Below are 72,089 nucleotides of genomic sequence, written 5' to 3'. Positions count from 1 at the left end.
AATTCGTTACACAAATGACCACTAATTCAAGGACCTCTAAATACGCTATAAAATAATCACAAATGGTAAAACAAGTCATGTACAAAGTCAATGACACTTATCTACATAAGATGTTTCATTTAAACTAGGATAGAGACATTTACGATTCATAGCATGTTCAGATGCTTGAATATAAATACGACCAATCATGTATGAAGAATCCACTTAAGCACACACTAGCATTCATTATCGTTTTGACTAAAGATTAAATTAAGTAATTGACCAAATAAATGAACTAAGATAATTATAATGATGTAAAAAAGCTAAAAGGTAATCCTTACCTTCTATAGAAATTGCGGATGGTCTTGAGATTAATTTCAATTACCACTTCATGTATACCATCCAACTAACTTAAATTATCCTACAATTGTTGCATAAGAATTAGAATTAAGACCTAATTCTATCTCGAACCTAGACTTGTACTAGGGATTAATATAGTATTAAAATCTTCACATAGAGATGATTAGATGTCTACTACTCGATTTGAAATGGAATGGATTCCATGTGAATCGATTCCACTAGATGTAATTTAATGTGACTTGGAAACGAGTCTATAGGAATTCATCGTGTTGCACTATGAGTTTGATGTTGGCAAGGTCCCTAGTTGATTGAACCCAAACTTGATTCAAATCCTACCATGCCTCAATGAGTCAACATGAAATGCCATTACCTTAACTTGAAAATTCTACAAAACTTGCATTGAATAATTGATATATACGAGGGTCATTTACCTGATGTTGCACCATCAACACAACCGGCTGCTTGCTGGACCCGACCGACTCCCAAACTCAAGAAGTCAGTAGCTGAGGTGACTCACTTGACTCGGACTGAGTCCCATGACGCGGCATGGAGCAGACCTTCCTCTCGCTCTCTCTTGGCCTCTCGATCTCCCTATCCTTCTTCTTTCTTTCCTTCTTCTTGTAACACATATCCAGCAATTTACTGGGTTAAACCAGAGTCTAGACTCAGGAAATTTATTGAGTCAACTCGGTAGCCCACAACTCTCCTTCTTTCTCCACCCTTCTTTCCCCTTTCTTCCTTCTTCTTCCTTCCTTGCTTCCTCTGTTTCTTCCCTTTTTCTTTATCATTTCTTTTTTCCTTTTTTTCCTGCTACCCCGACTAACAACACCCATACCTGACTCCCACTCAGTCTAGGACCCGATTCGGGCTGGACTGAGTCGACTCAGCGGCCTGGCAACGTAATGGGTTTTACTCCTCTCTCTACTTCTTCCTTTCCTTTTCTTTTCTTCTTTCTGTTACCCTGCCTGACGCTGGCAACTTCTAACTCAAACAGGGACCGCCCAAACACGCCCAACACACTAGACTCAACCCGCAACTCGGCCAGGTCGAGTTGGTGTGGTTCAGCAACGAGCTGCACTCCTCTCTCCTTTTCTCCTTTAGTCTTCTCTTCTTCTTTCATCTGCTTCTTCCTCTTCTACTTTCTTTCTTTCTGGATGGGATTCCAGCAACATCCAGACCAAACCCACCTTAGACTCGGCCCTTGACTCAGCAGCAAATCAGGCTCCAAACGCAACCTGGTGCGGCAGCTCGGTGCGGCCTGAATGCAAGCGTCCCTCCCTCTTTCTCTCTTTCCTCTTCTCTTTCTCCTCTTCTTTTCTTTTCTTTCTGATTCTCTTCTTCTGTTGAAGGGGACTGTGGATCCGGACTCGGCCGAACGTGCAGCGACTCGGACCGAGTTAGCTCCACCAAATGCGGCAACTGAAACGGCGCTCTCATTCTCTCTTTCTCACTTCCTTTCTATTTTCGGAAGGGCTGCCCTAAAAGGCAGCCTTTTATAGAGTGTATTAATCCTCTTCTAGAGGATTCAAGCGCTAACTAATCTTTAGATTAGTTACGGTTAGATTGGAATGATTAATAGACAACACACCCCATCTCAGCTCAGACGTTGCTTAAACTAGCTTGCATAGCTGTAATCCAACACCACAAATGGTGTTCTGGCACCATGACCGACCAGATTAACATCTCAGATCAGGAGGTGGGACCCACTTAGAGAAGATGGGTCATTCTTCTTAACGTGGAAGAAGATCCACCCATTAATGGCGGATCGCTGTTCAATGGCTAAACTTGTGATCTGCTGCACATAGACATTTCTGATTGGGCCACTAGACACTATGGGACCCACTAGATGTATTGCCATTAACGTTTTGAGCCTCGGTTTCAATATGCGGCAGCGGCTCTTGTGAGAGGATGGAAACCCTAAAGTACGGAGAGGAATGGATGGCTATGATTGTCTTGCACTGAGGGTTAGAATTTGAGGGGGATTCCACACATGGATTGCCAGCTAACGTAGGAAACGGCTTTCCGTTTTCGGAAACAAACCGTGCGCATTACTCAGCTTCCGCTAGATCTTGCGTGCACTCGGGTACATAGCAACATGTATTAAAGTTGGGTTTTGGTCAGATTTTCCATGCGGACTCGATGGACAGTTCAGATCATATATCTGATCTCAGATGGTGGTCCACTATTGAAATTTGGAACGGCGTTTTTCAAACGCCGTTGCTAACGGGAAGTCGAAAGAGGAAAATCCTCTTTTTATGTGTGATATCGGGTCAATGGGGTCAACACCGCATGCCAGATCCGGTGTAAGGCGGGTGCACGTAAGATGGTGCACACACACCTCTAAGGTGGGGTCCACAGGATGTTCTCGTGGGAGATCCGCTCCGTTCACTCGCTGTAGACACAACTGTTGTGTCATCAGGTCAAAGATGAGGTGGATCTAACTTCTAGTAGGCCATATGTTTGGGTTTTGGCCTTCTGATTGAAGATTCTAATCGATCCGACGGTTAGATTGCATTTAATGAAATCATCAATGATCATCAGACTTTGTAGTTTAATTTAGGGTAGATTTAGTAACCCGACAACTCGATTGAACGAACGATCGTGAGTTTAGACGGCTAAATTATTCCAGAACCAATTATTAATGGTTCAGATGATGATATTAAGCGATATATCAGTTGGATGGCTATCGAATGTGATCAACCCCTGTCCTAAAGATTTTTCACTGCTACCTGAGGGAATATAAGGGTCAATTTTTCCTTCTCATGCTTTAATTGGTGTATTTTAACAACCGATAGCCTCAATCTATTGTGTTGGCTTGATGAACGGTGAATCTAATGACTTGGGTCTTAATATAAATTACAGATAGTTTATTCTACTTATTGAGGAGATCGAGATCCTATGAATGAATTTTCCAGATCATGTAATGGTCCTACTTGGAATTCAATGGATGGATGGTTCGATCTATGGATGACGATTGTACTTGACGGTTGGATTCAATTTAACATGAAGTTGAATGCTTAAGTAGGTCAGATCTATGTTTACACCAAGTTGAGCCTCCATAGTAACACCCAATTACTAAAAAGTACGGGGTGTTACATGCTCATAGGCATGTGATGTATACAACCAGACTGAAGACCAAACTGTTTTACTATTTCTTTTGCATACTTTGTTTGGCTTATAAAAATGTCATTCTTGAGCATGTAACACCCCGTTCGTGGAGAAGTGAGTCTTTCATCAAATTTGCCTATTTCGCTTGGACCCATCTCTTCATCCATATCCATCTCAGGACTAGAGTTTTCACGGGGTTGGTCATCAACAACCACATCGACTAACTCTTTTATAGCAAGGGTCCTAAGATTCTACACCTTATAAGCTCGACTATTTAAAGAATATCCTAGAAATATTTTGTCATCGCTCTTAAGGGCGAATTTAGTCAAGTTTTTTCGATCTCTAAGGATGTAGCATTTATTACTAAAGACCTTGAAATATTAACACTTGGTGGCTTTCCATGTCATAATTCATATACTGTCTTTTCTAGCCCTACTCTTAAATAAAATTTGTTGATAGTATAACAGGGTGTATTAACAGCTTTGACCCATAAGGTTTTTAACAAATCTTTATTGTTTGAAATTACTGTGGCCATTTCTTGTAACACCCTGGTTTTTTCTTTTAGCAACTCCATTTTGTTGTAGAGTTTTAGGCACCAAGTATTCATGCCAAGTTCTAAATTCATCACAAAATTTTTAGAATCGGTCATTCTCAAATTCTCCCCATGATCACTCCTGATCTCATCTATCATGTATCATTTCTCATTATGGAGTCACCTCACAAGTTTTCTAAATTCGTCAAAAGTATCTGACTTTTCACTTAAGAAGGCAACCTAGGTAAACCTAAAGTAATCATCGACTACAACTAGAAAGTGTCTCTTTCCGCCCTTACTCTAGACTCTGGTAGGACTGACAAGGTTCATGTTTAAGGGCTCGAGGGGCTTAGAGGTAGCCACAGATGTTGTCTTTTTATGAGTAACTTTGATTTGTTTTCCTTTTTGGTAGTTATTACAGACAATTCTTGCCTATTTCCCAATCTTAGGAAGCACTCTTACCAAATCTTTGAGCTCAAGTGAGACAAATTTTTGTAGTGGATATGGTCGAGTCTTTGGTGCCAAAGTTCAGGCTCATTATCTCTAGCCATGTGGCATATAGCTGGAGACATAGATCCTCTATTGCTCTCAATGGCATAACAGTTGTCGCTAGTGTGAAGACCTCTCATAATTAATTTACCTATGGAGTCTTAGATCTCACACATTTCTTTGAAGAATTTAATTGAATATTCTTTGTCACAAATCTGTGATATGCTTAAGAAGTTGTGTTTCAAACCCTCCACACAGAGAACATTCTCAATTTTGGGTAATCCAGGCCCAACAATTGTTCCTCGCCCTACTATCCTGGTGGTGCTCTCATCTCCAAAAGTAATTAACCCACCATCAAAATCAGGATAATTACAAAAAAGAGTTCGGTCACCAATCATGTGTCTTGAGTACCCACTATCTAGATACCATCTAGCATTACTGCCTGCATTAAGAGTTGTATGTATTACTAGGCAATTTGCTTTATCTTTAATGACCCATTTGGAGACATCTTTCTTTGGGCTGGTATTAGTTTTAGGAGAGAGTATCTTTCTTGGGCTCCTCTCTCAGATGCGATTTCTTTCTAGTAGACCTAGTTTTTGTAGTCAACTGTTCATTACCCTTATTCACATGATTCATCATAACCCTTGTTTTCTGATTTAATTGGGCAACTTGTTTGAATAGTTCTTCCATTCTTTTATTTATTTTGGGAGGAGTGGGATACTTCCTCCTTTCCTTTTCCTTTAGTGGTGGCTTTCTAGGTGGACTCCTTGCAGTTTGTAGCATTTTTCTAGTTGGTATATAGTTACCTATGTACCTCATACTTGGGGTGGTTTGGGAGTGTCTAAATGCTAGACATTCAAATTTTATACGCCTAATGTCACCACATGCATGACAAACTAGAGATGATTATGTTTTGCTACTTGAAGCCCTGGATTCTTTTCTTATCATAGGTGGAACATAAGTAGGTCTTGTTGTGTTGCTTTCATATCTTAATCCTATCCTATCCCTTGAACTTTTACCCAATCCTAAAAGCCTTTCTAGTTTTTCCTCACTTTGGATAAACATATGACTAATGTTGGCATGAGTTTTGGATTTTTCTAATTCTAGTTTCATACCTTGATTGATTGTTCTCATCTTACTAAGTTCTAGTTTTAGGTATTCATTTATCTTTGTTAAGTCAGCCAAGTCACTCTCGTATAAGGCATTTTCCTAGGCGTAGTTGGCATTGTCTCTTATGTATTTATTAATTTCATCAGCCAACCATTCATTTTCAACCTTGGCTTCTTTTAATTTCATGCTCAACTAGTTATTTTTGACCTTAGCCTAACCAAGTTTTTAAAGAACTTTTAAGCTTTGGCTGTAGAGTTGGTCGTAGTCTTACAGGTCGGCATTGTCAACTTAAATGTTCATCTTTATTCTCAATGTCCCTTAATTTGGGGACGTTCGTGGTGGTGGAGGCCATGAGTATTCTCAAGGAGCCTTGGTCTCCATCACTTTGAGATTCATTTGAGTCTGAGTTTGAATCCTCAGAGTCATCCCATGTGGCAGCCATTGCTTTTCCTTTTGATTTATTTTTGGTGGGACATTCAGAAGAACGATGACCATACCCTCTACAATTGTAACATTGAGAATTTTTTGACTATCTGGGTGATTTGCCTATTTGGCATTTCTGGTCAAACTTCTTCCCCTTTTCGTAGAAGGTATTTCCTTGGTTCTTGTTAAAGATTTTTTTGAACCTTTTGGCCAGTAGAGCTATTTCTTCATCATCTTCAATTTCATCACTGTCATACTCAGATTCATGTTTTTTCTGTAAGGCTTTTAGGACATTGTTTTTGAATTTTATAGGAGTTTTGAAATATATTTTATATGTTTATAAGGAACCTAACAGTTCTTCTACTTTCATGTCATTTATGTTCCTACATTCTTGAATTATAGTGACCTTAGAAGAGAATCGTTTTGGTAGAGATCTTAAGATTTTCCTACAAATTCATGGAACTGGAAGTCTCTCTTAACTCCCACATGGAGTTACATATGTCACTCATCTTGATATAAAACTCCATAAAAGTTTCATGCTCCTTCATTTTTATATTTTCAAATTGAGTTGTGAGAAGCTGGAGTTTGGAGCATTTTTCTATGTTTGTTCCTTTATGGGTAGTTTCCAATAAATCCCATGCTTGTTTGGTTATTTCGCACATGCAAATTCTTTTAAATTCTTCTTCAGAAATAGTGCAATAAATAGCATTCAATGTCTTTGCATCACTTCTGGACCTAGTTTTTTCGTAGTTGGTCTAAAGCACTTGGGGTTTAGGTCTAGAAGTGGTAGCACTATCATCTGATATGTTTGATCCATTGGTGCATGCTACCCATTTTCTATAATGTCCCTATTACAATGATCTAAGGATTTAAAGAAAATGCACATCGTAGCTTTCCAGTAAATATAGTTAGATCCATAAAAAAGAGGTGGTCTTAAGACCGATGTTCCCTCAGTCTACCTCTAGCCCTTTAAGAGTAACCCGCTCTGATACCAATTAAAATTGTGGTTTTATTGGCTAATGTCCCAGAAAGGGGGGGGGGGAAACAGAAAGAAGTGCAACTATAAAGTCTACTCAAGTGAAAACATCACTCATGCATTCTATCAAACAAGTTTGATGCTGTAAGTAATTCATGTATATTTTTCAGCAAAAATATAACAGATAGGAATTAAAAGCCCATGGCACAATATATTTAGTGGTTCGACTACATGCATACTCCATTCCTGACTAATTCGCTCTCTTACAGTGTGTCGGATTTCACTATTCAGATGGTTTTAAATAAGGTTCACTATAAACCTTCACAACCTACACAAGGTCTACACGATTTTCATTCGTTGATGGTCTACATAAGGTTTTATGAAGTCCTACACAAGAACAACAAAAGTACTCTCCTGTCGGAGGCCTACTCAAGGACTTGTCAACTTTGGTATTTTAAACTCTGAAACCCAACCTTACATAAGGAATTGTTTCTATACAAAATGGACTAAAAAATACTTTCTTACCTAAAAAGGATGAGCCCCATTAAAGCACCTTTGATGAAGATCTTCTTGAATCATGAAGCATCTTCAACTCCCTTGTACCACAACCGTATTGGTGATGTGCCTTTAGAGATAGCGAGGTTTGGGTCAAGGATTTGGTGAATCATAACTTAATAATGATAAGTATTTGTGGTTAAGTTTAGGACTCCCATGGTTGAGCATTCAATGCTATCTAGCATAAAGGATTTACCAATAAATGTGGTTGCTATAGCATTAATGAATGCCAGAGTTCATTCTTCGATATGAGCTTTGAATGCTCAATGAATGTCTTTAAAACATGATTGAATAATGAAATCCATGAGGAAAGAGAGCTTGGGAAGTAGGGTATTGATTAGGGTTACTCACACACACAAGACTCTTTATTTCTCACCAATTTGCAAAGAAAACCCCTCTTTCGTATATGTAGAGAAGTTTTGCAATGGTGAAAAATGGGCAGAAATCTGTCAGAATTGATATCATTGGTTAGTCTTTGATGGCATCGAAGTGTCTCTTCGATGCCATCGATAAAATCAGGATTCTCTTCAATCTATTGCCGGACAGTTCTGTTGATGCCATTGAGTGACCTTCAATGTCATTAAAGTGTTTCTTCGATGAGATCGAAAAATCAAGATTTTTTAGCAGAACTTGCTTGACAGTTTGGTGTTTATATTCGATGCCATCAACTAGGCTTCAATGACATCGAAGGTATTCTTCAATGCTATCGAAGGCATTTCGATGCCATTAGAAAATTTCATAGTTTTGACGTTAAGTTGCTGACATTTTGGAGCTCCTATTCGATGCCATCGAAGGGATCCTTCGATGCCATCGAAAATTTTTAGATTTTTGTCTTTAAGTTGCTTGACATTTTAGAGCTTCTCTTTGATGTCATCGAGTTATCTTCGATGCCATCGAAGACAGTTCGAAGGGAGTTTGATGGGATCAAAATTTACTTGTTTTTATTATTTTCTTTTTTTATCAAATTTCTTCCTACAACTTTTTACTAGCATTCTTTAAATAGGTTGTTCCTATGGATTTGAGCTAGATGGAAGGTTAAGTTTTATAGGATGGGTATAGGTTTTTGAAGAGGTCTAAGTACTTTTCTATTTCCTTAATTTTTAGTTCTTTGGACGCCTTCGATCTTCGCTTCTTCAGTCTTGAATCTTCCTCAGGGCTCTCTGGACTCGATGACTCATAACTCACACTGATTGACAAACTAGGGTACTTACAATTAGTGGTGTATTAAAGGTTACTAAAGGTGCAATGATGTTAAAGCAGGGACATAAATCAGGAAATCTATACAAGTTGATTGGGAGCACATTATAGGTGAGGCCACTACCATCTCACATGTGTAATCTAACACAGATGATACTAATCTATGACATATGTGGCTAGGGCATATGAGTAAGAGAAGCATGATGGAACTCCATAAACAGAAACTGTTAAAGGCAGTTAAGGCATGTAAGGTAGATTTCTGTGAGCATTGCATCTATGGTAAGTAGTGTAGGGTATGGTTCAAGACTACTACACATAATAGCAATGGGGTGCTTGACTATATTCATTCCAATGCCTGGTGGTTAGTGACAATACCATCTAAGGGAGGAGCAGAATACTTTGTTTGATTTGTAGACGATTACTCTAGGAAGATTTGGGTTTACTTTTTGAAGCATAAGTATGAGGGATTTGCCAAGTTTAAATAATGAATGGCAGAAGTAAAAAAGCAAAAGGGGAGATGGGTTAGGTTAAGTGTCTCAGGTTAGATAATGGTACAGAGTACAGAGAAGTGGGATTCATTGAATTTCGTCAGTAATAAGGCATCATAAGACACTTCTCAACTACATAGACCCCATGATAGAATAAGGTGGCAAAGAGAATGCTCAAAACTATCATATCCTAAACTTAGAAACCGGGCTCATAAAATTCTCGATCGCCGAATCCGGCGCCGACAACCTTCGTAGTACCCCATTCTCGGCTCCTGGCACCTATATACTAGGTTGTGATCCTGTGATCCTATAAGGAGGGTTTTTATCATGAATTTAATTCGTAATAAGCATAACCATAAGCATAACCTATGAACAATAACCAAGGCACCATCACAAAATGCACTATGATAAAAAACTTTAAGGTACATTGCGCATAAAGGGAAATACAATAACAGAATTGGAAGCTCTAGAAGTCTGTTGCACACTCCAATCTCAATGCTGCTTCGACGTCCTAACAACACCTGTACGCAACGGTCATACATAAGCTTACGAAAAACTTAGAGGGTGGTGAGAGTGTGTGCGCAATATAAGCGTGCTCAGAATGCAATGTCAGAGTAATGTGGAATATGCTGGGGAATCCAGGAATACTATCAGCCGTACCAAGGCTATGCAATGCAAGGCATGAATACAATCGGCCATATCAAGGCCATGTGATGTAAGGCGTGAATGATGTTAGCCATACCAAGGCCACGCGATGTGAGATGCAACTCAAGCATACCAGTCTTCATCCGAATCCACATATCAATGTAGCTCATCAAATATCAGTACAGTTCTTACGCTGGACAATCATCGGAGTCTAGTACACTCTACGCCAGCTTGCCACCCCTATCCGAGAGCACAACTGGGTAAGTGGAAGAGACCTCACTATCTACCTACTAATATCAGGCCTGGCTCATCAATAGTGGACCCATTCCTCAAGCTGGTCAAACTCAACCTAGATATTGCCCCCTCACTTAGACGGGTAAGGTTACACCCCATTCCAATCGACCACGACACAGTGGGAGATGCGGCCTACTGGTATACGGCCCTCGTGCGCTCATATATCCAATCGATCTCGATGTTCGAGTCATCCTCTGGTACCACTGGGTTTAGGAATTTTCACCCAGGGACATCTATGGCTGCCCAATACTAGTAACAGTATTTCTGGTGTCTGAACATGCCATCCATGATATGCCTGAGGAGGCCACAACCCTTATGTCGCTAGGGCGTATAGTAATCATGTCACACAGATACGAGATGCATAAATCACACTGTCCAGTCATGAAGCAATCCTCCGTGTACCACACGCTATGTGGGCAACTCTTATTAGTGAGTCCCATTAACAATTTGCCCAATGACATATGCTATGATCAGTCACTCCTCATATCAAGCATACATATAATGCGTATGGGCATGAATCATGGAGTTATACTAAGCGTGTTATATGGTGATGAACTACCTTCATAACGACAACGTGCCTAAATGGCCTACACACAATAAGTATGGGCCTAATAATGGGCCCTAGGGAGAGTTACAATGCGGACATTTAACCATCATTGCTCTTACAATGTGGACGTCAAACCATCATTTCTCCCAAGGTATGACCCGCCATAAACATCATTACATATATCATGGTGGAATCACACATCGTAATGGACCTCATATACATCACATTTGGCTCCGCACAAAGGCCTCACATACGTCTCATTGGGCCTCACTCATGGTCCTTATATACATCACATTGGTCTCAACCCATGGGCCTCAAATACATCACAATGGGCCTCATATACATCAAGTGGGCCACATCACATAAGCCGCACCAATGGGCCTCATATACATCAAGTGGGCCACTTCAAAGGCCTCATATGCATCAAGTGGGCCGCATCATTGGGCCGCACCAATGGGCCTCATATACATCAAGTAGGCCACATCCATGGGCCACACCAATGGCCTCATATACATCAAGTGATCAATGGGCCGCACCAATGGGCCTCATGTACATCAAGTAGGCCGCATCCATGGGCCGCACCAATGGGCTTCATATACATCAAGTGGGCCGCATCAATGAGACGCACCAATGGGCCTCATATACATCAAGTAGGCCGCATCCACGGGCCGTACCAATGGGCCTCATATACATCAAGTGGGCCACATCAATGGGCCGCACCAATGGGCCTCATATACATCAAGTAGGCCGCATCCACGGGCCACACCAATGGGCCTCATATACATCAAGTGGGCCACATCACATAGGCCGCACCAATGGGCCTCATATACATTAAGTGGGCCACAACAATGGGCTTCATATACACTAAGGTAGACCACAACAACGGTCCTCATATACATCAAGGTAGGCCAATCATCCTAGTGGGACTATTTACACCATTTATCTATTATTAGAGATTATTTTAGACATTACCCACGAAAATGAATAATATCAGAAGATCAGCTGGACCATACCACAATTAGCAGTGAGGATAATGATTTTCCCTGCTTAAAATTCGCAGGGCCTCCTTAGTACCCCATTCTCGGCTCTCAGCACCTATATACCAAGTTCCAATCCTAGGATCCTATAAGGAAGATTTTTATCATGAATTTGATTCGTAATAAGCATAACCTACGAACAATAACCAATACACCATCACAAAATCCACTTTAATAAAAAAACTTTTAGGTACAATGCACATAAAGGGAAATACAATAACAGAATCGGAAGCTTCAGAAGTCCACTGCACGCTCTAATCTCAATGCTGCTACAGCGTCCTAGCGTCACCTACACGTAACAGTCATACATAAGCTTATGAAAATCTTAGAGGTTGGTGAGAGTGTGTGCACAATATAAGTGTGCTCAGAATGCAATATCAGAGTAATGTAGAATATGCTGGCGAATCCATGAATACTATCAGCGGTACCAAGGCTATACAATGCAAGGCATGAATACTATCGACCATATAAGGCCATGCGTTGCAAGGCGTAAATGATGTTAGCCATACCAAGGCCATGAGATATGAGATGCTACTTAAGCATACCAGTCCTCATCTGAATCCACATATCAATGTAGCTCATCAAATATCAGTACAGTTCTTACGCTGGACAATCACTGGGGTCTAGTACACTCTACACTAGCTCGTCGCCCCTATCCAAGCGCACAATTGGGTAAGTGGAAGAGACCTCACTATTCGCTTGCCAATATCATGCCCGGCTCATCGATAGCAGACCCATTCCTCAAGCTGATCAAACTCAACCTAGATATTGTCCCCTCACTTAGGCTAGTAAGGTCACACCCCATTCCAACTGACTATGACACAATGGATGACGCGTCCTACCGGTATACAGCCCTCGTACGGTCATGTATCCACTCGGTCTCGACATTGGAGTCATCCTCTGGTACTACCGGGTTTAAAGATTTTCACCCATGGACATCTATGGCGCCCCGATACTAATAACAGTATTTCCTGTATCTGAACATACCATCCACGGTATGCCTGAGGAGGCCACAACCTTGATGTTGTTAAGGCATATAATAATCATGTCATAAATATGCGAGATGCATGAATCACACTGTCCAGTCATGCAGCAATCCTGCGCACACCGTGCACTCATGTGGGCAACTCCTATCAGTGAGTCCCATAAACAATTTGCCCAATAGCATTTGCTATGATCAGTCACTCCTCATATCAAGCATACATATGATGCGTATGGGCATGAATCATGGAGTTATACTAAGCATGTTATATGGTGATGAACTATATTCATAATGAACATGTGCCTAAACGGCCTACACACAATAAGCATGGGCCTAACAATGGGCCCTAGGGAGAGTTACAATGCGAACATTTAACCATCATTGCCCTTACAATGTGGACGTCAAACCATCATTGCTCCCAAGGCATGGCCCACCATAAACATCATTACATACATCATGGTGGAATCACACATTGCAATGGACCTCATATACATCACATTCGGCTCCATACAAAGGCCTCACATATGTCTAATTGGGCCTCACTCATGGTCCTTATATACATCACAATGGGCCTCAACCCATGGGCCTTAAATACATCACAATGGGCCTCATATACATCAAGTAGGCTACATCCATGGGCTGCACCAATGAGCTTCATATACATTAAGTGGGTCGCATCAATGGGCCTCATATACATCAAGTGGGCTGACCCAATAGGCCTTATATATATATATATATATCAAGTAGGCCACGTCCACGGGCTGCACTAATGGTCCTCATATACATCAAGTGGGCCACATCAATGGGCCACACCAATGGGCCTCATATATATCAAGTAGGCTGCATCCACAGGCCGCACCAATGTTCCTCATATACATCAAGTGGGCTGCATCAATGGGCCACACCAATGGGCCTCATATACATCAAGTAGGCCGCATCCACAGGACACACCAATGGGCCTCATATACATCAAGTGGGCCACATCACATGGGCCGCACCAATGGGCCTCATTACATCAAGTGGGCCGTAACAACGTGCCTCATATACACCAAGGTAGATTGCAACTACGGTCCTCATATACATCAAGTTAGGCCGATCGTCCTAGCGGGACTATCTATACCATTTATCTATTATTAGAGATCATTTTAGAGCATTACGCACAAAAATGAATCATATCGGAAGATCATCTGAACCAGAGCACAATTAGCAGTGGAGATAATGATTTTCCCTACTTAAAATTCGCAGGGCCCACCATCACGTTTATTTTCCATCCAATTTGTTCATACGGTCACAAAGACTTGAATTATGGGGAAAAATAAATTTCATATTGATCCAAAACTTCTGGTATACTAAAAGGGCTTTAATGGTAGCCATTTAATTCTCCACTATTTTTCTGCAGTGTGGTCCACCTGATATGTGGATCTGCCTCATTTTTAGTCTGAAGCCTTAAGACGAGCTCGCCATTTGGATGGATGGTTTGGATGTAACACGTACATCTGCAGTGGGTCCCACTGTCCAATCGTCTAGATGGTGTGGATTAGACTCATACATCTGGTGAGTCCCACGGAACTTGCTGATGTCACTACATCAGCTATATAGCTGGTGTGAGGTACCCCAACCAATACGTCAGCAGGTGGGTCCCACATGGGGCCCACCACATACATACATACATGCATACATACATACATATATATATATATATTATATTATTTTATTGTTTTTGAAGATCTCCAGCGTCCAGGCCCTAGATGGCCTGGACGTAAAACACATAAATCATAGTGGTCCCCACTGTCCAGACCACTGGATAGTGTGGATATGCATCACGTGTGGGCCCCACATGGATGAACAGTTTGGGTATAAAACATACCTCGTGATTAGGGCCCACAAAATTTGCTATCATCCTTACAAATGGACGGTAGGGATATATAATACATGCATCCTTGTGGGGTCCACGTCCCTGGACGGCTAGGATACAAAACATATAGCATGGTAGCCCACGACCACGTCCAGACCGCTGGACGGTCTAGATGAAACAAATGGACAGCATTGGTAAAACACATGCACCATGGTGGAGACCCACCGTCTAGCAACTGCTGGACAGTGCAGAGACGGATGAAACACATGCACCATAGGTGGGTCCACACGAGTGGCCCACCTCAGCTCTGAATGAGCTGATATTTGTATTTTCCTTTCATCCAGGGCTGCCAGAGGGTACCAGCAGTGCTGGACCGTCCAGCCACTTGTTGGGCATCAACAAGGTGGGCCCCACAGGTGGCCAGCCTGGATATAGAATACATACTTCATGGTGGGGGTGTATCAAGGTGGGCCACACACATATCATCACCAATCATAAGAAGATGAAGAAGAGAGGGAGAGAGAGAGAGAGAGATCGGCGTAGTGGAGGCACCCTTTCACTATGGGCCCCTCTTAGAACACAACACATACATCAAAGTGGGTCCCATCATAAGTGAGCGCTTAAATGGAAATCAATAATGGATATCCTAAAATCACCCACCTATATCACTCCTTCTTAGTCCCTTGGCTTCCTTAGCTCCAATGGCCAACCTTTGATGGTGGATAATGAAGTTGGATGGTGGAGATGAGAGTTTTTAGGGTAGGGAAGTGGGCCACAGCTAGCTTCTCCTTGAGAGGCTTGGACGATTGGTCTCTTGGTTGCTTGGGAGTGAGAGAGGAAATGAGAAAAAGAGAGAAGTGATGGGATGAAAAGGTGATGGAGTGATGAGTGATGGTGTAAGGAAGGGATGGGTGGAGAGAGAGAGAGAGAGAGAGAGAGAGAGAGAGATGACTTTGGGAATGGGAGAGAGATGGGTAGGGTATGGGTTGCTTGTACTAGTAATAGGATGTGTACTTGATTGATTTTTGTGATGGGTTGTAGAGATTCTCTTGGAATTTGCAATACGTGGTGTTTTCCTCGAAATAAACCCGGCCCCCACAACTCCTAGCTCGGGTATCGCATCGGTGACCGAGACACGACGGTGCAACCGTGGAGATGGCACGGTCGCTATGGTATAAGTTTCGAGTTGTGTTGACTCAGATCTTTGGGATGCGACTTAAGGTAGTGTGCAAACACCGATTATATGTCGCGGGTTGTCGAAATTCGACTGGGAGGACCGCAGGAGTCTACGGAATGGTACGATCTAGGATACGGGCCTTACATGAACTCTATTGGAGTGACGAGAAATATGCGGTTACATGCGGGGCTACCTAAAAACACCTGGGCATAAGCTTTATCATGGCATGCTATATTGTAAATGAGTCACTATCTATAATGCTTGACTCGAAGGTTGTAAAGGAAGTCTGGACATACAAGGACATTGGTTCCTTTGGATTGAGGAGCTTCGGGTGTCCAGCATACGTCCATGTGCAGAGGGGACAAAGGACGAAGTTGGATACTCAGGAAGTGCATCTTTGTCGAGTATGAGAAATGTGTTAAAGGCTACAAGCTTTAGGATTCAGCTTCACGTAAGGTGGTCATTAAAAGAGATGTCATCTTTGATTAAGAATCAATATTAAAGACTAACAAGGTTGTTATCGAGAAGTTGGATACACATATTAAGACTGAGAGATTGTCAGTGCAGGTGGAGCCAGTTGGGTAGGTTATTAAAGGTGAAATTTAACAAGAGTAAGGTCATTAGAAGAGATGTCATCTTTGATGAGGAATCAATGTTGAAGACCAACAAGGACGTTCTAGGGAAGTTGGATACACATGGTGAGACCGAGAGATTGTTGGTGTAGGTGGAGCCAGTTAAGTAGGTTACTGAAGATGAAATTAAGCAAAAATAAGAAATTGAGCTAAACAATCAGCAAGATACACAAGAGTGCATAGCCAGGAACAAGGAGAAAAGAACCATTAGAGCCCTAGTTTGTATGGGTTTGAGGATATGGTCTATTTTGCATTATTCGCAGGGACGGGAGAACCATCCACCTTTTAAGAGCAAAAATATGGAAAGGATGATGATAAATGGATGTTGGCCATGGAAGAGAAGATGGAATCTGTATATAGGAATCAGACATGAGAGTTGGTGGAACTTCCAAAAAGGTTAGAGAGCTATAGGGTACAAATGTGTGTTCATGAAGAATGAAGCATTAAGAAAAAAGAGGGCAAAAAGTACAAAGCATGGCTCTTAGTAAAGAGGTACTCGAAGAAGGAAGGAGTAGATTACTATGAAGTTTTCACTTCGATCATAAAACATACTTTGATCAAGGTGCTCTTAACAATATTAGTAGAATCCAATTTGGAATTAGAACAACTCAATGTGAAGATGATGTTCCTTCATGGGAACTTAGAGGAAATCATCTACATGATGTAACCTAAAGGTTCCAAGAGCTTGATAAGGAAGGCCACGTGTGTAGGCTAAAGAAGTCATTGTATGGACTGAAGTTGTCTTCGAGGTAGCGGTATAAGAGGTTTGAGTCCTACATGGTGGAGATTGGGTATATCAGATGTGAGTATGATTGTTGTGTTTATTACAGGGTGCTTAAGGACAGTTCCTACATTCTACTGACGTTGATGATATGTTGATTGCTATAGAGGACGAGAAAGAGATAGTCTTGTGTAAGTCTCTGTTAAGCAAGAAGTTTGACATGAAGGATCTGAGTATTGCGAAGAAAATCCTAGGCATATAGATACACAGAGATACAGAGTTTAGGAAGCAATGGCTTTCTCAGAAAGGTTATGTGCAGAAGGTGCTAAAGAGGTTTCATGTGGAAGATGCTAAGTTAGTTAGCAGGCCTCTAGCATGTCACTTTAAGTTGTTAGTCTAGTCATATCCTAGTACAAAAGAGGAGATTTTGTAAATGTCACGGGTGTCGTATGCAAGGGTAGTGGGGAGTTTTATGTATGAAATGGTTTGCACAAGGCCGAATATCTCACAGGAAGTCAATGTAGTTAACAGATATATGATAAATACATGAAAGGAGTATTAGAATATTGTTAAGTGGATACTCAGGTATCTCAGGGGCACAATCAACATTGGGATCATGTTCAGGGGACATGGAGCTTTAGGTGGAGTTGTAGGCTACATAGATTTAGATTATGTAGGTGATCTAGACAACAGGAGGTCCACTATGTGATATGCTTTCATATTAGCAAGTGGACTGGTATGTTAGAGATCTATGATACAATCTACGATAGCGATGTCTATAATTGAGGCAGAGTATATGGCTGTGATGGAAGCGCTAAAGGAGGCATTGTAGTTAAAAGGTCTAATTGGAGAACTCAGGTTGAAACAGGAGACAATTCAGTTGCATTGCGATAATTCGAGTGTTATCCATCTAGCAATGAATCGAGTGTATCATGCGAGAACCAAGTACATCAACATGAGGTTACACAAGATATGGGAACTCATTCGTTCAGGAGAAATTCTATTTTAGAAGATTCATATGAATGAGAATGTCTTGGACATGTTGATAAAGCCGGTGACCACAAAAAAGTTTAAGCATTGCTTAGGCTTAATCAATCTCTTCAATCATTGATGATATTGGGCACCCTTGCACAGGGGTGCATATGGAGATGCATTCCAAGTGTTGAATACAAGGATCAGTCTATGCTTGAAGTGGAGGTTACGTGAGAGGTCTTTAAGGTGACTTGGTAGAATGTAAGTCAGTGTGGAGATTGTTGTGCAGGATGCATTGTATTCTGTCAATCTATTGTGCATAGGAGTCATGTCTCAGTTCCATAAAAAAATGGTGGATTCTCAGGTTGCATGCTGTGTAAATTTAGACTTTTTTGGTTCAACAGAAAAGTGTAGTCGATTAAATTCAGTCTGACCAAAGGTCGCATCTGGTCCAACCGAACATGTTACATAGATTAGTGCAAATAGGGTATTTAAGTCTGATCATGATTAAGGCTTCTTAATACGAGTGTTTTCTCTCTAAGGATAAGGGTTTTGCGAGGTGAAAGGATATGAGATACTTGTAAGGGCTTGATAATGAATTTTCTCAGTAGGCTAGGGCTTTTATTAAGTGCGCATCATAAAGGGGAGATTGGTTTTGTCATTAATCAAAGAAGGTGAGTGTTGTAAACTCTAAGGTTTTGATTATAGTGGATCTTTATCGCTTTGTGCCGTGGTTTTTTCTCGATAGGGTTTTCTACATAAATATCTTGTATTCTATGGTTGACTACTTTATTATTTGGTTATTCTACTTTATTCAATTGTTTTATCTTCGTTGAACATGCTTCCGCAAAGTGCATAGATTAGCGGTGGTATTAAATCCAATTTTTTAATACCTAGAGTTAATCTGAGTTTGTTGTATCTCGGGATCACATCATAGTGTGCGTGATAAGAGCAAGAACTCCAACACTAAGGTTTAATGTTCTCAATAACTTTTGATGACAACCAGTTATTAAGAACACAGTGGTAGAGAAAGCATTGGTTCAAAAGTGATAAGTTACAGTGTAACGACCTGTATTTTAAATTAGGGGAATAACCTGTAGGTATGGCCCATTTAAGAATCGTGTCCACCTAATACTTTAGGACGGGCCGTATTAACTATGGACAAAATGGATAGACTGAGAAGATTTCTCATAACGTCCCTATGGGCCCCACACCCAAGTGCGTGTGCACAAGGGGCGTGTAAGCCCTAGTCCACCAAACTACCAAACACAGTCAAATCACGTTTGACCCGCAAATTCTCAAGAAAAGAGAGAGCTTCTCATGAATCTCCTGCATCATTCTCGACGTAAACAGACAGCATCCGTTTAAGAGCCAATGTGGCCCACCATCATGATCATCTAGGATGATCTAAACCATTCATCATGTCCATGAAGACAAATTCAACCAAACCCTAGACCCTCTCACGCTTTTCCAAACTTCCACATGTACATGATTTTGAGCACAAACAGTTGGGTAGTGAATGGACAACTTGCAATTGATCCAGATTGGACCACCACTTCAATCCATTCAGATGATTCGAACCGTCCATCAAGCCTAGCACACGATTTCGACCAAGAACTCAAAGTCCATAAGGACCCATGCATCCAATCGTGTGCATTACAACGAGCACAATAAGAAAATTCGTATTCCTTCAAACTATTAATCCGAGAAAACTACCTGCTCTAGATCCCATCTATGCAACCCATCATCCTATCCTAGCCATTCAAACCACTCCAAGAATAGTTTTGACTCCTCCCACATAGACGGAAAGGAAAGAAAAGAGTGTGATGTCATGACGTTTGCCATTTTCCATGGACAAGAACTGTAACCTGTGGAAGTTAAAGCATAATAAAACCAAAGGAAGTAAGATGTTGATCTAGTGGGCCAATCAACCTCAGCAGACCGATTTAAATTGGGCTAACCTAGAGAGGAAGGAAGAAGAAACCCAAAAGGATGACCGCTGGCTGTACCACTCCAATTTTATTACGCAAACATGGGTTGTATAAGAAAAACTCCTCTGTTTTCTTTAGTTACACAAACGAGAGTTGCACAAGTTGAAGGATCTGGAGACTCATGCCCCTATATATTCTCCTCTCATCCAACAATCAGAAGAAATGCAGGAACGAAAGAGAGAGAGAGAGAGAGAGAGAGAGAGAGAGAGAGAGAGAGAGAGAGAGAAGAAAGAAAGAAAACAAGGAAGGAAGAAACGTCCACCCTTTACTAGTGGAAAACATCCACAACAAAATGAAAGAAAGAGAAAGAGAGAGTTATGTGGAGAGAGCGAGAGAAGAAACCGAGAGAGGATTTTGAAGGAGAGAGATAGAGAGTCGGGTTTGACTCTCTGAATTGATTGAGTTGTTGAGTCTGGAGTCCATTAGTTGGACGTTACTGAGAGGAATAAGAGAGAGAAAGAGAGAGAGAGTTGGGTGTTAAGTTGACTTGCTGAGTCCTGGACTGAGTCAGGGCCAGGTTCAAGTCAGTTTTGGGTCCTACAATGCTAGGAATCCTGGTGGAGAGCTGAGCATTCATCAGGAGGGTTTGAGCATTGAATTCAATCTGATTCACACAAAGTTGCAATTGAGACACAATTGAGTCACACAGAGTTGAGGATAAGATTGGAATTGGAGTTAGCATCTAATCTCAGTCGGGCATCTAATCTTAGTCGAGAAACAATTCGACAATAAAAAGTGAGGAATTCCTTTATGCTTACTTGATTTAAGTTGATATTATCTTGCCTTTTTACATGCTCTCATGTTTATATGATTCTCCCTACAACTGTTTAATTTACCACCAAATTAATTACCTTTTGTGATTATGGTATGATGTTAATTATGAGTGATCTTCATTATTTTTATGTGAGGCGAGACATCAGAACCCTTACATTACTTTTATAAATCTCTTAGATTATTGTTAATCTTAAAGGATAACCATCACTATGAGTAGGGTATTGACCCTCTCCAACCGTACAGATGATGCAGGTGACATACAGGTTGAGGATCCAAAAGATCATCTCCCGATGGAAGATTTTGCTGAATAGATAGGAAAATAGTTTATGATTTATTTATACTTCTGCTACGCAACTCTGATATTATAATAAGTTCCCATTGAGAGGGCATTTGACAAATTTATTTAATTATCTTATTATGGAATGATAAATATAGTTGATTTTACTCTTGTGAATGATTACCTTTACAAATGTAACTGGATGTGATCTAGATGAAAAGAGAATTAAAGTGAGACTTTGAGCTATCCAAATCATTGCATTATTAATACCCAATTTCCTCGGGCGCGAGTATAAACTCTAGCTATGAAAATTCAGTAAGTTACAATTGGTATCAGAGAACGAGAATGAGATTAACTGGGCCTGAGGAAATGGACCATCATAAGCTTTATACGACTAGGATAGGATCATGAATCAGATACATATACTTAATGGGATTCCTAAAGGAACTAGGAGATTTTAGAATTAGAAACCCATATCCAAGTTTCCCATTGGAAATATTAAGTTAGATGTGGAATTTAGAGACTATGAACTAAGTACCTTTAGAAAAATTCTCAAAATCCCAAATAAACTTGTTATGAACTAAAATTCATCCTTAAACGAATTTCCAAGTAAAAAAACTAGTTTCCCAAACTGGAATCGGATATTTTCCAATTCTCCTAAATTTTGTTGTTGTTTCGATGAAAACTGACACGTTAGGAAACTTCAGCTAGTCTCGGTAGGTATACGTATTAGAAAATTTTGAAAATCCTCTTGGACCTCACTTAGGTCCCCAGAAATCTCCTCCTAAATTTCAACCCAATCGAATTTGTATAAAATTCTATAAAAATCTGACAATAACAAAAAATCAGTAGAAATTGCTGCTGGACAGCAAACTTTTATACACCTCACAAGGGTGAAACAACCCACAAACCATGGAATATTATCTCAAAAAATTTTCTATAACTTCAAGAATAAGTCAAGGACTTAAAATCCAAGTTTCAAATAGATTGGATGTATGGACTAGAAATTAAAATTCTAGGAGTGCATAACTACCTGATGAACCTATACTCATCCTACTAAGGATTCTTCAAAGGCTCTGGGCACACTCTAACTAGACAACCCTGTCTATAGGAGGTATGACTCCCAAGAGGAAGGTTACTCGAGCAAACTCCATACCCCCAGAACTTACAATTGAGAATGGCGTACCTTAGTAAGGAATTATGGGAGAATCAATGCCATCTCTATTAACAAACCACCGAGAGGCCGCACTCCCAAGGCCACCCCTAGGACATGCACCCACTGATACCCAAACATGGGCATCGTTCTATTCCATCCTGAGACAGATAGAGACATTTATGTAGAGGACCCAATAGATCGTGGATGATCTACAATAACAGGTTCACAGTACCCTTCCAATGCGTGGAGGGCATTAATCGGCTGCTCCATCCTTTGGTATGAGCTCGAGCAACTCCAACTTAGTGTCAACGAATTCCTCCACATGTACTAGTTGAAGCCCAACCATTTTCATAGAGGCTGGTACTACCTTTCTACTTAGAGGGGGACCGAAGGGGGTATGATCATGGACATCTCGACCTCCAATAAAGATTGGAAGGACAGGTGGTTCTGGGATTTTAATAGTTGGGAAGTACCGGGCTTAACCTTGTGTCGTGGTTTGGTCCCCACTGCATTCACTGCTCCAAGTCAGCTTTCTTCGGACTTAGTTCTTTTTCATTGTTTCTCGATTGGCCAATCTCTAGCATTCTCAATTGTTTGTGCATGCATTTCTTTGATGCAGCTATTCCCAAATATCCTTCCATACTCGAGGCTGATTCCTTTACTTAGATTTAGGGAGTGAGGTCGTTAGGAGAAGAAGACAAATCTTGGAGAAAACTTCTACAGTCGAAGCTTCTGCTTAAGTTAGGTCTCAATACCGAGCTTACAGGTAAGAGCTTTGGCTGACCTTAGGACTTAGAAAATTTATGAGTTTGTAGCTAAATCCCTTTTTGTTCTAACTGATGTAGAAATGCCTGAAGCTCGTCCCTTGCTAAAGCCCATCTCAAAGCATAAGGCACCTCTCCCCGAAGAGACTGTGCTGACGAAGAAGCCAAAGAAGCTAAAGATGACCTCTAAAAGTAAAGGGAGAGTCGGTCCTTCATCTCCCACCATCGTGGAGACTGAGGATGAGGCCGCAGTCACTAATCTTGCCCCTACTGCTACTGAAGTGACAGTCGAGGTGACCATTTGTGAGGGGGCTCATCCCGCGGAGACCCAAGGAGCTGTCGAGCCTTTTGCTGAGGCTCGGCCCTTAGAGACCCTTGAGACAAGTGGGCCTTCTAAGGTCTTGGAGGGGAGACAACGTCTTTCTAGGACGAAGCATGGAGTCATAGAGGAGCTCATGCCTTGGGTAAAATGACATATACCCAATACTGAATTCCTCGCCATGCTAGACTCTTCATCAGATGCGATCCTTGTGTCTATGACGAAGAGCTTTTTTGAAGTGAGTCGATCCTCTAAGTACTTGTTGTTTTCTCTTTCTCTGTTCGACTTCTGACATTTTCTCTTGCTCCTTTAGCAGTTTGCCCCTTGCATACTGATGGTACACCGTGAGATTGTACGCTTGCGGAAGGAGGAGTGGGAGAGCAAGAATAAACGCTTGCGGAAGTTTTCTCCTTCTTTCATGATCTTACTAGCCGATTAGGTTTTTTTCCCCTTATAGGGAGAAACCTTAGTAGTATTCTACTTACTATGTATGTAAGCGCTAGTAGTGTAGAATCAGACCTCCTCTTGAGGGGTCATCACATTAATAGGGTTTGTTCTTTCCAATTGTCTTGGGAAGCCCTCTGTAGAATTTTTCGGCAAATGATCATTTACAGGTGCGGAGGTAGAAAATAGATTGCAGGATTCTATTACACTAATTTAAATGCAACTAGTACACACAAAACTATGTAATTGATGTGGATCGATTCCTTAGGAATGGTAAATCTTGAGATGTTCAACGTTCCATGGGTGAGGTAGGAGCTGACTTTAGATCTTCAAGTCGGTACGATCCAGATCGGCTTGTATTTGTCGCCACGTAAGGTCCTTCCCAACTAGGGCCCAAGGTTCCTGAGCCAAGTTCCTTAGTGTTTTGGAAGGTTCTTCAAAGAATTAAGTCCCCAGCTCAGAACCTCCTAATTTTTACTCTGGCACTGTAGAAACGAGCTACTTGTTGTTGTCGGATTGCAGTCTTGATCTGAGCTCGTTCTCTTCTTTCCTCAAGAAGGTCGAGATTTAGTGTCATTATCTTGGAGTTCTGTTGTTCGTCGAAGTATCTGGTCTGAGCAGTTGGTAGCCCAATTTCGATTGGAGTGACGGCTTCAACTCTGAAGGCTAAAGAAAAAGGGGTTTCCCCAGTGGTCGTCCGAGTTGTAGTTCGGTACGCCCAAAGAATGTTAGGGAGTTCTTCCACCCATGCTCCTTTGGCTTTTTCGAGCTTGGTACGGAGATGATGCTTAATGATCTTGTTGACCACCTCAACCTGCCCATTAGCCTGTGAATGTCATGGTGAGGAGTAAACATTTTAAATCCTGAGGTTTTCACACATTCCTCGGAATTGCTTGTTGTCAAACTGCTTCCCATTATCAGAAACAATTGTGGGGGGAATTCCAAACCTACAAATGATGCTTTTTCAAATGAAATATGTTATCTTCTGCTCGATAATCTTTGTCAGGGTATTGGCTTCAGCCCACTTTGTAAAATAATCGACTACAACTATTGTAAACTGGGTCTGGCCTTTCCCGGTCAGGAGGGACGGATGATGTTGATGCCCCATTGGATGAATGGCCATGGTCTGGCCATAAGAGTCAATTCTTTAGGAGGTTGCCGGGGTATGTTTGCAAAGCGCTAACATTTATTACACTTCTAAGTATACTGCCGAGCATCAGCCTAGATGGTCGGCCAATAGTACCCTTGTCAAATGACCTTACGGAATAAGGCTCGGCCACCAGAGTCATTCTCACAAATACCTTCATGGATTTCCCTTAGGACATACTCTACTTCATATGGTCAGAGACATTTGAGATAAGGGAGATAAAACCTTTTTTGTATAAGATATCATTAACCATGGTGTAGCGAGCTCCCCTGGTTCGCTGCCTACTCACTTTCGTCCAATCTTTAGGTAGCTTATCTTCCTTAAGGAAATTGATAATTGGATCCATCCAAGTTGGTTCCAAGATTATCGGAAGAGCTATAGCAAGGTCAGATATGCTAATGGTTCATTTGGTGAGGAATTCAATCGGAATTGATCTTGGGATATCATCTTCGGCCGTGGTGGCCAATTTCGTTAACATATCAACCTTAGAATTCTCTGCTCAGGGGATTAAACCAACGTTGCACTTCTGGAACCCGCTGATAAATTCTTTAGCCTTCAGTAGATATGCTTTCATGCGTTCCTTTGTAGCTTAGTTTTCTTCGGCTATTTAATTGAAGACTAACCGTGAATTGCTGAAAAATTCAAGGTGTTAGGCTCCCATGGCGGCCGCCAACCTAAGTCCGGTGAGTAAAGCTTCATATTCTGCTGCATTGTTGGAAGCTTGGAATCCAAATCTCAAGGCAAATTGAATACAAACTTGATCTAGAGTTTTTAATACTATCTCGATCCCACCGGCTTTAGAGTTAATTGAGCCATCAACATATAACGTCTACCTCAGTAGGTCAGGATCAGGTTGATAATTGGATGGTTGATTGGACGGAGTGCTCAGAATGAGTTCTAACCCGGATTGAACATTCAGGTCAGCTTGAATGATCGGATTAGAGCTTGGCTTGGACTAATAGCTCAACTCGGCTCCTTATTCGTATGCTGGGGTGAGCTCGATGATAAAGTTAGCCACCGCTTGACCTTTAATAGTTGTTCGGGGTTTATACTTGATGTCAAACTCACTTAGTTCGATCACCTAGTTAGTCAGCCTTCCTGAAGCTTCAGGCTTCTATAGGACTTGGTGGAGAGGTTGATCAGTTGGGATGATGACGGTGTGGGCTTGAAAGTATGGTCATAATTGACGAGAGGAAATGACCAATGCCAAAGCTAGTTTTTCTAAGTCTGGATACCATGTTTTGGCTAAGACCAATGCCTTGCTTACGTAGTATACCGGGAGTTGCTTCCCTTCGTGCTCCCTAATCAAGGCCGAGCTCACTGCTGCATATGAAACTGCCAAATACAACAGTAGTGGTTCTCCTTATTCAGATTTGGAGAACAATGGTGATGACCCCAAGTATCGCTTGAGTTCCTAAAAAGCCATCTCGCATTCCTCTGTCCAGTTTACAACCTACTTCCCTTTCAATTGTTTAAAGAAGGGAAGGGACTTGTCTGTAGCCCGAGATACGAAGCAATTGAGAGTGGTGATCCTTCCTGCAAGGCGTTGGATATCTTTAGTAATTTTTGGAGAATTCATGTCGAGCATAGCTTTGATCTTTTCAGGGTTCTCTTCTATTTGTCGTTGACTGACCAAGAAACCTAGAAATTTTTCGAGCTAACCCTGAAAGCACATTTATTTGGGTTCAGCTTCATTTGATATTCCTGAAGAACCGGGAACATCTCCTTGAAATCGAATACATGATCCATGGCTTTAATTCTCCTGACGAGCATATCGTCTACGTAGACTTCCATCGTCCACCCGATCTGGCAGACGAACATTGTTCTAATAAGTAGGTCAGACATTCTTCATTCCAAATGGCATGACTCGGTAATAGTAAAGACCCTTGTCAATGATAAAGGTTGTTTTTAACTTATCATATGGAACATTACAATCTGATTATAGCCAGAATAGGCATCCATAAAGCTCAGCAACTCGTGTCCTATCGTACTATCGATAAGCTGATCAATTCGAGGAAGAGGGAAACTATCTTTGTGCCAACCTTTGTTAAGGTCTGTGTAATCGATACAGACCCACCATTTTCCATTGGACTTCTTAACCAGAATGATGTTGGCTATCCAGTGCGGATAGTAAATTTCTTCGATGAACCCGACCTTAAGGATCTTATTGACTTCTTCTCCAATCACTGCGTATCGCTCTGGACCGAGCGGTCTGAGCTTCTGTCGAATTGGTCGGTGATCGAGATCGACATTCATTCGATGAACAATAACTTTTGGGTCGATGCCGGGCATATCTTCATGGGACCATGCAAAGACATTTGCATATCATCAAAGGAGGCTCACGATCTTGTCCCTTAGTAGAGATATCAGAGACGACCCAATCTGGATCGTTCTAAATGGATCGGAGCTATCGAGTGGAACGGGAATGAGGTCTTTCATGGGACAACCTCTCTCTACAGAATCTTCTTTGGGGTCCAGAGATGCAATGATCATTGTGTGAAGCTCTTAGTGCCATCATGTAGCATTGTCGAGCTTCATGTTGGTCTCCTTTAACCAACCCGACACCCTACTCGGTCGAAAATTTCATTGTCAAGTGATAGGTCGAGACTATAACTCGTAGGGTAATGGGGGAGGGTCGGCCAAGAATTGCATTGTCGATAGACGGACAATCCACCACCAAAAAGTCGATCATTGTGGTCACTTCGTTTTGTCTATCTCCGATGATGAGTGAAAGTTGCACTGATCCTTCAGATATAACTCTACCACCTGAGAATCTGAGCAAAGGAGTTCTGACAACTTGAAGTCGGGACCGACTGACCCCCATCTTGTCAAACGCCTGTGCGAAGAGGATGTCAGCCAATGATCCGGTATCCATAAGGATTTAGAATACCTTGCAGTTGGCTATGGCCATTTTAACCATGAGCGCATCATTGTGTAGATGGTGGATTCCTTAGGCGTCCTCTTTGGTGAAGGTCAGGTTGCACATTGCTATTTTTTATTCTTTGGAAAGCCTACTGGTGGTAAGGATTTCTCGTTCTGAGTCGGGGTTGTTAATGCTCCTTGTGTGGGCTCTTTAAGCTCGGTTCGAATCCCCTCCACTAGCGGGACCTCCAAAGATGGTATGAATTTTCCCGGATGGTTCATTATTGATGGGCTATTCATTTTTTGAGGAAGCCCAATCTCCTCTCTGATTGACGTATTCTTTAAGGTGCCCGCTGTGAATGAATGCTTCGATCTCCTTCTTCAGATTGAAACAATCGCTTGTTGAATGGTCATGGTCTCGATGAAAATGGTAATATTTATTTTTACTCCGTTTGTCAGGATCAGATTTCATCTTGTTCGGCCATTTAAGGATGCGTTTGTCCTAGATCTCCATTAAGATTTGCTCGGGTGTTTTGTTCAGTGGAGTGTATCACTTGAACTTAGTGTCAGGTTGCTTGCTCGGGTGTTGATTATCATGTGATTGATTGTCCTTCCTTTTCTTGCTTGTAGTGACCGAGCTGGACTCTATTTTTGGTTGCCACTCTTTAGCTGATGTTCCTTTATTCTAGATGGCTTGTCGCAGAGTAGAAGCTTCCTTGGCATTACAATATTTTTATGACCTGTTCAGCGAGTCAGCCATCATCATTAGCGAGTTCTTATCGAATGATAAGAGGAACTTGAGATCCCTTAGTCGTCCCATTATTGCGGTCAGAGTACGTTCCTCAGAATGTTTCCGTACTTGCATCGCTTCGAGATTGAAGCGCTTAATGTAGTCTTTCAATAGCTCTCCTTCTTTTTGGACGACATGGAGATGGTGAGAGGCCGGTTTAAGTCTCTCTTTCCTCCTAATAAAGTTCATGACAAAAACTTGACTGAGTTGGGAGAACGAGCTAATGGAGTTTAGCCTTAGCTGTATGAACCACAGTCGAGCAGCTTCAGTTAGGGTCAATGAAAATGCTTCACATGACATGACCCAAACTTGGAAACCGGGCTCACAAAATTCCTAATTGCTGAATCCAGCACCGACAGCCTCCGTATTACCCCATTCTCGGCTCCCAGCACCCATATACTAGGTTTCGATCCTGGGATCCAACAAGGAGAATTTTCAACATGAATTTGATTCGTAATAAGCATGACTATAAGCATAACCCACGAACAATAACGAGAACACTATCACAAAAATCCACTATGATCAAAAACTTAAGTACAATACATAAAGGGAAATACAAGATAGATGTCAAAAGCTCCAGAAGATAGCTGCACGCTCCAAGCTTAGTGTTGCCGCGACCTAACGCCACCTACACCATCTATCGTGCATATGCTTATAGAATGCTTATAAGGTGGTGTAAGTGTGTGTGCAATATAAGTGTGCTCAGGATACAATATGAGAGCAATGTGGAAACATGCTGGTAAGTCCATAAATGTCATCAGCCTTATCCAGGCTATGTGCAAAAAGATAATAAGTCAATATCATATACTGAGGAAGCAATGTAAATCAACTATGCAATGCGGAGACATAGTAAGCCAAATATCATATACTGAGGATGTAATGCAATATGAAAATCCTGACAAGTACATGAATACTGTCAGCCATATCTAGGCCATGCATCAAACCTACGTATATCACACGATCATGTGGGTGTAACTCCGTCTCACAAGGAGTCCCATAAACATCTTAGCCCAATGACACATGCTTTAATCAATCATCCCTCACAACATGCATACGAATGATGGGGTCTACAGAAGGATGGCGAATCTAGTCCAAATATCAAGATAGGCTCTAAACAGTGGATACACCAAACTTAATACTGCATATCCTTTCGTCTACGGTAAGGGGTGATATAAACTGCTTTGCTGAAGCTCACTGCCTTAACATTTAAGGAATCCAAATTATGGCCACCACAACATCAAACGATGCTTCCGATATGGGATAAAGTTTTGCCTTCACCGTGTACACAGTAGCCTGCTAACCACTGGTAGCTCACCCAGGCCCTTAGGCCCTACCCATATCAGTGTCCGTTCACATGTGACCGCCCACGTGTGCAACAGTGATGGAGCGTCATAATATCCCCCACCAAGGGCAGAGCCGAGTCTAAGTACAATAAGTGAGCTTCCTTACCCTCTCTATCGTGCAATAAACTGGACTTCCGTATAAGGCCCAATATATACACAAGGTAGGCTCCAAGGTGTGGATAATTCTACAAGGCATGGTGTAAGGCACCATCATCAATGGGGGCCCAACAGTTTGGGTAGCCTAAAGGGTATCACTAACATCAAGGTCGGCCCAACGATTTGGGATAGCCTAATAAGAGAAGATGGAAATGGGCTTGATAATGGGCTCTAGAGAGGTTTGCAATGTGGACATTTAACCACCATTACACCTAGAGTATGGCCCGCCATAGAATTTAACTTACAATTGGGAAAGGGCCTCACACAAGGGCCTCATACAATCACAATAGGCCACATACAATCTCAGTGGTCCTTATACAATCATAATGGGCCTTATACAATCACAATGGGCCTTACACAATGGTCTTATACATCATAATGGGCCTCATCACATGGGTCTCGCATACATCACACTGGGCCTCATCATATGGGACTCACATATCATAATGGGCAGCATCACATGGGCCTCATATACATCAAGTGGGCCGCATTGCATGGGCCTCCTATACATCAAGTGGGGCGCATCGCATGAGCCTCATATACATCACAATGGGCCACATCACATGGGCCTCTCTAGATGGGTCACAAAAATATTACAATGGGCCTCACCAAATGGGCCATAAATACATCACAATGAGCCTCTCACAGGGGGCTAATATACATCATAATGGGCCCCATCGCCTGGCCCTCAAATGCATCACAATGGGCCTTAAGTACATTAGGTGGGCCCGCACCTCCCAAATGGGCCCCACTAAATGAACAAAGATCATGGTGGATGGTGAGTATACAACACATATATAACGGTGGCCCCACGTCCCACGTGGCCAGACGAAGTGGTTACAACATGTACATCACATGGGGCCCGCGTCCCAAGTGGACGGAGCTAGTACAACACGTGCATCATGATGGAGTCCACATCCAACAGACTGGACTAGACAGTGTGGATGTACAGTACATTCATCAAAGGTGGGTCCCAAATAGCACTGCCCAGGGATGGATGGTGCGAATATACAATAGGTCATCAAGGTGGGCCTTGAAATTGTGGTAATGACCGTTTTAGTCGAAATGGGAATATGCCAAGATGTCCTAGAGGGGGTGAATAGGACTTTTTAGAATTTTATGATAATTTAAAACCTATCAACTCTATCCTAAACTAATATGCAAATAACAGGATTTCTTCAATGTAACTCTATTGGCTTCCAAGCCAAATAGAGGATCCAATCATAAGACTATTCAAAACATAAATAAGATGTATAACATAATTCATGATGTATGTGGCTGTGTGTGAGATATGATTCTAATTAGTTATAGGTAATCATGTAAACATGCATTATGAGAACATTCGGAGAAATCACATAAGTAGTAAAAGTAAATAGCAATCCCAAATACAATCGTTTTTATAGTGGTTTGACTACGTGTCTACTCCACTTCCGGCGGACACACTCAACCCTTGAGTGTACCAGATCTCACTAACGAAGGTTTCAAATCATGTTCACCTCAAACCAGTATAACCTACACTAGGCTGACTCTAGGACCTACACAAGGTACCTAACATGTCTCCACGAGGCATAAGTTTATGCCCCACACAGGAGTAAGGGTCAACACACAACACCCAGATTTTAAGCCACATGGACCATGGATCCACACAAGAAACTTAGAGTTTATGCCCTACACAAGAGCAAAGGTCAACACACAACACCTAGGTTTTAGGCCACACAGGCCAAGGATCCACACAAGGAACTTAGAGTTTATACCCTATGCAAGAGTAAAGGTCAACACACAACACCTAGGTTTTAGGCCACATAGGCCAAGGATCTACACAAGGAACCTAGAATTTATGCTCCCCAGGAGCAAGGGTCAACACACAACACCCACACGTACTCTTTCATCGAAAACCTCCTAGTAGGACTTGAAAGGGTTGAGAATCACTTGTAACCCAATCCGATATAAAGGAATGATCAGCAGGGTCTCTGGACTCTAATGACTTATAGATAAGTAGATGAGCCCCATTAAGCACGTTGATGAAGATCTCCTCTTTTGATGATGAAGAATCTTCAGCTCTCTTAAACCACAACACAGATGATGCTCCAATGTAAGGTGACGAGTTGGGTCAAGGTTATGTTGGAGTCCTACTCTATTAAATATTTTCCTATATTAGAGGAGTGATTCTAAGCATTTATGCATTCAAGGTATCCCAGCTCAATGATTTGTCATTAAGGTGGTACATGGAGGATCCTTGAATGCGAAAGTTCATTCCCCAATCCACTCTATTGAATACTAATGATGAGGGTGGATTTGAGGATAAACTCCCATGAGAGAAAAAGGCTTAAGGTAGGTGATCTAAATTGAACACACAAAAGTTCTATCTATTTTCTCTACAAATAACTTAAGGCAAGTTCACATTAAATAGGCAAAAAGTTCCAATAAAAATAAACAATCTTATTTTTTACAGAGTTCGATATCATCGAGCTTATACTCTCAATAACATCGAATGGCCGCTCAATGACACGAACTCAATCTGTCAAACGCTTTTGAACCTTTTTGCCAACTGGTCAAGGATATCGAACATGCTTCGATGTCATCGGATTTCAAACTCCAATTTTATTGATGCATGGTTCGATTCCTCGACATTTGAAAAACAAGAGAGAAGACTTGCCTTTGAAACTTAACAGGTATTGATACGATCGAGCATCCCTCAATATCATCTGATTTTGAATGTCGATGATGTCGATACCAATTTTGATTCATTGATATTTTCATGGAATTTTCCTATAAACTTGCTGGACAGTTTGTCCTATTTTAATGACATTGACCTGGTCTCGATATGATCGATATTTGAATATCAATATCATCGAGTGATCCTTGATACTTTGCCTGAAAGCTTGCTGATCAAATTTGTGTCCTAATTCGATATCATCGAAGGTCGATCGATGTCATCGAGATTTGAATTTCGAAGATATCGTGACTCCCTTCGAGACATCGATAATCACATGATTTTCCTTAACTGATTTCTAGAAACAAACTAACTAGATGTCAATTTTATCGAGCCTTCTCGATGGACTCGAGATTCGAAAGTCGATGATATCGATCCTGTCATAGATTCATCGAGAATACAACCTAAGATGCATTTTGGCTACTGGACATCTGAAGTCCTTATCCGATATCATCGAGTAAGTTTCGAGGACATCAATAACAGAGTCCGATTTCATCGAAGAACTTATCGATAAATCGATAAAGGCTGAAAACTTAGAAATTTTCCTGATTTTGTAAAATAGTTTTTACACCTTAAACCCTAAGATGTTCTATCCATTTTTAAGGGTTTTATATACCTGGTGTTTTGGGTCAAGGGATGTGAGGCTAAGTTTACTTGTGACGAGTTCGGGCACACATCCTATTGAGGCAGATGCTTGAATGATCTTCCTATGGGGCTCACATGTATTTCTGACTCAACACTCATGTTAATTAACAAACTAGGGCACTTTCAATCTCCCCCTTTGTCAATTATGTGACAAAATACCTGAAGTCTTAGAACAACATTTAGACCAACACCCTAAATTGTGTGTATATAACTCTTTACATAATTTTACAATGCTACTGCAAGTTTAAACGCACAAATATGTAGCTGCTCCCCCTATCTTCATGCAGCTGCTCCCCCTAACACCTGTACCACCGTTCATATATAGATACACACAATTTTCTTCGTGATGGGATTTGTTCTCCCCCCTTTTGTCAGTCATTGGCAAAGGGTAGTATAACAATATAAGTTGACTGAAGTTGTAGCACAAAGATATGAGAGAATCAAAATAGGAGAGTCGTATAGGGAAGTGTTAAGTCAAAAGATCAACATACTTCAACACATAATAGATAACGATATCTCATAAGATATGCTGATGCATTTGAGGGTAGAGCGGACACTAGTTTAACAGATAGAATTAACTCCTTCAGGCGCATATACACAGTTATAAGCTATGAACATCCCATAAGCCAACCATTACATCAATCAGAGGACCACAAAATATGCATTAATCAACATTTATACCAAGCATTCCAGAGAGATGCATATGATAAGTAATATTTTAGAATCATTCAAACTAGAAGTATGCAACGCATGATCATATAGCTTAAAAGATATTCAGAGAATAACGTGAGCAATCAAAAATGAAACTGCCCAAGCTTGGCAGAATATTATCATCCAAAAACATATTGTCTAGCCCAACCATGGGCATACCAAAAAATATTTTCCTCATTTAGAGGATATTCATACTCCATAATCAACTTATTAGACTTTTTATGTTAGTCATCCACGACATACACACACAAGAACGTAGGGCATTCAAAAATATACCCATGCCCATACGTGCAGATAAGTAGTCAGTGTATGTGGTGGCAGGAGAGTTGTCAACTCTAAGGTGTGGGTGCCGATGAGAATGGCGCCGTATCATCTCGACGGTACGTCAGTAGATCAACGAGCTACTGGACCATGTGTTGTACACTAGACACTATTTTCTCCAATGTCGAGAACCATGCATCATGTCTCTCCAGCTTATCCTCTATTCAACCAATCCACGCTGCGTCGTCCTGACCCCATCTTGATGAAATTTGAAGCGAGGGGTCTAAGAGGAATCAGTCGTAGCTGGAACTTATTGAGGCCCTTGTGGATCTCCTCCATGAATAGCTTCCTCAGGTTGATCTTCCGGATAGGGATGAAATTTAAGGTCTAGTTTTTGAATATTTACCCAGTTAAAATGCTTGAGAGGGCACTTAAGATCGTCTGTTTGAGGAAGACCGATTGTATCACATGCCACATGAATGATGTGAGGAAAGGGCAAATGAACTTCTCTGGACTAGTGGATGACACTTGCCATTTGGTGAAGAATCAAGGTAGACAGACACAACTTGATTCCAATGGCAACACAATACATAACCATGACCATGAACCCGGTAAGATCGGCTCGATTGAGTCCACGAGGGTAAGTGTTGGAGCAGAATATTCCATGCAAGACTTGATATTGAGGGTGTATATATTTAGCTTTTAATGTATTCCCTTGGTACCATGGGATATCTCAGTCTTGACACAGGAATTTTGTAATTCTAGACCGAGTGATTGGATTCTCAAGATCATGGTCGGACAACCCAACTGGAGATAAAGTTAGATCGAAAATGCTAGCAATGGATTCCATAGTAATGTCAACGCTATCATCTCCGACTGTGGCAGTAATGGATGGTGGATTTAGTGTTGGAGAATGACAATATATAAGAAAGCGGTAAGTCCGCTCATCATGACATGGACCCCCGAAATCAAGAAGAGGCAGCTAGTCGATTGCCTCTAATAGAGTTTCCACATTGTAGGGTTTGATGCCTTCCCTGTCAATCCTACGCTCATACACCAGTGCCTCCCTAAGTACTTTTCAAGAATATGTGGAGGAGGGCCTACAACAGTATGTGGAGGTGTAGGTGCTGCTTCCGAAGCTTCGCTATGTGACGATTGCCGAGTAGAGGAGCCCCGTTGGCGTGCAGGAGATCATTGAGACTGAGCCCTTCCCCTTTCTTTTGAGGCCATGGTTTTCTTTTGTGTAGTCTTGGATGACTCACTAATGATGAAAAATTTTCCTTTGTCCTTACTCATTTGGATCACAAATAACTCAGACGGGAAAGTAAAAAAAAACTGATAAAACTGAGGGTTATGAGGGCCAAACCAAGATTTCTAGCAAAAGGTTGCCAATCAATCTAGACAAACCCTAACACAATGAAGTATACGTTGTGCAAGAAATTACCTGATTCAAATCACCCTAGACTGCTTGCAGTCGACAAAGGAGAAAAACAAAGAAGAAACTCCCAGAGAAGACAAATAATGAAAGAGGGGAAGAAAAAATGAATTTTTCTTGCTCGCCCGCTTTTTATTGGGCGGTGTCCCTCGATATCATCAAAGTTTGATTAGTTGAAATCGAGATACCCCATTCGATGTTATTGAAGAGGTCCTTGATAACATTTTAAAACATGTGATGCTTCTGATTCCGAAGGGCCGTCGATGATATCGATATTTGTTCGATCTAATCAAGGATTCATATGATTCATCAACAGACTTATCAAAGAGAAGATGTATGACATTTATTTCAGTACTTCGATGTTCTTTCATATATGTATAACTTAGTATATTTTCATATTAGTCTATATACACATCAAAATTTGTACAAACGTTGTACCATCCAAAATTATAAACATCAGTAATGCTTATACACAAAAAAAAAGTTGTTTGAGGTGTAGAAACCTCAGATATACCATGAAAATCATAAAAAATGCATCATTTCAACTATCCATCTAGGTCTAGATGCCATAACCTGGACATGTTTTCCATGCCCAATTGTTACTCAGTGTATGGATCAACTTTTCCATTGCCATTGATGATATAACAGTGGTCACTAGTGCAAAGACCTTCCAAAATCGATTTTCCTGATCAATCCAGGTTCTTGCACTTTTGTTTGTCAAAGGTAACCACATGTTTGTTGTCACATATTTGAGATATGCTTAAGAGATTGTGAGTTAGTCCTTTTATGCAAAAAAGCATTCTCATTTTCAAGCATTTCCATTCCTTCTATGGTTCCACACCCTACTACCTTAGCGGTGCTTCCATCACCGTAAGTGACTATCCCAGCATCAGGATTTGAGTAATTTGAGAGAAGGGATTTATCACCCATGACATGCCTTGAGCACCCGCTGTCTAGGTACCATTTAGTACTATTACTTGTTGAATGATTTGAGTGAATAACAAGACAAATTTTGTTTTCTTTCACTACCCATTTTCTGAATGAATTTCTTATTATGGTAGTTTTTGCTTCATTAAGAATTTTGGTAGGCATGTTGGGTAACTGAATCATGTTTCCTTGTTTCATAGATTCTTTTTTTTTTATTTAGTTCAGCCACCTGAATCAATAGCTCCTTCATTCTTTTGGTCATTCTGGGTGGAGATGAATGTGTTCCTTTTGCCATATTGTTTAGTGGACTCTTGACATTCTGTATTAATTTTCTGGTTTGTCTGTATTTACCAGTATGATTCGGACTGGAATTAGATTGCGTCCACCTTAGAGCAATACATTTAAATTTGAAATGGCCGGAATCTCCACATGAATGACAGATAGAAGTAGCTTTTGTTTTACTTCCTGATGCAGCTGATTTCTTAAACACCGGTGCTGCATTTTTGGATTTTGATTTAAATTTGTCATACTTAATCCACTCTTGTCTCTTCCAGGTCTTCCCATCCTTAAAAGTTTTTCTAATTTTTCACTACTTTGGGAGAATTTGTAATTTAGTTCAACTGACTTCCTGGATTGTTCTGCATCAAACCTAAGTGTGTGATTCTCATTCTTTAGATACTCATTTTCATCTTTTAATAGATCAATTTGTTTAGTAAGTTTGATGATTCAGATTTAAGGGACAGATTGATTCTTTCCAGCTTATCATTTTCAGAGTGGTATTGTTGTATATCATTAATCAAGTGTGTGTTGATTTCCAATGTGTTGTCTAGATCCATTTGCAGCAATTTATTTTTGTTTTCATTTATCTCAAGTCTTTTAAAGATATTGATGCTATGGATATAAAGTTGATTTTAGGCATCCTGCAGTTTATCCTTCTCATCCTCTTCTTCTTCTTTCTCTGTCTCCTCATCATCAGATGGAAATGATTCAGTGGCTTGAGGTTCTTTGATTTTCTCAGTTTCTATGGGAATATTGGAGGTTGTAGAGACCATAAGAATTTTTAGGGATTTTCGGTCGCCATCACTCTCTGAGTCACTACATTCTGAATTTGACTCATCTGTATCATCTTATATGGCTGTCATTGCCTTTCTTTTGGTTTTCCTATTTGGGCATCCAATGGACAGGTGTCGAAACTTTCGACAGGTGTAACACTGTGGCTCTTTGGACTTTTTACCGGGTTTACCTGTATAATGCTTCTTGTCCAACTATTTTCCTTTAAATGGTCAACCATGGTTTTTGTGGAAGAATTTTCTGAACCATTGAGCCAACAGGGCCACTTCTTCATCTTTATTTTCCCTTTCACTTTCATCCTCCTCATTAGTAGTGTTCTTTTAAGTTTTGAGGACAATATTTTTGGGTTTAGGAGTTTGCTTAAAGTGTAATTCAAATGCTTGTAGGGAACCTACGAGTCCTTCTACTTTCATTTCATCCATATTTCTACATTCTTCAATAGTTGTAACTTTCGAGTTGAACCGTTCCGGTAAGGATCTCAGAATTTTCCTACAGATTTTTGGAACCGGACCCTTTTCTCCTAATATACCAATGGAGTTGTAGATCATGTTTAGTTTTGTGAAGAACTCCATGAAGGTCTCATGCTCTTCCATTTTGAGACTTTCAAACTGTGATGTTAGGAGTTACAGCTTAGATCTTTATACTGTGCTGGTTCGCTCATGAGTTGTTTCCAACAAGTCTTATGCTTCTTTAGTTGTTCCACACATACTGATTTGATTGAACACTTCTTGGGATACAGCACAGTAGATAACATTCATTGTCTTAGCTTCAGAGGTTTGTTTTTCTTTATCGAATGCTATCCACATTTCTTTGGATTTTGGTTTGATGGTAGTTGTGTCATTTTCAAGTACTATTTGTGTCATGCCCCAAACTCAGAAACCGGGCTTACAAAATTCCCGATTGCCGAATCCAGCACCAACAGCCTCCATAGTACCCCATTCTCGGCTCCCGGTACCCATACACCAGGTTCCGATCCTGGGATCCTATAAGGAGGATTTCAAACATGATTTTAATTTAGTATAAGCATAACCATAAGCATAACCCACAAATAATAACCACAAGAACACCATCATACAATCCACTATGATAAAAAACTTTAAGGTACAATGCATAAGAAGGGAAATACAAGATAATGATAATAAAGGAAACTCTTGAAGCTCAACTCTATGCTCATACTGTGGCGAGGCTATAACTGCGTCCTCGCATCACCTGCACGCATCAATTATGCATAAGCTTATAGAAAGTTTAGAGGGCGATGTAAGTGTGTGCCTAATATGAGCATGCTCAGAATGTAATATCAAAGTAATGCAGAATCATGTTGATGAGTACATGAATGCAATCAGCCGTATCAAGGCTATGCGGTACAAGATATGAATACTATCGGCCATATCAAGACCATGCGATGTGAGATGCAACTCAAGCATGCCAACCCTCATCCAAATCCACATATCAATGCAGCTCATCACTAGAGCATCAAATATCAGTACAGTTCTTATTTTAGATAATCACCAGGGTTTAATACACTCCAAATGGCACTGCCCCTTTCCTAGGCGTTCAGCCCAAGTGAGCGTAAGAAACCTCACAATCCGCCTGGCCAATAGTCTGCCAATACCTATCCAGCACGTTGATAATGGACTCATTCACGAGCTGGTCAAACTCAGCCTAGCAATGCCCCCTACACTCGAGCGGGTAAGGCCACACTTGTAAGGATCGTCTCCTAGTCCGTACCATTCCGTAGCCTTCTGCGGTCCTCCCAGTTAAATTTCGGTAACCCTCGACCTGTATCCAACATTTGCACGTGATCTTAAGCCAAGTCCTGCATATCGAAGTCGACTCGACCTAAAACTTATACCCTAGCGACCGCGCCGTCGCCGTGGTTCCAACGCTGTAACTCACACACCGATTGATGTTTTATTTAAACCAATCTGATTTAAATGATTTTAAACTCCCAAGTATACGAATCAGATGTAGATATGGTACGTATTACGAGATCGTTCCCACGAGGACTGGTTGTCACAATTCAAAATTTACGACACTTATTAATTAATCCAACAAAGGGTTTAGCGAACTATTAAGTAAACTATCACAAATCTATGAAAAATGACCAAGAGCAATAAGCAAAATTCAATCAAGGAGAAGACTAGGACTTTTGAATCCACCCCTAATTATCCTGACCCTTGTTTTACTTGTTGATTCACCCTAATTCAGATTGATATATATTTATAAATAAAGCACACTCTATGTCCTTGGTCTGGCACACAGAATGTATAATCTCTTAAAGCATAAGGATCACATCTTTCCATCCATGGTCAGGCATGAAGAGATGTAATTCTTATTTCTTTCTCTATAGAAAACCTGTTTATGGTCAGACACAAGCACCTAGAATAAGATTCCAAACAATATCCACATCTAGACTTTGGTTAAGCTCATAGAATGGAGAAGTACAGAAATTTCAATTAAGCACACTAGAGAAAGAAACAAATCAATCAAATTAGATGAATTCAACACATACAAGAGTTATTCAAATTAGGGGCTTCATCTCAGCCCTAGGCAAGAAATTAGCAATCCATAAAATCAATTATAATGAAGAAAAAATAAAATTTAAACAATAAGAACATCCTTCCCTTCTTTCTTCTTCTCTCTCTCTCTATCTTTCTTCTCTTTCTTCTCTCCCTAGCTCTAGATCTCGTTCTCCCTTCTGCTGCTCTCCCTTGCTTTGGACGTCTCAGGCCCTTTTATAGATGCCAGGGGCGGTGGAGTGCTGAAGTCGGTGGGAATATCGGACGTTTCGCAGCAGCAGCCGTGCAGCGAATGCCTTTTCGCAGCCAAGTTCAGGGCTTTATAACTCCTGATTTCCTTGCCTGATGTCAGTAAAATCAACGTCTCCTAGGACGTTTTGAGATGGTCTACACGATGGATGGTTCAGATCTACCATATGATCAACATTTTGCTCGTGCAATAGTCCTAAAAGTCGGTCGGCGTCCGGATGCGTAATCTTACACACATACAACACTATGGTGCTCGGTGGGCCTCACAATGGTGTTTTTGAGGAAATCCACCCCATCTATTAGATTCAGGATGAAATTTTGGTCAATAAGGGATGATTTTGGTTGTCTGTTGATGCGGTCCAGAGAAGATATCACGCTAAGATCGTTTTGAATGTCGCAGGGCAGCCTGTTTGTGGCCTCTATATCGCACACGTGTGCATGTATGGATGCAAACTTTCAATAACATTTTGATGGGTTCGAGGCCCTCTACACGATGGAAGGCTTGGATCGGCCGTATAGGGCCTAATGGTGGCCCACTTCGTTCCGCAAAAATCAGTAGTGTCAGTCGTTATGCTGGAGGCCGAAAACGGCAATTGCCATTTTCACTTAAAACGCTGGTCAGCACCCGCTTGGACCGACTGGTGGGTCTTGTACGCGGCCAGCACTGATGTGCATGGTGTACATGCATCACATACGGGGCCCACTGTGATGCTTTTGCAAAATCAAATCCATCTATTCACTTTGTCTCCCTGTTTAAACCGTCGAGACCAAAGTTGAGGTAGTTCCAGATATCAGGTGGGCCTGAAATTGGAGATTAATGGGCTGATCTGTCTGTTGGCCCACTTCTAAAGATATCCAATGGTTAAAATTTAATATGTACGGTTTATTTATAGACCATCCCATGTATGAAGTTTGGAGTCAATCGGATGGCGGGAACCCTGTGATCTTGCATTCTGGACCAATTTTGGGCCTCTTTAACGTGAAGGGCTTGATTTCCTCGGATCCTTGGTGTGTAAATCCATCAATATTGGTCCTCTGGAATCTGTCCCTGGCTCTGATGACTTCGGAGTGTCAAATCCACGCTTTTAATACTCTTTTTCAGTCCACGCTCCTAATTACTCCCTACAACAAAAACACGATTAAAATATGACATTAAGCATTATTATGTTCGTAAAATCAGGTAATAACTGGGGTCTGATATGCAATATTCGACCCTCATCACAACCCCCAACCAGCATTTTGCTAGTCTCGAGCAAAACATGCGAAAAATAATTTCAGAAATAAAAGACAATTCCTGTAAACCCAAGTGACTTGTGAACAAATAGTCGAGATGTGAGAATTCTAAGATTCATGAATGGTGAGTAGAATTTTCTCCTGGAATCAAGCTTACAGTAAACTTCATAATCAAGTTGAAAATATTAATGCAATTAGAACAATTCTAAACATTGAGTTCCATGAGTGTATAGTGTAATCTCGGCTTACAATCATTAGGAGATCCAATTGTCAATTTCATATTATCATTAGTAATTAATAATAGAATTTATGACAACCAAACCTGAAACCAACACTTGCCTTACAGATTAACTTTTCATTCTACCAGCCTTTAATTTTCTTTATGAATAGTAACGCCAAGGAGGGGAATCAAATCCTCACCTATAGGGAGCAAACCTATGATGAAAACTTGTCGCCTAACTTTCTCTAAATGTCAATCATGGGGGATCGAATCTACACCTATAGGGAGCAAACCTATGGTGAAGATTATGTGACTTACCCTTTCAATTCTTCTTACTGAATATCATAAAAAAAAATTATCAGGCTAGTTCCTTTCATGCTTAGTGATTACCAAGTTAATCATTCAATATCAAACCGGAACCTTCATGTGTAAGCGAGATATGATATGTGAAATCATGACTCAATCAATGTTTACAACTTCTAATCATGGATTAATAACTCAAACTTAATGGTGAAATCTAATAGACAACTGAATCCAAGAGTCATAAATTACCAACATCACGTATCTTTTAATTCTAAATCCAAGATGGCCATTAAAATCACTTCAAATTCACAAGAAATTCCAGAAAAATTTAAAAATTTTCACAATTTTTTTTGCTCAAGACCAATAAAATACTGATTAGGTAACTTAATCTCCCACCCCCAACCTAAAATCTACATTGTCCTCAATGTAAAAGAAATAAACATGCAATGCACATGGGACAACGAAAATAAAAGAGGAGTGATGGAAAGATAGCACCTGGACGGAGAATCAAGAGGCTTTCCCAAAAATATCAACATAGAAGCAAGTCAACACAAGAGAGAAATCAACAAAAGTAAAATAATAAAAATAAAATCACAAAAAGAAGATCCTACCTATACCACTTTTACAGGTGCTCTTGATTGCATTTAGCATATGCAACAAGCCTTTAAACTCCTAGGTTGCCCCTAGTGGACTAGTTGTAGTCTCGTGAGGGTTTGCAGCAATGTTACCCACAAACATTAAACTAGGAAAATGAAATGGAATGAAAAGCTGGGTTGCCTCCCAGGAGCGCTAAGTTTAACATCTTCAGCCAGACAAGAATGGACCATGAATTAATCAATCTTGATAACCTGGGTTCGCCAACTAAATTTCCTCAACACCTTGATTAACCAATCGCAAACTTTGTGGGAACAACTTGAACTGTGCTATTTGAAATGGGGTAAATGATACCATCGTCTAATAATTTAAGCACTTCCGCTCGAACAATTTCTTCCATGTTAGGGTTAAGCCTCCTTTGCATTTCATGCGACGTTTCTGCATTTTCTTCAAGATCATTACAATGCATACACACAGTGGGGCATACTCTATTTATGTCTGTTATCGTCCACCTAATTGTTGCCTTATATTCTCTAAGAACATTAAGCAACCTGCTCTCCTGTTCCTTCTCAAGGTTAGAAGCTATGATGACAGGCAGAGTCTCAAAAGGACCTAAAAATGCATACTCGATATTTGTAGGTAATTGTTTAAGGTCAAGGTTGGGTGGTTTCTCAACAGACAGGACCAGTTTAGACTTAGAGGGTGGAAGAAGTTCCACTTTAGCTTTCCATTTTGTAGTCTCCATTATAGGAGTGGAGTCAAGCAATGCATTGACTTCTTGGATGGAACTTTCTATGTTAAAATCCATGCCAAAATGTGATAAGCAAGTCTCAAGTGCGTCTTCAAAAGATTGAAGGAATGATTCATGCACTACGCTCTCAATCATGTCCACTTAAAATATATCATCCGAGTCTGCTGGTTGTTGTCCAGCATTGAAAACATTGAGTTTAATCTTCATGTTACCAAAAGATAACTTCATAACTTCATTCCTGCAATTTATGATAGCATTGGATGTGGCTAAGAATGGATGTCCTAGAATAATCGGGATTTGACTAGTAGGATTCTGGACAGGCTGAGTATCTAGAACGATGAAATCCACTGAAAAATAAAACTTATCAACCTGGATTAGCACATCCTCAATAACACCAAGGGGCACCTAAACGGATCTATCAGCTAGTTGTAGTGTTATTTTAGTTGATTTCAGCTCACCAAGTCCTAGCTGCTCATATACAGGATATGGTAACAAATTAACACTGGCCCCTAAATCAAGCAATGCCTTCTCAACCTTATGATCTCCTATGACGCAAGAAATGGTAGGAGCTCCTGGATCCCTAAATTTAGGAGGGGTGTTGTTTTGAATCATGGAGCTGAGTTGCTCTGCAAGGAAGACCTTCTTATGAACATTCATCTTACGCTTTTGAGTGCATAAATCTTTAAGAAACTTAGCGTAAGCAGGGACTTGCTTGATAGCATCAAGCAATGGAATGTTAATTTGCACTTGCTTAATCATGTCCAATATCTCATTAAAGTTGTTTCCTTTCTTAACTGGTGCCAGACGTTGAGGAAAAGGTGCTTTAGGCACATAGGATGGCACATGAGTGGTACCTGGAGAGTCAGAGTGCTTTTGGGCTTTCGATGCATTACTATGTCTCTCCACTTCATTTTGATCTTCTGATTTGGAATTTGATTCTTCCCTAAGCATCTCTACTTTGTTCTCGATCTATTTATCAAACCAAAGGGTAATGATTGATTTGGCTTGCTCATGATATTGGTCTTGGTTTGAATTAGAGCCAATCTCATACTGTCCTTTTGGATTTGCCACAGGTTGGCTAGGAAACTTGCCTTTCTCTCTCTCACTCAATGTGGTGGCAAGTTGACCCAACTGTACTTCCAGCTTGGCAATAGATTGCGCATTTGCATGTAAGCTTTACTGGTTAGCTTGTAAAGTTTATTGGGTGTCTTTTTGAAATTGAAGAGAACTCTGCATAAATAGATTGAGTGTATCTTCAAGAGATGGTTTCCTTGATTGTGCAGGAAGTTGTTAATATTACGGAAATTATTGAAGTTGTTGACTACCAACTTGTGGGTAAGGTTGCATAAGAGGATTTCTAGATGGTCCTCCTTGTGTGGTCCTTTTACCCAAGAAAAATTTGGATGTCTAGCCCACCCTGGGTTGTAGGTGTCTAAGTAAGGATCATTCCCAGGTCTCCGAAAGGTGTTCATAGCATGCACTTTTTCAGAGAGAAATTTTGTGTAAGACCCGTGTCCTAGACTGTATCGTTCCGTAGGCTTTCGCGGTCCTTCCGGTCGAATTTCAGCGACCCGCGATCTGTTATTGGCATATGCACGTGATCTTGAGTTGTGTCCAGTATATCTAAGTCGGCTCGAGTCGAAACTTGTACCGTCATGACCGCATTGTCGCCGCGGTTCTAATGCCATCTCTCGTGCGTCAATGCAACGCTCGGATCACTAGTTGTCGCCCACGCATTGTAATGACTGTTGACTGCACGTTGCGGGACCCACCTATTTCAATGACACAATTTTATAAGCTATCATGGGGTGATGTGCTAGGTAATCATTCCCTCACCTTTTCCCAAAAGTCAACATCTACCCTTACCTAGGTATTAATGATGGCCTTACACCATTATGACAAGCCATAATGACCTCTCTCTCTCTTATCTCTCTCTCCCTCCCTCTTTCTTCCTTATTCTCCAACCTTTGCAAGAGCCATGGATGTCCCAACCCATCTCCATGGCTAGCCCTCTTTCACCTTAGATCCCCTTCAATCCTACCATTAGAAGCCCATCTCCACCGTTGAAAAAGATCCTAGAAGGCTTGAGGACCCGAAGGATTGAAGAATGAGTCGATCTAGAGGTGGGTGCTTCTCTCTTTTTACCATTTTTGTGTGGTGTGTGGCCCACTCGGATGGACCCCACCTTGATGTATGTCTTATCCAAACTGTCCAAATCAAGTGGACCCTATCTTATGGTGGTCGAAAAACACAAGTATCAGATTGATTCAAATCAAGTGGGCCACGTCCATGTGGGACCCACCTTGATGAGGTATATGCCACACCATCCGTCAGTGGTGGTGGCTAATAGTGTTGTGTTAACTGACAGTGGGGTGTAGCTAACTGAGAAGTGAGAACTGATGGTGGAGTGTGTACCACCCAGCTATTCTTTTTTTCTTTCTTTTAAATATAATATAATAAATATATTATATGTATATTATACCATCAGGTGGGCCATGTACATGTGGGACCCACCATGATGTTGTGTGGTATCCAAACTGTCCAGCGTCTAAGGACGCTGGACGTGGCCCCATAATGAAGTGTGAACGGCATGGTGTGGCTAACATTGATGTGTGGACTGCTCGTGCAGGTCCCACCTTAATGCAAGGATCAAATCCACGCAGTCCATCCAATTTCTCAGCTCATTTTAGGCATTGAGCCGAAAAATGAAGCTAATCCGAATCACTGGTGGGCCATACCACAAATGCTAAGGGGTTGGGCTACCCACGTCATTCCTCACATGGGAGGTTTGGAGTGAGTTTTCACTCATGGGACCCACATTGATGTATTTCTTAGATCCACACCATACGTCCATTTTCTAGCACATTTTAGCCGTGGAGCCTAAAAATCTACTCGATCCAACCATCATGGAGACCACGCCATAACCGATGATGGTAGTGGGAGCACCCCTCATGTCAACCATGCGGACGTGGGTGGGGGCGTCCCAACCATGGGCCCCATCTTGATGTATTTGTTCAATCCATGCCATCCACCACCTTCCCCGTGTAGTTTTAGGGTATGAGTCGAAAAATGAGACAAATCATAATTCTTAGTGGACCGCACCGAGGGAAACAAAGTCCTACTATTGGAACCTTCTAATGCCTACTGTTGTGTGTATAAGTGGTGGACCTATCCATCATTAGACTCCTTTGGTCCATAGAGAGTTGGTCGATATAATAGACGGTTTGGATTATCCACTAGTGGGCCCATATAGTAGAATAAAATAAAAAAAATAAAGGAAGAAAGAGAAGAAGAAGAAAAGAAAAGTAAGCCCCTGGACTTTATTGTCCAGTGACGGTGAGGGTGGAAACTTACTGGGTTGCCACCACACATGGACCCCACCATGATGAATTTGTTTAATCCACACCATCCACCATCTCCTCCTTATAATTTTAGGCCTTGTGCCAAATTTTGAGGCAAATATGAGTCTCGAGTGGGCCGTATTAAGGGTATTAATGCCCATCTGTTGAAACACTCTAGGGCCCTCTTTGGAGTCCCTTGTCGTCCAAACCAGTCCTAATCAGAGTCTATTTGACCTCATTTGAGGTGGTCAGGACGGTGAACGAATTAGATTATCACTTGGGGTGGCCCACACGGCAGGAGGCAGTGATGTTGAACGTCTACCATTGAAACCCTTTTCTAGGTCCAGAAGTTTTGGATCATTATGATATTTGTTTTTCCTCTTCAATCTCGGTCCGTGGGACCCATCCACGTCGTCTACCCATTCACATGGGCCACGCCATAATGCACGTGAGGTGTCCACTGTCCTTGGACAGTGGGACCCACCCCACGTGTGGAGCCATGCTGATGTATGTGTCTGTCCAGGCCGTACGATAAGCAAGAATATATATATATATATATATATATATATATATATGTATATATCATACTTATATATTTATAAAATGTTGTGGTGGACCCTACATTGGGACCCACCTCTGCTTTTAAAACAGGCAGCAAAGCTGCACGTGCGGCAACTATGAAGCTGCTCCTTTAACGCCAGTGAGCTCTGCAAGTCCCACGCGATGTACGTGTACATCCATGCCATTCTGACGGTGGGACCCGCCCCAGATGTATGTGCTTCATCCACACCGTCCGCTGTTTGGATAGTGGGGCCCACCATGATGTATGTGTTACATCCAAACTGTCCAACCATTTTGAAAGCTCATCTTAAGACTTGAGACTAAAAATGAGATAGATCTAGGATCAGGTGGACCACGTTACAGGAAATAATGGGTTTGAACGTCCACCATTAAACCCTTGGACTTCAAAGTTTGGACCAATATGATATTTATTTTCCCTCTCAATCCAGGCCTTTATGACCTTATGATTAGGTTGGTTGGAAAATAAACTGTATAGTGGGCCCTGTGATTTGTTTAATAGTGGAAATTATTATCTCAATTGCTATTTGTGGTATGGTCCAAATGGTCCTTTAGTATGATCTTTTTTTTTGGGACGTGATGAGGCCCACATTGATTTATTTGTGGCCCGTCCGTTGAGCCCCACCTTGACACATGAGGCCCATGTGATTAGGCCCATCTTGATTTATTTATGGACGTCCATGAGGCCTGCCTTGATGTATTTACGACCCATCCATGAGGCCATTGTGCAGGGCCCACCTATGATGTATATTAGGGCCAATGTGTAGGGCCCACCTATGATGTATATTAGGCTTAACGTGTTGTATACGAGGCCCATGTAATGCGGCCCACTTGATGCTTGTATGGCCCATGTGGTGTATTTGAGGACTAATGAGCAGGGCCCACCTATTATGTATTTGTGGCCTTTGTCGAGGCCCAATATGATGTTTTTATGGCCCACATTGATATATTTATGGCCCATCCCTGAGGCCCACATTGATATATAGTGCGGCCCCTTTGATGTATATGATAGTGCGGGCCCATTTGATGTATATGAGATCCAAGTATTACGACTCATTGTGATGTATGTGAGGCCCATATGACGAGGCCCAATGTGATGTAATCATGAGCCATGTGCCGAGATCCACGTGATGTATATGTTTGATTCGAATTGCCTAATTTGATTTATATAAGGCCCATATGATGAGGCCCATCATGATGTATTTTCAGCCCATTTAGTGAGGCCCAAGTGATGTATATGTAGCCCTTGTATGAGGCCCGTGAATGTGACCCACCTGTTGTGTATTAGGCCTTTGTGTGAGGCCATGGGCTTACAATACGTTTGGCTCTATGTGGGCCACTCCTTGGGAACAATGATGGTTAAATGGCCACATTGTTGGGCAATGATGGTTTAATGTCCACATTGTGACCTTCCCTTAGGCCTTGATCGGCCGATTGTTGTGGCTGATTATCGATCGATTCTGACTGTCGAGGCCGAGTATCGAGGCCAATTCCGAGTGTCAATTTTGATTGTCAAGACCGAGGCCGATTGTTGAGACCTATATGATGTATATGCGACCCGTAATTGGGGCCCATTATGATGTATTCGTGGCCTATGGGCAAGGCCCATTGTGATATACCCATGATGCATGGCCCATTTGATGTATTTAAGACCCATGTGTAGGGCCCACATGTCATGTATTTAAGGCCATGAGCAGGGCCCACCTGTTGTGTATATGTGGTCCTTAGGTAAGGCCCACTGTGTTGTATATTAGGCCTTTGTGTGAGGTCGTGGGCACATTATATGTTAGGCTCTACGTGTGTCATTCCTTGGGGGCAATGTTGGTTAAATGTCCATATTGTAGAGGTCAATCGTTATTGATACCGATTATGAGTATGTGACTGCATAGCATCATGGTACATGCCCATGCACATCATCTGCATATTTATTATGAGATGTGATTAACTATTGCATATGTCATTGGGCAGGATGATATAAGACTCCCTGATAGGCGGAGGTTATCTCACATTAGCGCACTGTATGCGTAGGATTGATGCATGACTGGATTGTATGACTCATGCATCTTGCATTGTGTTATGATTACTGTACGCCCTAGCAACATCAGGGCCATGGCCTCCACAGGCATATCGTGGATAGCTAGATGGGACACCAGAAATGTTTGGTTCTAGCATACGGGCGCCATAGATGTCCATGGGTGAAAATCCCTAAACCTCCGTGGCCAGGAGACGACCCAATGTCGAGACCGATTGGATATATATATGAGCGCATAAGGGCCGTATACCAGTAGGCCGCGTCTCCCACTGTATCGTGGTCGGTTGGGAGGGGGTGTGAACTTACCTGCCTAAGTGAGGGGGCAATGTCTAGGTTGAGTTTGACCAGCTTGAGGAATGGGTCCGCTATTGATAAGTCGGACCCGATATTGGCAGGCGGATAGTGAGGTCTCTTCCACTTACCCAGTTATGCGCTCGGATAGGGGCAGCAAGCTGGCGTAGAGGGTAATAGACCCCGGTGATGATCCCAGAGATGAGCTGTACTGATATGTGGATTTAGTGAGCAGGAGTTGTATACTCATTAATGCATTCATTCATTCACTATCCACTTGGGTTGGTGGTGTGCAACTATTTGTTACGTGTGCCTTCGCAATGGCTAGAATTTCGGTTGGGGTGCGCGACTAACCTGAGATCAGGAGTTTACCACATTGAGTCTGACTATCCAAATTTAGGTTTGGGACTGGTTTGGATAGAAGTCTCTTGTGATGGACCCTATAGCCTGCGATACTATGTACTATCATCCTGACTTCACACTCCAGTATGGTCATTCCATTCGCCCCGCATATTGCATAACATCCGTGGCATACGACATTTTGGGTTATTGTGTCTCTGCATTTATATGGCCTAGGTACGGCTGACGCTATTTGTGTTACTCATCAGGAATGTATGTTGTATTGCATCTGATATTTGGCTATCTATAATTCATCATTTGCATAGTTGTTCTACATTGTATATTTTGACATTGATTGACTCATGGACTTGTCCGTATTTTCGCTTACTCTGTTATCGTATGATTTATGATCTTGTCAATATTCCGTTTACTATGATAATTCATGCACTTGTCAGTATTTTTGCTTATTTCGACATTATAAAATTTATGGATTACCAGTACTTGTGATTTATGGCATTGTATCCTCGACATCTAATATTTGGCTCGCTTTGACTCCTCATTTGTATAGTTGATTTGTACTGTGTACCCTGATATTGTATGATCCATGGACTCATTAGTACTTCCGCTTAATCTAATTACTCTGATATTGAATACTTGACACTTACCTTGTGCACACACTTACACCACCCTCAAGCTTTCTATAAGCTTATGCACGATAGATGCGTGCAAGTGATGTTAGGTGTAAGACCCGTGTCCTAGCTCGTACCATTCCGTAGGCTTTCGCGGTCCTCCCGGTCGAATTTCGATGACCCACGATGCGTAAATAGCAGTGGCGCGTGATCCTGAGTTGTACCCTGTATTTTAGAGTCGGTTCGACCCGAGACTTGTACCCTAGCGACCGCGCCATCGGCGCGGTTCCGATGTCACGTCTTGCGCGTCGAGGTGATACCTAAGACAGAAGATGTGGGCCCGCATTCAGTTCGAGGAAAACACCGCGCTGTTGTAAACCCAAGAGAACATCACATCAAATCCCATCAATCTCATCAATCAATCACACATCACCTCACATGTCAAAGTACAACCCCATCCCCAAGCAACCCCCAAAGTCAACTTTCCCTTACAACAAGTACACCCATCACCTTTCACCCATCCCTCTCCCATCACTTCTCTTTCATTCCCTCTCTCTTTCTCTCTCTCTCTCTCTCTCTCTCTCATTCTCCAAGCAAGAATCGTCCAAGCCTCTCCATGAGAAGCCATGTGTGGCCCACTTCCTACCTCCCATCTCTACCATCCAAAGAACATCTTAACCGTTGAATCTCAACCATCGGAGCTTTAGGATGCGTTGGTGGAAGGAGGTGGAGATCTAAAGGTGGGTGTTTTTCTTATCATTTGATTTTTTTGTGATTTGAGGGCCCACATGTGGTGGGACCCATCTTGATCTATGCATTGTATCATGGAGGAGCTCATAGTGGCGGAGCTCCTCCCACCTCATCCGATCTCTCTCTTTTCTTGATCTTTCTCTTGTGATGCATGTGGCCCACTTGATCCATGTCGTGTCGCTATGTGGGACCCAACAGACTTTACAGACCGTCCATAGCATGTGGGGCCTGCTGTGAAGAATAAATGGCCCACCGTTCAGGCCATGGACGCTGGCACCTTGCCACAGCGTGTGTTTCACCATGCCGCCCACCAGATCTATCTATTATATACCCATGCTGTCCACCCATGAACAGTGGATTCTAGCAGCATGTGGCTGCTGGATAGCTGCCAGCAAGTTCAATGGGCCTCCATCATGAGGTATGTATCATATCTACATCGTCCACCTTGTGGACCTACCCCATGCTGGTGATTCATCTGGGTCGTCCAGCTGATGGACGGCCAGCAACTGAATGCTGAGGAGCCGACATCACAAGCTCTGAGGGCCCCACAGCTGGACATTGCTGTGATAGTGTTAGCCGGTTTCGTGGCCCTGAACATGAGGTACATGTTATATCCTTACCGTCCACCCATTGGACGTTGACCCCACCATGGCAGCGTGTGGGGCCCACCTTGATTTCATGTGTCATGATCCACACCGTCCAAGGTCTGGACGTGGGACCCACATGATGCATGTGTTGTATACACACCGACTATACTGTATGTGGTCCCACGTTGCATGTGTTACACGTGCAGGTGGTGGGATCCACCGAGGAATGGACTTAAATCCACACAGTTTGTCCAGACGCTGGACTGTTTTAATCATTGAATATAATGATAGAATATAATATTATATATATAACATATCATGTATATTACGTGGTGATGGCCCTACGTGGGACCCATCTCTCTCTCTCTATGCACCATCTTTCGTGGATTTCATCGACATGGCACCACTGAGGAATGGGTTTTATTCAAACCGTCCATTTATGTGGAGTGCACTGTGTTGTATTTTCCATCCATGCCATCTACCGAGCCCGCCCTGATGGATGTGTTTCATCCGCACCGTCAACAGGACGTGCGGCGTCCTTGCTGTGGCCTCTGCACCGACCAGCAATGCAGCACGTGTGGCCTCTGCACGTGTTGATTTACACCGCCCATCACCACAATGATGCATATCCAGCAGCTTCAACTGCTGCAGATGACGCCAGCAAGCTCTATTGGGTTGATCATGAGGCATGTGTTAATCTCCACCGTCCATCCATCTTGCTGTCCACCGGAACCCACCGTTATATATGTGTCTTATGCATGCCGACCGTCCATCTCTGGACGTGGCCCACCATGATATATGTGTGACGCCTGTACCGTCCAGACCTCTGGACGGTGGGGAGTTTTGATGTACGCGATGTACATCTACATCATCCGTCCATGGGACATGAATCCCACCTGACACGTGTGGCCCGCATCCTCTTGGGACCACCGTGATGGATGTGATTTATCCTCACTGTCCACTGTTTGGGATGGTGGGAACCCACTTGATGTATGTTTTTCATCCTGCCCGTCCATCCTTGGACCTGGCCCACATTGATGCACATGTTCTTCATCAGCATCGTTCATCTGGACGGACTACGCAAGGCGTACCGTGATGTATATGTAATCTACGCCATCTATCTATCAAGTGCACCACACTGCAAAATCAGTGAAAGGTTAACATCCACCATTGAACTATTTTAAGGGCCACATAAGCTTTGGATTGATATGAAATTTGTTCCTCCTCTTATTTAAGGTCTATGTGACCTTATGAACAGATTGGGTGGAAAATAATGTTATGGTGGGCCCTACTTTGATGATGTGTTGTATTCATACTGTCTGTTCATTTTCATGGACATGCGGTCTGCCTTGATGTATGATCTCATATACACCGTCCAGGACGTGTGACCCACCTAGTATATGTATTCTATACCCACGTTGTCCATTGCATGCGAGACCCACCCACTGTACATATAGGCCCACCTTGTGATGCAATGGGCCCCTTGCTGTGTACGAGGCCCATTAGTGCGGCCCATCGATGTAGCCCACTTGATGTGTATGAGGCCCATGTGCAGGGCCCACCTGCTATGTATATTAGGCCCATGTGTAGGGCCCACCCATTGTGATATGTTAGGGCCCATGGGTTGAGGCCCATTAAGATGTATTTGTTGCCCATTTGGCGAGGCCCACATTGATGTAAACATGGTCCAAGAGAGAAGGCCCACTGTGATGTGTTCGTGACCTTTGGCGAGGCCCGACGTGATGTATATGAGAGACCCATGTGAGGTATTTGAGGCCTAGGTGCAGGGCCCACCTGTTGTGTAATCAAGGCCCGATGTGATGTGTGATTTTGCCGTGATGTATGTAATGATGTTTGTGTGGGCCACCCCTTGAGAGCAATGTTGGTTGAATGTCCACATTGATGGGCAATGGTGGTTGAATGTCCACATTGTGACCTCCCCTTAGGCCTTGCTCGGCCAAGTATCGAGGCAGATTCTAATTTGTCGAGGCCGGTTGTTCGACCGATCCGATTGTCTTGACCGATTTGCCGATTCTGATTATCGATTGATCCGATTGTCGTGACTGATTTGCCGATTCTGATTATCGATTGATCCGATTGTCTTGACCGATTTGTCGATTCTGATTATCGATTAATCCGATTGTCGTGACCGATTTGTCAATTCTGATTATCGATTGATCCGGTTGTCGTGACCGATTTATCGATTCTGATTATCGATTGATCCGATTCTCGTGACCGATTTGCCGATTCTAATTATCGATCGATTGATCCGCTTGTCGTGACCGATTTGCCGATTTGGATTATCGATCGATCCCGATTGTCGTGACCGATTTGCCGATTCTGATTGCCGATCGATTGATCCGATTCTCGTGACCGATTTGCCGATTCTGATTATCGATCGATTGATCTGCTTGTCGTGACCGATTTGCCAATTTGGATTATCGATCGATCCCGATTGTCGTGACCGATTTGCCGATTCTGATTACCGATCGATTGATCCGATTGTCGTGACCGATTTGCCGATTCTGATTATCGATCGATTGATCCGATTGTTGTGACCGATTTGCCGATTTTGATTAGCGATCAAGGCTGATTATCGTGACCGATTTACCAATTCTGATTATCGATCGGTTCCGATTGTTGAGGCCGAGTATCAAAGCCGATTCTGATTGTCGAGGTCGATTGTATAGGTCAACCCCGATTGTCGAGGCCGATTCCGAGTGTCGATTCCGATTGTCGAGACCTTTATGATGTATATGCGAACCGTAGTTGAGGCCTAATGTGATGTATTCATGGCCCATGGGCAAGGCCCATTGTAGTGTATTCGTGGCCTATGGACAAGGCCATTGTGATATGTATTAGGCCCAGGATGTATGACGCATTTGATGTATTCGTGACCCATGTGTAGGGCCCACATGTCATGTATTTGAAGCCCATGAGCAGGGCCCACCTGTTGTGTATATGTGGCTTTTGAGTAAGGCCCATGGTGTTGTATATTTAACCTTTGTGAGGCATGGGTCCACTATATGTGAGGCTCTATGTGGTCCATTCCTTGGGAGTAATGTTGGTTAAATGTCCACATTGTCGAGGCCGATTGTCGGTGCCAGTTATTGATACCGATTATGAGTATGTGACAGCATAACATCATGAAACCTACCCATACGCATCATCTACATGTTTGTTATGAGGTGTGGTTGATCTTTGCATATATCATTGAACATGTTGTTATAAGACTCCCTGATAGGCGGAGGTTATCTCACATGAGCGTACGGTGTGCGCAAGATTGATGCATGACTGGATTGTATGACCCATGCATCTTGCATTATGATTACTGTATGCCCTAGCGACATCAGGGTCGTAGCCTCCACAGGTATATCATGGATGGCTAGATGGGACACCGAAAATTTGTTCTACATGGGGTGCTATAGATATCCTTGGGTGAAAGTCCCTAAACCCTCTTGGTTCCAGAGGTTGCTCCAACGTCTAGACCAAGTGGATGCTTGAGCGCATGAGGGCCGTATACCATTAGGCCGCGTCTCCCACTGTGTCGTGGTCGATTGGAAGGGGGTGCAGCCTTACCTGCCCGAGAGGAGGGGGCAATGTTAGGCTGAATCTGACTAGCTCGAGGAATGGGTCCGCTATCGACGAGTCGGGCCCGATATTGGCAGGCGGATAGTGAGGTCTCTTCCACTCACCTTGTTGAGCGCGATGGGGCGGCAATCTGGTTTGGAGTGTAATAGACCCCGGTGATGATCCCAGAAAGGAACTGTACTGATATGTGGACTTATTGATCAGGAGTTACATACTCATTCATTCATTCATTCACTATCCACTCGGGCTGGTGGTGCGCAACTATTTGTTACGTATACCTTCGCAATGGCCAGGATTTCGGTTGGGGCGCGCAACTAACCTGAGATCAGGAGTTTACCACATTGGGTCTGACTATCCAATTTAGGTATGGGACTAGTTTGGATAGAAGTCCATTGTGATGGACCTCATAGCCTGCGATACTACGTACTACCATCCCGACTTCACCCTCTAGCATGGTCATTCTATTCGCACCACATATTACATTACATTTGTGGCATATAACATTTTGGGTTACCTGTGTTTCTGCAATTATATGGTTTAAATTCAGCATCTGATATTTGACTCTTTATGACTCCTCATTTATATAGTTGATCTATATCGCCTGTTCTGATATTGTTCCTCATTTGTATAGTTGATCTACATCATGTATTCTGATATTGTTCCTCACTTGTATAGCTGATCCGTATTGCGTACTCTGATATTGTTTGACTTATGGACTTGTTAGTATTTTCGCTTACTCTGATAATGTATGATTCATGACCTTGCGCCTATTTCGACATTATATGATTATGTCATTGCGTTGAATACTTGGCACTTACCTTGTGCACGCACACCACCCTCTAAGCTTTCTATAAGCTTATGCACGATAGATGCGTGCAGGTGTTATTAGGTTGCAGTAGCGTTGAGCTTGGAGCGTGCAGTTGTCTTCTGGAGCTTTGATTTCGATATATGTATTTCCCTTTCAGCATTGTACTCAAATGATTATATTAGTGGATATGTGATGATGATGTTGCCTTTGTGAATTGGGTAATCTTGTGGTTATGCTTATTATGAGTTAAATGTACAAAAAAAAAAATTCCTCCTTGTAGGATCCCAGGATCGGAATCTGGCGTATGGACGCTAGGAGCCGAGAATGGGGTACTACGGAGGCTGTCGGCACCGGATTCGGTGATCGGGATTCCTGCGAATCCGATTTCTGGGTTTGGGGCGTGACATTAGGTTGCAGCAGTGTTGAGCTTGGAGCGTGCGGCGGTCTTCTGGTGCTTGATTTTAAATTTATGTATTTCCCTTTCAGCATTGTACTCAAATGATTACATTAGTGGATATGTGATGATGATGTTGCCTTTGTGAATTGGGTAATCTTGTGGTTATGCTTATTACAAGTTAAACGTACAAAAAAAAACCTCCTTGTAGGACCCCAGGATCGGAATCTGGCGTATGGACGATAGGAACCGAGAATGGGGTACTACAGATACTGTCGGCACTGGATTCGGCGATCGGAATTCCTGTGAATCCGATTTCCGGGTTTGGGGTGTCACATTCTGGAAATGCTGCACCAGATGGATAAGATTGCGTAGGATGGGCGAGACTGGAACATATGGCACATGACTAGATTGGAGTTATTTGTGGAGGTCCATTATTCAACATCAAAGCATTAACTTTCTTTGTCAGGCTAATAATCTTGGCATAAAGATCTGGCGTGACTCCTATCTCATATATACCACCTTTCTTTTGTGGTTGAGGACTTCTTTCACCTCTATTTGAATAGTCCCATTGCTGGGAGTTTTCACACAAGGTTTCAAAGAAATTTCATGCTTCGACATCACTTTTAGTCATGAATGACCCTCCATTGGTGGCATCAACCATGCGATAGTTTTGGGGTGTCAAACCGTTATAAAAGTATTGAACCTGTTGCCACTTCTCAAAACCATGGTGTAGACACTTAAGAAGCAAGTCCTTCCATCTTTCCCAACATTCATGAAAGTGCTCACTTGTGGGAAATTAGTAATTTCTCTACGGAGAGCATTGGTTTTGTGAACAGGGAAGAACTTATTTAAGAACTTCTTAGATAGTTGGTCCCATGTAGTGATAGACCCAACTTCCAGAGAATTCAACCATGCTTCGCTTTATCCTTTAAAGAAAAAGAAAAAAGGTGTAAATGGATCGAATCATCTGAAAAGTTTTGGAACCTAAAGGTAGAGCAAATGTCTAGGAATTCTTTCATATGATGATATTGATCTTCCTTATCTAAACCATAGAAGGAGGGCAACAATTGTATGACTCCAAGTTTAAGTTCAAAGTGTGCTGCTGTGGTGGCTGGCAACATTATGCATGAAGGCGCATTAAATTGGACGGGAGCTGAATAATCTCTAAGGGCTTTAATTCCATTCTCGTCTGCCATTTCAAATAGAATGTTTCTAAATCTTCTATGAAATTTTATTTCTATTTCAGGATCAAAAGGTGCTAGTTCTATGTTCAGAGATCTACGTCCTAGCATAAACTACGTTATTGCAATGTAAGAAAGAAAACTAAACTAAGATGCAACCTAAGAGAAATAAAACTAGAACTAAAAATTATGAATTTCTAAAAACAAGATAAAACTATGTAAACAAGAATTTGAAGAAAGAACCCAGAAAAAGAGAAACTTGATTTTCGAAGAATTTGGGAGCTCCTCCTTCACTTTAAAGACAACTTTTCCTTTTTCAGCTTCCTTCCTCAAGTCCTGTAGAAAATAAAAACAAAAATAAATTAAGTTTCCTAAAATGATGCGAGAAAAATCCTAGGGCTACGAATTATGATAAGAGAGAATCCTAAATCGAATTGGACCGAAACAGTCCCTGGCAGCGGTGCCAAAAACTTGATGTTTTATTTAAACCGATCTGATTTAAATGATTTTAAACTTGCAAGTATATGAATCAGATGTAGATATGGTACGTATTACGAGATTGTTCCCACAAGGAGTAGTTGTCACAATTTGAAATTTACGACTCTTCTTAACTAATCCAACAAAGGGTTTAGCGAACTATTAAGTAAACTATCACAAATCTATGAAAAATAACCAAGAGTAATAAGGAAAATTCAATCAAGGAGAAGACTAGGACTTTCGAATCCACCCCTAATTATCCTGACCCTTGTTTTACTTATTGATTTACCCTAATTCAGGTTGATATATATTTATAAATAAAGCACACTCTATGTCCTTGGTCGGGCACACAAAATGTATATTCTCTTAAAGCATAAGGATCACATCTTTCTATCCATGGTCAGGCATAAAGAGATGTAATTCCTATTTCTTTCTCTATAAGAAACCTGTTCATGGTCAGACACAAGCACCTAGAATCAGATTCTAAATAATATGCACATCTAGACTTTGGTTAAGCTCATAGAATGAAGAAGTACAGAAATTTTAGTTAAGCACACTAGAGAAAGAATCAAATCAATCAAATTAGATAAATTCAACACATACAAAAGTTATTCAAATTAGGGGCTTCATCTCAGCCCAAGGTAAGAAATTAGCAATCCATAAAATCAATTATAATGAAGGAAAAATAAAATTTAAACAATAAGAACATCCTTCCCTTCTCTCTCTCTCTCTCTCTCTCTCTCTCTCTCTCTCTCTCTCTCTCTCTCTTTCTTCTCTTTCTTCTCTCCCTAGCTCTAGATCTCGTTCTCCCTTCTGCTGCTCTCCCATGCTTTGGACGTCTCAGGCCCTTTTATAGATGCCAGGGGCGGTGGAGTGCTGAAGTTGGTGGGAAAATTGGACGTTTCGCAGCAGCAGGCGCGCAGCAAAAGCCTTTTCGCAGCCAAGTTCGGGGCTTCATAATTCCTGATTTTCTTGCCTAATGTCAGTAAAATCAACGTCTCCTAGGATGTTTTGAGATGGTCTATACGATGGATGGTTCAAATCTGCCATATGATCAATATTCTGCTTGTGCAACCGCCCCAAAATTCGGTTGGTGTCCGGATGCGTAATCTTGTGCACATACAACACTGTGGTGCTCGGTGGGCCTAACAGTGCTATTTTCGAGGAAATTCACCCCATCCATTAGATTTAAGATGAAATTTTGGTTAATAAGGGATAATTTTGGTCGTCCGTTGATGCGGTCCAGAGAAGATATCACGCTACGATCGTTTTGAACGTCACAGGGTAGCCTGTTTGTGGCCTCTATATCACACACGTGTGCATGTATGGATGTAAACTTTCAACAACGTTTTGATAGGTTCGAGGCTCTCTACACGATGGACGGCTTGGATTGGCCGTACAAGGCCTGATGGTGGCCCACTTTGTTCTGCAAAAACCGGCAGCATCAGTTGTTACGCTGGAGGCCGAAAACAGCAACTGTCGTTTTCACTTAAAACGCGGGTCAGCACTCGCTTGGACCGACTAGCGGGTCCTCTACGCAATCAGTGCTGATGTGCATGGTGTACATGCATCACATACGGGGCCCACTATGATGCTTTTGCAAAAATTAAATTCATCTATTCACTTTATCTCCCTGTTTAAACCGTCAAGACCAAAGTTGAGGCAGTTCCAGATATCAGGTGGGCCTGAAATTGGAGATTAATGGGCTAATATATCCGTTGGCCCACTTCTAGAGATATTCAATGGTTGAAATTTAATATGTACAGTTTATTTATGGCCACCATCCCATGTATGAATTTTCGAGTCAATCGGATGTCGGGAACCCTGTGATCTTGCATTCTGGACCAATTTCGGGCCTCTTTAACGTGAATGGCTTGATTTTCTCGGATCCCTGGTGTGTAAATCTATCAATATTGGTCCTCTAGAATCTGTCCCCTGCTCTGATGACTTTGGAGCATCAAATCCACGCTTTTAGTACTCTTTTTCAGTCCACGCTCCTAATTACTCCCTACAACAAAAACACGATTAAAATATGACATTAAGCATTATCATGTACGTAGGGGTCTGATATTCAATATTCGACCCTCATCACTGATCTGATACTCGGGCTAGGAGATGTGAGCTCACGTTCATTCTGAAGAAATGCTACACGTTGTGAATTCCAAGAGAATCTCTACAATATGTCACATCCATCAAGTCAAGTACATCCCTCATACCTCAATGCCACCTCAACCTATCCTAAGTACAAGCATCCATTCCTTCTTTTTCATAAGTCAACTCTCTCTCTCTCTCGCTACCCATCCCTCTTTTACTAAAATTTTCAACAAACCCATACCTCTCCATCCCCTTCCTTACGACACCCATCCCACATCAATCCATCACCTTTCCCTCCCTCTCATTCTCTAAGCAATTTCCCAAATTCCATGAGAGCTTCCAGCATCCAAGCTCTCTCTCCCAAAACATGTGGCCCACTTTCCCACCCTCTCATCTCACATCTCAACCATCAAAACTTCATCATATTCCGTTGAGATTGAAGCTAAGGTGACTACGAGTCCGAGGAGCTAGATGAGAAGGCCGATAGGTGGGTGATCCACCGTTGATTTCAATTTCTATGGGCCCACTTATTGTGGGACCCACTTGATGTACGCATTATATTTGGGAGGGCCTAATAGTGGCGGGGTCCCACCCCTTCACGTGCCTCTTTCTCTTCCCCCCTCTCTCTCTCTCTCTCTTTTTGGATGTGTGGCCCACCTTGATGAACTGAGTAGATCCACACCATCTATCAATGGCAGCCACCTTGCTGTCCACCTGTTGGATGGTTTTGGCCAAGCCCGAAGGATGGGAAAATAGAAATATTAGCTTAATCCGCTGATGGGCCACACTCAAGTGGACCCACCATGACGTTTATGTTATCTACACTGTCCAGATCTCTAGACAGATCTCTGGACGGTGGGCCCCCTGAACGTATGTGATGAATCCACCGTCCAAGACGTCCATTTGGAACTGGAGTGGAGGTCTGAAATACGAATTATATATATATATATATATAATATAATAAAAAAATTAAAATTATATTAATAAAGCTATGGTGGGCCACTCCCACGTGGGACCCACTTTTGACTTACGCAATCTGCACCGTCCAGATGTAACTAGACGGTGGAACTAGTGTGTGTGTGTGTGTGTGTGTGTATTATATTATATTATATCTAAGTATACATATAATACTCTAATATTATTTAATATATATATATATATATATATGATTATAGTGGGCCACTCCTACGTGGGACCCACTTGATGAACAGACTGGATGGTATATAAATAAGCAGCTTGGCCACGTACGTGGGACCCACCTCCCTTGATGTACATGGCATACCTTAGCCGTCCATCCATATGGCCAGCTCGTCTTAGGCTTGAGACGAAAAGTGAAGCAGATTCACGTCTCTGGTGGGCCACGTGTGTGGACCCCCACTTGATGTATACGGTTCATCCAACCGTCCATCCCTTTTACGTGTTGGGCCATATATATGGACCCCACACTGATGTATGTGAAACATCTGAACCGTCCATCCTTTTGGCTAACTCGCTTCGAGGGTTGAGACTAAAAATTAGACAGATCCAGTTATCAGGTGGACCACACTACAGAAAACAGTGGATTGAACACCCACCATTAAAACTCCTTTTGGGTTACAGAAGTTTTGAACCAATATTATATTTATTTTCCCTCATTGTTCAGGTCTTTATGACCTTATGAACATTCTAAATGGGAAATAAATGTTATGGTGGGCCCTCTAAAATTTTAACAGTGTGAATCATTATCACCACTGCCATTTGTGGTATGGTCTAAATGATCCTTGGAATATGATTCATTTTGTGATAATACTCTAAAATGATCTCTAGTTATTGATGAATGGTGCAGTTGGTTTGGGCCCATTCGACTTAGCCCATTTGAATCGGCCCATTCGAATTGACCCTTTTGACTTGACCCATTGATTCGGCCATTTGAATTAGTCCATTCAAATCGGCCTATTTGACTCGACCCATTGATCCGGCCCATTGATTCGGCCATTTGAATCGAGTTAACGGCCCATTTAACTCCGCCCATTTGATCCGGCCCATTAATTCAGCCATTCGAATCGGCCCATTTGACTCGACCCATTTAATCCGGCCCATTGATTCGGCCCATTCAAATCGGCCCATTTGACTCGACCCATTTGATCCAGCCCATTGATTCAGCCATTTGAATCGACCCATTCGAATCGGCCCATTTGACTCGACCCATTTAACTCGACCCGTTTGATCCGGCCCATTGATTCGGCCATTTGAATCAGCCAATTCGAATTGGCCCATTTGACTCGACCCGTTTGATCTGGCCCATTGATTCGGCCATTTGAATCGGCCCAATTGACTCGACCCATTTGATCTGACCCATTGATTCGGCCATTTGAATCGGCCCATTCGAATTGGCCCATTTGACTCGACCCATTTGATCCGGCCCATTAATTCAGCCATTTGAATCTGCCCATTCGAATTAGCCCATTTGACTCAACCCATTTGATCCGGCCCATTGATTCAGCTAATTGAATTGGCCCATTCGAATCAACCCATTTGACTCGACCCATTTGATCCAGCCCATTTGAATCGGCCCATTCGAATCACCCATTTGACTCGACCAATTTGATCCGGCCCATTTGAATCAGCCCATTCGAATCACCTATTTGACTCGGCCCATTTGAATCACCCATTTAACTTGGCCCACTGATTCGGCCATTTGAATCGACCCATTCGATTCAGCCCATTTGATCCGACCCATTTGATACGGTCCGGTGTTATATACATTGGCCCATGAGTGAGGCCCAATGTGATGCATATATGCCCCATAAACGAGGCCCATGATGATGTGTATTAGACCCTTGTATGAGATCGTGGACCCATTATACGATTGACCCTATGAGCGCCACTCCTTGGGAGCAATGTTGGTTAAGGGTCCATATTGATGGGCAATGATAGTTAAACATCCACATTATGACCTTCTCTTAGGCCTGTTTAGGCCCATTCTCACCATTCTCTAGTGGGTTACCCTAAATGATTGGGCCCCATTAATATTGCTTGGTCCATCATCAGCTGTCCATCCATGGATCCCACCTTGCGTAGAGGCCGATTCTGATTCCGATTGTCGAGGCCGATTGAATAGGCTGATTATCAAGGACGATTTCGATTATCGAGGCCGATTCCGATTGTCGAGGCCGATTTTGATTACCGAGGCTGATTGTTAAGACCCATATGATGTATATGCAGCCTGTAATTGAGGCCCATTGTGATGTGTATTCAACCTGTGTTTGAGGCCCAATGTGATGTATATGCTGCCTGTGTTTGAGGCCCAATATGATAAATATACGGCCGTAATTGAGGCCCATTGTAATGTGTATTCAGCCTGTGTTTGAGGCCTAATGTGATGTATATGAGACCCATATTTGAGGCCTAATGTGATGTATATGCGGCCCATATTTGAGACCCATTGTGATGTTTATCCAGCCCTTGTTTAAGGCCTAATGTGATGAATATGAGGCCTATGTGATGAAGCCCATTATGATGCATTTGAGGGCCAGGCGATGGAGCTCATTGTGATGTATATTAGGCCCATGTAAGAGGCCCATCGTGATGTGTATTAAGCTCTTGAGTGAGGCCCATGGTGTTGTATATTAGACTCTTATGTGAGGTCATGGGTCCACTATATGTTAGGCTCTATATGGGCCACTCCTTGGGAGCAATGTTGGTTAAATGTCCACATTGTCGAGGCCGATTGTTGCTACCAGTTATTGATACCGATAATGAGTACGTGACAGCATAGCATCATGATACATGCCCATACGAATCATCTGCATGTTTGTTATGAGATGTGATTAATCATTGCATATGCCATTGGACAGATTGTTATAAAACTCCCTAATAGGCAGAGATTGTCTCACATGAGCGTACGGTATGCACAGGATTGATACATGACCGAATTGTATGATTCATGCATCTTGCATTGTGTTGTGATTACTGTACACCCTAATGACATCAGGGCTGTGGCCTCCATAGGTATGTCGTGGATAGCCAGATGGGACACTGGAAATCTGTTATTAGCATCGTGTCGCCATAGATGGCCCTAGGTGAAAATTTCTAAACCCTCTTGGTACCAGAGGATGCCCCAATGTTGAGACCGAGTGGATATATATAAGTACATGAGGGCCGTATACCAGTAGGCTGTGTATCCCATTGTGTCATAGTCGGTTGGGAGGGGGTGTGGCCTTACCCGCCTGAGGGAGTAGGCAATGCTAGGTTGAGTCGACCAGCTCGTAAATGGGTCCGCTATCGATGAGTCGGGCCAATATTGGTAAGCGGATAGTGAGGTCTCTTCCACTTACCCAGTTATGCACTTGATGGGGTGACAAGTTGGTGTAGAGTGTACTAGACCCTAGTGATGATCCCAAAGATGTATAATACTAATTTTTGGAGCAGGAGCTGCATACTCATTCATTCATTCATTCACTATCCACTTAGGCTGGTGGTATGCAACTATTTGTTACGTGTACCTTCACAATCCCAAGATTTCAGTTGGGGCGCGTGACTAACCTGAGATCAGGAGTTTACTACATTGAGTCTGACTATACAAAATTAGGTATGGGATTGGTTTGGATAGAAATCCTTTGTGATAGGCCCCATAGCCTGCGATACCACGTACTATCATCCCGACTTCACACTGCAGCTTGGTCATTTCATTCGCACCACATATTGCATATTGCATTACATCCTCGGCATATGGCATTTTGGGTTGTTATGTTTCTACATTTTATATGACCTAGATGAGGTTGATAGTATTCGTAGCTCTTCCGAATTGCATTTTATATTGCATCCTGTTGAGGGTCAAATATTGCATATCTGACCCAATTATTACCTGAATTTATGGACATGATACTATTTAATGCACCAGTTTAATCGTGTTTGTGATGCAAGGTGTATTTACGAGCATGAACTGAAAAAGGATGCTAAAAGCACGGATTTAACGTTCAGAATGCACCAAGGCAAGGGACGGACTCCAAGGGACCAAGATCGATGGAATTACACGCCAGGGATCCGCGAAAATTGAGAAACTGAAGCTCAAGCGGCCTGAAAGTCAGCCAGAATGCAAGATCACTGGGTTTCCATCATCTGTTTGGCTCGAAACTTTATACATGGCTCGAGGACCAAAAACTAACCGTACACATCAAATTTCAGCCATTGGATCCTCGTGAAAGTGGCTGAACTAACAGATCAGTCCATAAAATCCTGATTTGGGGCCCACCCGCTATCCAGATACACTTTAACTTCGGCCCCCACGGCTCAAATGAAATGGGGAACAAGATGGATGGTGTGGATTTCTCATAATCATTATACAGTGTACATAGTACACTTTTTGCACTAAGAGTGCATGGCAACACAGGGACGTCTCTCTTCAAAAACAGAACTCTGTTTCTGTCATGAAACAGAGACTGCGGATGATCTTAGTGGGCCATCATCATGGTCCAAATGCTCAATCCGAGCCGTCCATCATGCAGAGGGGCTCGATTTAGCCAAACCCATGCTTACTATTTTCAGCCATACACTCACACGCGCAGATCACAGCAAGCACAAATGGACTGTTTGCTACCGTTGCAGCGGGATTCCTTACCCGAGCCGCATCAACGGGAAACAAAAACTGTCCATCTCCGGTATAAATTGCGAGGTGATGACAATGGACGGAGTGGATTTCCAAAATAGCTCCTTTCGTGGGCCCCACTGAGCCGGAAGGATCCGGTTTCGGATTCCTTACGCATTACGCAGTCCGCACGTTGCCAGACGATCCGGGCCGTTTCATGATCTTGCTAGGATCAGACCGACGATCATAGCCGACCAAATCCTTCCCCTGGGGCAGCCGACCAACTCCAAGGAGCCTGAATGGCTCGGATTTTGTAGTACGATCTTCCACAGCGTCAAACGTAGGGCGGCAGCCAACCGACTTCACGTTTCGCTGCGCAAGCTTCCATAGCCACCGCCTCTCCACCTGTTGCTGCGTAAACAAGGTCGGTTCCTTGCATCCAACCTTCCTACCATCCTTCATAGTTATAAAGAGGGAAGAGAGGAGAGAGAACAGGGGGGCAGCCGTGGAGGCACCTTGCGAGCTTGGCTTTCTGCTAGACGTGGCTGGAGAGAGAGAGCACGGGAACAGGGGAGCTTGGCTTTCGACTGGACGTGGCTGGATCTTTTTTGGCTTGGGCTACTGGCAGCGTGTGGAGGGAAGAAGAAAAGGAGAAGAAAAGAAGAATCGGCTTGGCTATTGGAGCAGGAAAGAAAGGAAGAAAAGATGAAAGAGCCTGGTTTTTTTTCTCTTCTTTTCCTTTATATTTCCTTTATTTTTTTAAGGATCAGCCCATTCATGTGTGGCTAATCCTCTTAGCTAGGGTTAAGAGGTGAAGCTTGTGGCGAGATGGGAGATACTATTTTCTGCTTTTCATTTAAATTCATGAACTGAAGTTGATTTGTATTAATGGAATGTTTTCTAGTCTTTAATGGTCTGTTATGACTGAAATTACAATGGGTCTGCAACGGCTTTGAATATCTCTTTTTCTTTCTTTTTGGATGTTTATGACGTCAGGAAGCCCTGTTGTTCACCATCGTCTCCTGGGCATGGTTGGATGATCGTACCCTTCCTAACTTTCATGTACTTTTGATTGGTTGGTAATTAGTTTAATCCTGTTATTTGCTTTGTCTCCTGGGCATGGTTAGATGATGGAATCCATTCTAATTCATATACCTTTCATCTCTTGAAAACCAGATCAAGTAAGTTCAGTTTGATTTCCATGATTCCTGATGCAGGCAAAAGATCTCCCTGATCCCTACAAGTGGATCCTCTGAATCCCTAGTTTCCCTTCTCTGAATTCCTTAAGTTTTAGATAATTATTCCACAATTATTTCTTAAATTTACATTTGATTTTGATTACATCTTAGGCTAGTTCTATTTCTACCTAGTTTCAGGAAACGTACAAGTTTCAGTCCCTGTGGATTCGACCTCGGTCTTACCAAGTTTATTACTACATCACAACCCTATACTTGGGGAGTGAACACATCCTCGATATTCAATATCTAGTTCATTATGTTTCTGCATTACATAGTCGATTTACATTTCTTTCTCAGTATATGACATTGGCTTGCTATATCTTTTTATCGTATATCCTGAATGAGGTTGATGGTATTTATGGACTCGTTAGTATTTTTGTTTACTTTGATATTGTATAGTTCATGGACTTACCAGTATTTCCGTTTACTCTGATATTACATTCTGAGCACGCATATACCATTCACACACTTACACCACCCTCTAAGATTTCTATAAGCTTATACACGATAGATACGTGCAGGTGGCCTTAGGTTGCAGTAGCGTGGAGCTTGGAGCTTGTAACCGACTTCTGAAGTTTTGATTTCAATATATGTATTTCCCTTTTTGTTTATATTAGTGGATATGTGATGATGATGTTGTTCTTGTAATTTGGGTATACTTGTGGTTATGCTTATTATGAGTTAAATGTACATTGAAAAAATCCGCTTTGTAGGATCCCAGGATCGGAATCTGGCGTATGGACACTAGGATCTAAGAATGGGGTACTACAGAGGCTGTCGGCACCGGATTCAGCGATCGAAAAATTTGTGAGCCCAGTTTTCGAGTTTGGGGCATGACAACACCCATTTCCAGCTGACCACGACATAGTAGGAAATGCGGCCTCTTAATATTCAGCCCTTGTGTGCTCATGTATCCACTCGGTCTTGACATTGGAGTCATCCTCTGGTACCATCGGGTTTAAAGATTTTCACCTAAGGACATCTATGGTGCCCCGATGCTAGAAACAGTATTTTCGGTATCCAATTTAGCCACCCACGATGTGTCTGTGGAGGCCACAACCTTGATGTCGCTAAGGCGCATAGTAATTACAATCAAACAAATGCAAATGTGCATGAGTCACGTAGTCCAATCATGCATTAATCCTACGCATATCGTGCACTCATGTGAGGTAACTCTATCTATCAAGGAGTCCCATAAACCACCTACACTATGGCATATGCAATGGCTAATCATATCTCATAACAAACATACAAATGATACATATGGGCATGTATCACAATACTATGCTGTCACAAACTCATAATCGGCAATGGTAGTCGTTGTCGGCAATCGGCATCGATAATCAACCTCGACGCAAGGCGGGATCCATAAATGGACGGCCAATGATAGACCAATTAAAATCAATGGGGCCTAAGCGTTTGGGTTAACCCACAAGAGAATGATGAGGATGGGCCTAACAAGGCCTAAGGGAAGGTCACAATGTAGACCTTTAACCAACATTGCTCCTAAGGAATGACACTCATAAGGCTAATCATATAATGGGCCCACGGCCTAATACCAGGGTCTAATGTACATTATCATGAGCCTCACTTATGGGGCATATACGCATCACATTGGGCCTCACTCATGGGCCAATATAAAACACCAGGCTGTATCAAATGGGTCGAATCAATATGAGCTGAATCAAATGGGCCGATTCAAATGGGCCGAATCAAATGGGTCGAATCAATGGGTTGAATCAAATGGGCCAATTCAAATGGGCCAAATCAAATGGGCCGAATCAAATGGGCCGATTCAAATTGGCCGATTCAGTGGGCCAAATCAATGGGCTAAATCAAATAGGCCGATTCAAATAGGCCGAATCAAATGGGCTGATTCAAATGGGCCAATTCAAATGGGTCGAATCAATTGGGCCAGTTCCAAAACCATTCATACATTGTTATAAATCATTAAAGAGCTTTAAAAAATATGAATCATATCCAAGGGATCAACTGGACCATGCCACAAATGGTAGTGGTGATAATGATTCACACTATTAAAAATTTAGAGGGCCCACAATAGCATTTATTTCCCATCCAAACTGTTCATAAGGTCACAAAGACTTGAATAGTAAGGAAAAATAAATATCATATTGGTTCAAAACTTCTGTAACCCAAAAGGGGTTTCAATGATGGGTGTTCAATCCATTGTTTTTTGTAGTGTGGTCCACCTGATAACTGGATATATCTTATTTTCAGTCTCAAGCCTTGAGACAAGCTCGCAGATGAATGGACAGTTCACATACATCAGTGGGATCCACATACGTGGCCCATCACATAAAAAGGGATCGACGGTTTGGATGCACACACAGCAGAGTGGGGTCCCACCCGTCCAAATTACTGGACGGTGTGGAATGAAATACACATACGGTGGGGTCCACAGAACTGGTGACACCAAACAACAACTTAATAGCTACTGTGAGACGCACCTGCCACACTTCATGTAAGTGGGTCCCACATGCGTAGCCAGATGAAACACATACAATAATGGTGGGTCCCACCAAATAGATTAACGGCGTGGATTTCACCTCACGCCACAGCCGTCTAGTGGCTGACGGTGAGTGGGTCCCACGGCTGTTGATGAAGCAGATAAAATACATATATCACGGTGGGTCCCACGTAAGGGCCGCCATATTTTATTTATTTATATATATATATATATATATATATATTAGTGTATTATAAATTATATACTTAAATATAATATGATATATTACACACACACACATATACACACTCCAGATCCACCGTCCAGATTTACCATCCAGATTGTATAAATTAAAGGTGGGTCCCATGTAGGAGTGGCCTACCATAGCATTTATATATATATATATATATAGAATATTAATTTAATATATATTATATTATATACCATCCAGCCCCAGCGTCTAACAGCAGGGACGCTAGACGGTCTAGATGCTAATCCTCTTGCTATCAAGGTGGGACCACGTGGTGGCCCACCAGATATTTATTAAAAAAGGCCAATGTCCAGCGTGTGCGACTTCCCACCGTCCCAACAGTGGACGGTGTGGATCTCTCTAGAAATGTGGTGGGCCACACCGTTTGATGGATGAAGTAGCTTTAACACATTAATGGGGCCCACTTCATTCTAAGGGGGGGGGGGAGAGAGAGAGAGAGAGAGAGAGAGAGAGAGAGAGAGAGAGAACAATGTGAAAGGGGAGGGACCCCGCCACTAATGGGCCCTCCCAATACAATGCATACATCAAGTGGGTCACACGGCAAGTGGGCCCTAGAACAAGTTTTAATAGTCGATCACCCACTTGTGGCCTCCTTCTTTAGCTCATTGGACTCCTATGCTCATTACTTTCAACTTTGATGGAGGTTGATGGTGATTAGAAGGTTGAAATGGGAGATGAGAGAGTAGGAAACTGGGTCACACATGTTTTGGGAGAGAGAGCTTGGACGTTGGAAGCTCTCATGGAAGTTGGGAAATTGCTTAGAGAATGAGAGAGGAAGAGAGGTGATGGATTGATATGGGATGGGTGTTATAAGGAAGGGGATGGAGTGGTATGAGTTTGTTTGAAATTTTGGTAAAAGAAGGATGGGTAGGGAGAGAGAGAGTTGACTTGTGGAAAAGAGGGAGTGGATGCTTATACTTGGAATAGGGTGAGGTGGCATTAAGGTATGGACTTGATGGATGTGACATGTTGCAGAGATTCTCTCAGAATTCACAACATGCGGCATTTCTTCGGAATGAACACAAGCCCACATCTCCTGGCCTGAGTATTGGATCGGTGCATGAGTCACGACGCAATTGATAGGGTACAAGTTTCGAGTCAAGCCGACTTCGGTATGCAGGACTCGGCTTAAGATCACGCGCAAACGTCGGATACAGGTCGAGGGTTGCCAAAATTCGACCGGGAGGACCGCAGAAGCCTACGGAACAGTACGGACTATGATACGGGCCTTACAATTTGTTTGATTGGTGGAACATATCCTTTTTCAACAATATCCCAAACATCATGATCCAAAGATCTCATAAAGTAATGCATCCTAGTCTTCCAGTATACATAATTTGATCCATCAAATACTGGAGATCTAGTTACAGATGAGCCCTCTCCTTTAGCCATATTACCAACTTCAGTCAAGACCACTCTCTAGGCGGTGAAACCCTTAAGAGAGACCCTCTCTGATACCAATTGAAATTGTGGTAATGACATCTTTAGTCGAAGTGGGAATATGCCAAGATGTCCTAGAGGGGGGTGAATGGGACTTTTTAGAATTTTATGATGATTTAAAACCTATCAATCCTATCCTGAACTAGTATGCAAATAGCAGGATTTCTTCAATGTAACTCTATTGGCTTCTAAGCCAAATAGAGGATCCAATCATAAGACTATTCAAAATATAAACAAGATGTATAACATAGTTCATGATGGATGTGGCTGTGTGTGA

This window comes from Magnolia sinica, chromosome 8 (assembly GCF_029962835.1).
Source record: "Magnolia sinica isolate HGM2019 chromosome 8, MsV1, whole genome shotgun sequence".
Lineage (NCBI taxonomy): Eukaryota > Viridiplantae > Streptophyta > Magnoliopsida > Magnoliales > Magnoliaceae > Magnolia > Magnolia sinica.
Note: the sequence above shows the minus strand (reverse complement) of the source record.